The sequence below is a fragment of the Myxocyprinus asiaticus genome, chromosome 1, assembly GCF_019703515.2.
Source record: "Myxocyprinus asiaticus isolate MX2 ecotype Aquarium Trade chromosome 1, UBuf_Myxa_2, whole genome shotgun sequence".
In the NCBI taxonomy this organism is placed as follows: Eukaryota; Metazoa; Chordata; class Actinopteri; order Cypriniformes; family Catostomidae; genus Myxocyprinus; species Myxocyprinus asiaticus.
Genome location: NC_059344.1, coordinates 67,522,064 through 67,594,152, shown reverse-complemented (window position 1 = coordinate 67,594,152; position 72,089 = coordinate 67,522,064). Strand labels below are relative to the sequence as shown.

Below are 72,089 nucleotides of genomic sequence, written 5' to 3'. Positions count from 1 at the left end.
ATTTTGTCCAGTCTAATCATGACCTTTGTTTCTCCAAATACTGAATATCAGAAGTCACCTTGAGATTGAGTTTATTTTGCATGAGCTGTTTTCATAAAGTTTGCATGCGTGATGTTCAAACATTCAAATACAAGCACACCTTAATTCAGAGTAATAAACTTGTCAAAATCTACACAACAATCTTTCAAACTGAGATATGTGAACTGGACCCTTGGTATTAACCTGAATTTAGCATGAATTTGTCATACACTTTGCTCTGATCACAGTATGTCACAATGAAATATTAAACACAATAATATATTGATATGTTTCACAGTGTAGGGTGGGAAAAGTATGGAAACTGTTAGATTCAATAACTGCTTGACTCTCTTTTGGCAGCAATAATCTTGTTATTGGCACTGGTGAACTCCAGTTTCCAGGTGAAATGTCCACAGAGGGGCGCCAAAAGCGAGTTGTAAAGTGAGTTGTTTTTAGTTGTAGTAAATTATGTAATACAGTAAAGAGGAATGCATATTTTATTAACTCTACCCTCAAACCCCAAACTAACCCTACACCTACTGTAACCATCAGTGGAGTAAACATGTAATCTTAGGAAAAATGTAACCACTCGTTATTGATTATGTTAATGAAAGTACTTCATGGTTTCAACTAGAGGTCGACCGATAGTGGATTTTGCTGATATGATAACCATGGTGATTAACTGATTAATCGGCCGATAGTTTTTAAAATCGATTTTCAGAATGTTACAAGAAATGACGAGCACAGACATAGAGGCTACAGTTGTCCAAAATGAATAAAATCCCAGAAATAACCAGAAATACATTCAGATTTGGTGCTTAACAGGGGCCTTTTAACTATAAACAAGCTTGAAACACAATTACAGTATTAAATTGATTATCTCATCAAAATAACACAATATGCATTAAAGTGAGGATAAAACTATGAAAGAATATGGCCAATGATGAAAGATTTAGATGCCCATGAGGTGTCTAGAGGCCACTGTTATACTGTTGAACCAAGCCATTTTAAGTGTAGAATCCTCCAGCACTGCTAACAGAGGAACACAGAGGAATATATATAACTCAGATAACCCCTCTGTACAATTGTGGTGAGAAGAATATCATCTCTGAATGCTATTCTGAGATGCAGGTTGGCGCTGTTTTGGTGGCACGAGGGGGACCTACACAATATCAGGCAGGTGATTTTAATGTTGTGGCTGATCAGTGTATATATATATATATATATATATTCCTCTGTGTTCCTCTCTCTCTCTCTATATATATATATACATTTCTTTTTTCATTATCGGCAAACATTGCTACAAAAAGCGAGTATCGGCACATATTAATCGGTTAAATATATCAGTCCACCTCTTGTTTCAAGGTGGGGTGGAAACCCAGATCTTTCAGTAGCGCATGATGCAAAGATGTCAGATGGTCTGGGGTTATTTGAGCTCCATTTTGCAACTGTTATGAAAGCAATACGACCCCATTTGTCCAGTCGAATCACATTCTTTGTTACCCCAGATAGTTAACATCACAAGTCACCTTCAAATGGAGTTTATTTTGCATGAGCTGTTTTCATAAAGTTTGCATGTGTTGTAAAGAGACTTCTATGAAAAGTCATGAAACCATTAGTGAAGAGTAGAGGAGTGAAGAGGATCTTTGTGATCACACAGGTTTGTGTTTTAGAAATAGCAGATTTTCATTGGAATTTAAAAATGGCCCTACATTTTGGACAATGTTTAAAATGGAAAATTTAAAATGGGCAGTATGTTTGTGGTGATATTGAAAGACTGAAAACTTGTTGTTGTTTTTGTTGTTTCAGATTCCTGCTGTATTTCCGAGACAATGGAGCACACAATATTGACACTCCTTGCTTTTATCGGTAGGTTCTGTGTGGCTGTGTGTGTATTTATGCCTTAGGATTAATCAGGATGGTCAACTAGTTGTCCTACAACTTGTGAGTTTATCTAGATTTTTTTATCTTAGTTTTAGTTTTTGTTTTTTCTTAATTGAATTCCCTCTTTTGAAACAAAGCCACCGCCTTTAAAACAAAAATATATAGACAATTACTATTGGACTCCAGATATTTTTTAATAATTGGTTTATGAACACATGGAAGTGAACAGTTTTGGCTACTGTGTCATCTTGCATTGCAGTCATCTTACAAATGAGCATTGCATTTATAAGATAAACGTAAAAAAGACCTCTGCATTCTGTTCCACATGGTTCCAGTCAGTTCAGTTTAAGAAATACACTTTAGGAGGCCTGGATAGCTCAGCGAGAATTGACATTGACTATCACATCTGGAGTCACAAGTTCGAGTTTATTTTGAAAATAATGTCATTTTGCACATTCCAAGTTGATACGGCAGTCGGTACTGAGCCCCTAAGGGGACATAGTGGTTTGAAAAGATGAGTACGGAAGGAAAAATATATGCAATGCTTTTGCGCTCTCTGTCAAATCTTTTGCATTCTCCCCTGAGAAACTTTGCATTCCTTCAGAAAACATTTTCATTTCCTCGCAAAATATTTTTGTTCCCCTGAGAAACTAATAAATAACTTAACCATGATTTTACCCTAGTAATATTGTAGACTGCAGTGACTGTGTTTCTTTGGCAGAAACCATGGTTCAGATACAATTAACCATGTTTTTACCATAGTTAAATTGTAGTAACCATAATTGTAGTAACTGTTTTTGTGTGTGTGTGTGTGTGTGTGTGTGTGTGTGTGTGTGTGTGTGTGTAAACTATGGTTTTACTACAATAACCACACCAAGGTAGTAGTAAAACCATAGTAACCACACAATTACAATCTTTAGTACCATAGTTTTAATTTTCCTGTATTGTTACTATGGTTTCACTACAAACAACATGGTTAAAAGATGGTTTCTCTACCATGGTCAATTTTGTTTGGTTACTATGCTTACTACAAATACCATAGTTCAATTTATTTATAGTGAGTGAATGCAAAACTAATACCCTCTCTGTCATTTAATATTCATGTGTGTGTGTGTGTGTGTGTGTGTGTGTGTGTGCATATGTTAATAGTATTTAGAATGTCTACACTTTATCAACCTCTTAGACTTTTCTTTTTAAGGTTTTTCCATCCCACCGGTCTATCAAAAGCCGACAATCTTGTTCTTCTTTGAGTCAAAGCCCAGAACCTTCACTGCTGCTCAACTCTACTGCAGACAGATGTACACAGATCTAGCGACTATTGAAAACCAGAATGATCTGAAAAAACTTCAAACAAGCATCTCATATAATATTGCATGGATCGGGCTGCAGAAAACGGATCTTCCTCTCTGGCACTGGGCACTGTCTGACAGAGAATTTTATGATGAGGGAGAGACTGAATACAGAAACTGGTCACCTAAAGGGCCAGATGTCCTCGATCAAGACTGTGTGGTGATGAGCGACAAGGGAGAGTTTTACAGTGCCTATTGCACAAGTACCTTTTATTTCATATGTTATGATGGTAAGCAAAAGTGGTTACACTCCTGAAAAGTTGTTAGACACGGATCTGATCCAAAACTACTATGCTGTGTGTATTTTCCATTTCCCTTTTTGATTTGCAGCTAGTTGCACCTATTAAACAAACAAACATAAAAATAGTTTTCTTTAAAATTGATGTCCACATATGTGGACAGCGGGACTAAGTTGTGCAATTTTAAATAATACTAAGCTAGAAAATGATGTTTTCATCAAATTGTTTATTATGTTTCCAGCAGTGTTGGCTATTTATGTTTTTGAGATGTTAGTATTGATTATCATTGTCACATGTCTGTCAAACATGTTGAGTGATCTGCAGCCTGAAACTGAACTTTTGATCTGATTTTAGGAGTGAATGCACTTAACTGCATAGAGAGCTATAGGATGCTCCCTTGCTCCCTATTTAGTGAATGACTTAACCTCCAGTGTGCTGTCTGTCTGCACTGGTCTCAGAACAGTTTGAAATGCACCTAATGTTCATCCTAACTTCATATAAAGCCTCTGAAAGACACATTTATCAGCTTTTGCATGAACCCATTTATTCTCAATGTGATAATACACAGTGAATATAGGAATGCATTTACTAATGTTAATGAATAGAATTGTATTGCACAGGGATAACAAAATAAAATATAACAAACTTTATATTAAAATGAACCGAAATGTGGAATCACGTAAGTGGACATCGTGTTTATCAGGGCGATGACTCTCGAAAAATTTACAGATTTTTTAAAGCGGCATATCAAACGAAACTTGAGACTTTACTCTTTACAACTAAACCTTAAAGAGGTTTCTTACCAGAGGCACTTTCATTGGCGCTGCGCCCGTAGGAGCACTTCACGGTAATCAATGTCATGCTGTTGTGTCACGTGACTCGGTGCGCCAGAAGTTTAACCCTTAAATGACAGTGTAGACCCTTGTGAACAGTAATCAGTCGGTTTTAATTCATTTTAATTATGCATTGCGTATAGCGAAGCCAAAATACAACATCCACACATGTGGACACGGTTAGAACGAGGTTAAACATTTCCTTAAAGCTGCAATGTGTAATTTCTGTGTCTGAAAAAAAAAAATGCGGCATCAGATAGTGTTCACTGAAGAGAGAAACTGTAGATTTAAATTATGTGTATCTGCTAAAAGTGAATTTTGTCAACATTTAGGAGTACACTAGCATATGACTTAATTGCTAATAGACTAAAAGCCACAAAATTAAAATGTTATTTATAGTAGTCATGCCATGCCTTTTTTATTATTTTAATATGTTCCTTGAGGTTCACTTATAATATTAGTAGTAAGGTTTGTTTGTTTGCACAAAAATAAAACAGTAATATATTTGTAAAACACAAGAATTTTCCAGCCTCATTCTGATCCTCTGTTAGAAACGTTCGGTTTTGGTGCTGCTTCTCCTTTAAGACTTGACAATAAACAGCCACTGTTCTGTTTGGCTTTCTGCTCTTGACTGACTATTGGGCGGGGCTACAGGAGCGATTAGGTAAATGTGACATCACAATGTGTAGGTAGTAGAGAACAAATTGCTTTGGCAGCTCGGTTTCAACAAATGCTCTTTATGCAGTGAGGAGGAAGTTTTGAGTTCTGAAACTTACAGTATGTTTTTATAGTACGGTGGCCTCTTACATGTCAAAAGATCAAGGGAAATTTGATTCCTCAAGTCATGACCCCTTTAATGAGGTCTTCAAAGTCAACATGAAATGAAATAGATTCCACTGCTTTCATAATACACATACTGATCTTATTGTCAACAATTCATTTTATGCTCAATTAATAGCTTTAATGCTCTTGTTGAGGTCACAGCTATATGCCAACCTACTTTTAAGATTCTAAATGCTGATTTCGTTTGCTCCCATAGGAAACAACCTTCAGAACTACATCCTTCTCTATTTATTAAGGACATGGAGAGATGCCCAGAGTTACTGTAGACAGTATCACACAGAGCTGGTCAGTGTGAGGAACCAGGAAGAGAACCTGCAGATCCAACAGCTGATACCAAAAGGAACTCTAGTATATATCGGCCTTTTTCAAGACACTTACGCTTGGTCTGATAACAGCAGTTCTTCATTCAGAAACTGGGGTTCGGGTCAACCTGATAGATATGGGCAATGTATTGCAATAAATGAGAAACATTTTTGGCGCGTCGATGATTGCAATGTTAAAAGACCGTTTTTCTGCTATGCCAGTGAGTTTGTATTATGTTTACAAATGTGTATTGGTTTGTTACTAATTCATTTGAACAATATAACAGGTTTTATCTAGTTGACTGAGATTGTAATTGTTTGTGCACAGCGTATAAGAAGAATCAGATTCTGAAAGTGGAGGTGAAATCTGCTCTGAATGTGAATGATCCCGCAATGAAGACGGCCATCTTAGCCAAGGTGAGAAGTTCACTGATAACACAAACCACAACACAGAGACTCTTTTATACTCAGTAAAGAGTGTCTCATAAGGGTCAAAGATGTGACGCTCAATTTTGGTGTGGATCTTTTAAGTTTATTTAACGCATATATTCAAAATGCAATTCACACAGAAGATCATTTGAATACACGTCTGTTTAAATTTCTTAATTAAAATGCATTAATATTTGAAATTTGATCTTGAAATTCACTTTAGAATTTGATCTTAAAATGGCTGAATTTCTTTGGAAATTAAACTTTGGCGTACACTTTTTTTTAATGTATAATTTCTTTGAAAAATGCAACGAAGCAGCATCATTTTAAAACTATGTTTGAAAACCTACTTTAACAATTGTTTTGTACATTCATGTGAATTCAGTGTGCATTTTTCATAATCATAGCATTATTTCCCCCCTCCAGAATATATGGCGCTAAAACAGTGACTATAGTATTTGGAATCATGATTACATTTGATATATTTTCATTCTATTTTTAATTTCATGTATTTTTAAACAGTAGATGTATGTATTTATTTTAGAAATTTTTAGATGTGGATTTATCTGTAAAAAGTCATTTTAGTATTGCAGGTTGAATTTTTCAGATTTAGAAGAAATTCAGACCTCCAAATTCAAATTTGGGATATTTTAATCACAGAAATTCAGATAATAAACAAACATTATCTGAATTATCTTTAGACCAAAGGTCAAGCAAAGCTGAAATAATTACTGAATACAGTACTGAATTTCTGCATTCTTGTTTTGTGTTTTTATATTACGTTCTTATCGTCTGCAGTGCCTAGACCTACTATTGTAATAATACGGTTCACTTGCATTGCCAACTGAGGCTGTAGATTGTAATCAGGGGTGGAAGCCTGGCCACGCCATTGGCCGCACCTCTCCATCTCGGGTGTCACTGTATCCACTCACTTCCATTTTTGTATCCACTTGCCTCCGGCAATGATGCCCGCCCATACCAAACCCCCCCACCGACAATGATGCCCGCCCATACCAAACCCCCCACCGACAATGATGCCCGCCCACACCAAACCCCCCACCGACAATGATGCCCGCCCACACCAAACCCCCCACCGACAATGATGCCCGCCCACACCAAACCCCCCACCGACAATGATGCCCGCCCACACCAAACCCCCCACCGACAATGATGCCCGCCCACACCAAATCCCCCACCGACAATGATGCCCGCCCATACCAAACCCCCCACCGACAATGATGCCCGCCCATACCAAACCCCCCACCGACAATGATGCCCGCCCACACCAAACCCCCCACCGACAATGATGCCCGCCCATACCAAACCCCCCACCGACAATGATGCCCGCCCACACCAAACCCCCCACCGACAATGATGCCCGCCCACACCAAACCCCCCACCGACAATGATGCCCGCCCACACCAAACCCCCCACCGACAATGATGCCCGCCCATACCAAACCCCCCACCGACAATGATGCCCGCCCACACCAAACCCCCCATCGACAATGATGCCCGCCCACACCAAACCCCCCACCGACAATGATGCCCGCCCACACCAAACCCCCCCCCCCCCACTGACAGAAATTCTTGCCCACCACAGACTGATCGCTGGCCCCTGTCCGGCAACCCATGTGTAAAAATCCTGGCACCGCCCCTGACTGTAATATAAAAATATTTAAGTGTCTTCCATTAAAATCATATTAGCCATTTCACAAGTTTCACAAATGTGGGATATACTGTATGTAGTTCAACGCAAACATTAACGTGTGGTGGATAAAACACTTGAACAATCATAATAAAATATGTAAATAAAAGTGTTGGTAATCTTCCTCAAATCAAGTAATAATATAAATGTTTAATCAAAAACATAATCTAAACATGAAAATAGCACGTTTTCATGATCACAGGCAAACCAGGTAACCTCAAACCATGAGATTCTCACGTCAAGTTTCAACCACAGATGACGATAAAGAGCACAAAGTTCCCTAGTGCAGCTTTAAGAGTAAAAAAAAAAACATTTGAGCACATTACGGTAAAGATGTTTTCAAGTGATTCACTCTTTGACTGATCAAAACTTCTTTCTGTTGTTCAGATACAGCAAACACTGAATGAACAGGGCTTTGCAGAAGATGTCACTGTGACATGGAGGAAGCAACAAGATGAACAAGTCTTCCAGAAGATGAATACATTTGTACCTAAAAGTAATAACGGAAGCTCTTGCTCCTGAACTCATCTTTGTGCTTGGAGCAAAATTTCTGTAAAATCATTTAATGCTTATTTGGTTTTAGAGCACATACTGTATTTCTGAATTAATAAATTATGCTTAACAATTTTACAAGTATATTTCCTTAAATTAGCAGACACTTTTAAAGTTATAAATGTTAATTGACTTATTGTAAATGTTGTTTTAGAGTTGTAGAATTTCACTATTGCATTTGTACTCCTTAAGAATAAACATCTGTGTGAAGGTTATTTTTCTCCATTAATCAACATCTTATGGAGTTTTGTGTTCCTTGCCTCAGTTGCCCTTCAGCTTGCTCACTGGGGTCTAAATACAATTATTATTTAATTATTAAATTTGCATGCACATTTTACAATCATATTTAATCAAACTACACAATGATGACTGTAAGACTTTACAGATATTACAGTTTCATTTTCTGTTAATGCCGGATCTTCTGTAAAGCTGCTTTGAAACTATGTGTTGTGAAAAGCACTATACAAATAAATATGACTTGACTTGATTCACTGATGAATCATTCCAACTGTTTTGTGAACTGTTCAGATGATTTATTGAACAGATCTGGCTCAAAAGATTAATTTGCTCAAAACATGAACATCACTGTGGCTGAAACTGAAGGCATCTGCCTTGCTCAGTCAATGAAATACAGTATATACTGCACCTCATCAATTAGGCTAATTAATGGACATTTTTAAACCAGCTTTGAAAAAGACTACAAGCATAAAAGAGCTGTGGGTAATACAGAAACCCAACGTGATCTCATCATGAGTTTTCAAATTTATTTTTATGTAAAGTGTGGTTCTAGCAAACGAACACTTGCTTACGTTTGCACAGACACCGAAACATTCAATATTGACGTATTGACAGCATGTAAAGCTTAATCATATTACCTGAACAGCACTATGTGAGTGAATGGAGTCCAAAGTATAATATGAACACACCTAAAAACAAGCATTCAAAGATGTGCATTCATTCAGTGCATGCACAGAGCACATACGGGAAGTCTCTAAAAATGCATGTACACAGTTCAGCTGATTGATCAAGTTTACCCTCTTTAACTCAATGTTCCTGATCACGATGTATGAAGCAAGCTGTCTGCAGACATAATAATTAACCACAAAATTAACAACTAAACTGAAATAATAGCCTGTGCTTTTAGTTATCAGTTAGTTGTGCATCTAATTTGTGTTTGTTACTGCACTTTTACAGTAGAATGTGGTTGCGTTTACTATGAATCAGTACAATGAGGTTATGCATTAATATAAGTTAACATGAACTAATAAACAACACTTTAAGAGCATTTAATAAGCTTGGTTAGCATTATTTATCAATATCTTTCATTTATTTGTAATGCATGTTAAACATGTACACTGAAAAAATGGGAAAACGCTGGTTGTCCGATTTACTAAATCTTAATTTGTGATGTACACAACAAAATTGAGTTTCTCTTCTAATGTTGTTTTCTTTAATTCTCTAAAATGTGCACTCTACTTGAATAAATTATTTAGGGTGAATGTGAACCAATCAAGTATGTTCAACAACAGCTGCTGCTTAAATGAGCTTATGCAACACAATTCTTGAAACATTTTGTCACAACTCAATTTCACTGCACAAAGAACGTGCTGCTGTGTGATGCTTTACTTGAAATTTAGCATGCTCATGTATACTATTGTTGGCTAAAAGTTAGCTAACTAGCACAACCTAATAATGTTTATCAGTAATGTGACAAAAAAACGATTATGTAGGATACTTAATTGGGTGATAAAAAAAAGAAAAAAAAAAAAACTTTAGGCGACTAACGTGTATTTATACGCCAATAAACAAGGAAGAGCCTTGCAAGAAAAACAAGTACAAGACAATTACAGTCTCAAAAGATGCCAGTTTACCTGCAACAACTATATTCAACTATATTGTTACTTTCTTTTAAAATTGTCTACACAAATATTAATTACCTTTTATGCAAACCTTGTTTCTCTTCCTCAGATGAACAATGTTTCAGTTTGGAAGACACTGACACCGATTTCCATTTTCTGACTTTGCTTGCAATGTGAGACTCTTCATTTAAAATAGTAACCAGTAGCTGAGCTCATCCAGGTGGTTCGATGCAAACTGAGCATCCCATTTATTTTTTAAGCTTGTATGACTCTTATCTTAACAATCACTGAATAATGCATTTATTTAACCTAACATCTATGCTGCACTGAAGCTTATGCCAAAAATGTTATAAGGTCTTATTCAATGTTTTGCTACCCTCAAAACTCACAATAATATAGTTTTATCTTTCAGAATGTGTCTGCATGTGCATCGGAAATTTCTAGTTCTGTGGCAAATCTCAAACAACAGTAATTATACAAGTTTATGGGTCAATGACGTGACACATTATTCTGTGTCTGGAATTATTAATGAAATCTAAAATACATTACAAATGCTATTCAAACAGATAATGAATTGATCTCTTCCATGATGATGTTTTACCATTTTTAATACAAATTTATCCTGCCCACTGCACCACACTGCCACAACATTAACACTCACCAAAGAGAAATACAACCCCAATTCCAAAAAAGTTGGGATACTATGCAAAATGACAATAAAATCAAAAAGAAGTGATTTGTAAATTATATTCACCCTTTGCTATATTGAAAAGTACAACAACTATACATTTGTCACGTCTGGATGTGTTCATGTTCATGTTTTGTGTTAATGTCTTTTATTTTGTCATGTGTTTCCTATGTTCATGTGTCTTGTTCCTATTGGTTCATAGTCTTGTTATTAGTTCTGTTATGCCATTGGTTCATGATCATAGTCTTGTTATCTTGTTTATAGTTCTGTCTGTTCATTAGTTGATGTTTCCCTTGTCCATGTATTTAAGTCTCATGTTTCCATTGTATCAGGGTCAGGTGGGGGGGTTTGGTGTTGGCGGGCATCATTGTCGGTGTGGGGGGTTTGGTATGGGCGGGCATCATTGCCGGAGGCAAGTGGATACAAAAACGGAAGTGAGTGGATACAGTGACACCCGAGATGGAGAGGTGCGGCCAATGGCGTGACCAGGCTTCCACCCCTGTATGTTTGTGCGTGCGTGCGTGCGTGCGTGCGTGCGTGCGTGCGTGCGTGCGTGCTTAGGTCAAGTCGAAGTCGTGTCCACATGTTCATGTTCATGCTCATGCTCATGTTTGTGTTTAGTGTCAAGTCAAGTCAAGTTCGTTTGGTTTCATGTTTCTGGATATATCACATATATAAGGAATAAACTGCACTTGAGTTCTTACTCTTCACATCATCTCGTCTTCCTGTCATTGCCAGCTGATGTTACAGAATACCTGACTAACAAAATGAACCCAGCAGATATCCTTATATGTCTACATCAAGGACAGCGATCTATAGAAGATTACGTGGAGGACTTCTGCATCCTGGCAGACGAGGTAGGCTTCAATGAGATCACCCTCAAACACTTCTTTCATGCAGGCTTGAATGAGCCGGTGCACTCCTGGATGCCTGGTAGTTGGAGTACCTTCAGTCTGGCTCAATATATCGACCTTGCCCTGCGGATAAGTGGTTCAACTTTCACTGTTGGGGAGGCGGATAACGAGCCAGGGTCCCACGTCGTGGCCGCCGAGCCAGGGTCCCACGTCGTGGCCGCCGAGCCAGGGTCCCACGTCGTGGTCGCCGAGCCGGCGTCCCACATCACGGTCACCGAGCTTGCGCCACCTTCTGCCCCAGATCCTTTTTCATGGTCTAGGCCCGCCTCCGCTCCACGGTCCAGGCCCGCCTCCGCTCCACGGTCCAGGCCCGCCTCCGCTCTATGAGCCAGTGCTCATGCCTGCCATGGACAACGAGTCAGCATCCACTCCTACCATGGCCAAGTCAGTGATCTGCTGTACCATGTTACCATGTCATGGCATGTAGCTACGTCAAGTCGCCACAGCCACCTTCATCCCCCCCCCCCGCAATCCCTATTGAACTTGGTGTTTATATTTTGGGGCATCGGGAGCCGCCCCTATTGGGGGGGATATGTCACGTCTGGATGTGTTCATGTTCAAGTTTCCATGTTATGTTTTGTGTTAATGTCTTTTATTTTGAAATGTAGTTCCATGTCATGTTATTTCCTGTTTCATTGTCATGTGATCTTGTCATGTGTTTCCTATGTTCATGTGTCTTGTTCCTATTGGTTCATAGTCTTGTTATTAGTTCTTTTATGCCATTGGTTCATGATTATTGTCTTGTTATCTTGTTTATAGTTCTGTCTGTTCATTAGTTGATGTTTCCCTTGTCCATGTATTTAAGTCTCATGTGTCCATTGTATCAGGGTCAGGTATTGTTTGTTTGTGCTGGCATGCTTAGGTCAAGTCCATGTCCATGTCCATGTCCATGTTCATGTCCATGTTCATGTCCATGTTCATGTCCATGTTCATGTTCATGTTCATGTTCGTGTTTGTGTTTAGTGTCAAGTTTGTTTGGTTTCATGTTTCTGCATTTACCACGTGTATATAAGGAATAAACTTCACTTGGGTTCTTACTCTTCATATCATCTCGTCTACTTAAGTGAAAGTAAAAAAGTACCACATTAAATTGTACTTAAGTATTAAAAAAAGTAAAAGTAACAGCAAGAATGAAAAACAGATTTTTTTTTCCCTTGGTGAGTGGGAGACAAAGGAGACATTTCATCTTGTATGAATCCTTACTAACTCCACTGAAGGAAAATCATTCACTAAGGTAAGGCCTAGGGCTGGGTATTGATACAGATTTCCTAATTTGATTCCAATTCATAAGCTCTCAATTCAATTTACGTTTATGCATTTGGCAGACATTTTTATCCAAAGCGACTTACAGTACACTTATTACAGGGACAATCCCCCTGGAGCAACCTGGAGTTAAGTGCCTTGATCAAGGACACAATGGTGGTGGCTGTGGGGATTGAACCAGCAACCTTCTGACTACCAGTTATGTGCTTTAGCCCACTACGCCATCACCACTCCAGTTTTGGCTCAGTGTCGATTCATATAGGTATATTTCAGTTATAATGTCACTTTTGCTTACATACTGTATGAAAGACATACAGTAAATAAATATAGTATCAATAAATATGATACTATATTGCATATATAGTGAGTGACATCTAAACATTTACCAGCCTTGATTCACATATTAATTATGTGAATCAATATTCATGTTAATTTTGATATTTGTTTTATTTATGTTAACGGACTGAGCAATTTATAGACTCCATATTAAATCATTTTCACTTTGACTAGATACCTCAACACTTGCGATACCAAATCCATCAAATTACCAGAAGTGGAAGCACAACCACACGTTCCTAATTTTTACACAGAATAATATATAATTTGATCAGAAGATAAAACTCAACAATTCCATTGGGATTAAAACAACCGAATAGCTCTCAGAATTTGCTTCGTCACGAGGCATCCAATTGATCTCTGATGAAATTACAAATCAAAGATTACATACATCAGGTAAGTGAAGTGGACATTAGTGTAAAACCGACTTATTGACCGACTAACTGTCATGGTGGAGCAGCAGTTTATGGAGAATCTTGCTACGCAAGTTATTTAAATTATAGACATGTTTATATCTAGCTACCTGAATGATCACACCCGGTTAAATGGCACAAACATTTAACAGACTACTGCTGATATAGAATGATAATCTTTCTTTTGTGGTTTTACTCGACAGTGTAAACGTATTAATCCAGAATCCTGTTATTTTCCTAAAGATGCAAGGTGTGCTATTTTGCTGTAGGCTAATTTGTATTCAAAATCTCAAGCAGGGTCAAGCTTGAACCCCCAACCTTCTGACCAGTAACCCAGAGCCTTAACCACTGAGCTACCACTGCCCCTTATATAACAGGATAGTGCAGAGCGGATCATATGCACGATTAAACTGGGCTTCCCTCGATATAGTGGTGCAGATGGCAAAACGTATATGACCTGTTTGATTTCTACACAAGAATTTTATTTTTTAAAGCGCTATAAAGCAATTCAGCCATTTCAAATGGCTACAGCTCCGACATTCTGAACAGCACTGATGAAGGAAAGAGAAAACACCTGCACCAGCATCAATTACAAGACTTTCCATGTCTACACATCAACACCCTTACAAACATTTATCACAGTAAACTGTAACAGAATTTTTTATTACAACTGTGGCAATTGTATTTAAAAAGTTGCATTTTTAAATGTGTTCAGGCTATTATATTTTACATTAAAAAACAAAACAAAAAACTGTTTATTTGTTAAGAAGGACTACCTAACTAACCACTGAGGAGCCAACTATGGTAAACACAAGGGCATGTAGGCTACAATGCAGAATATACATTATGAAGAAAGTCGTGTAATATTGTAATATGTTTCCAGTTCCAACTATGTTTGAGATTAGGAAACAAACTGGCCTGGTTTGGCTTCAGATATTCCTAGAATCACAATGATTCCTAAGTCATTAAGAGTCTGATAAAAGAAAAGTAATATATGATATGACAAACATATGTACTTTTAAAGCACAGCTTCTAATCAGTAAAGTGGTTTACTCATAAATATTTTAACTAGCCCTATAGTAATAAGGTGTTAAATTAGTTTGATTTCCCACAGCACCTTGAAGTACAAAAAATCAGAAGTTTCTATATGCTCAGATTAGCAAAAATAAATAATATTCATTACAAACATGAAATGCAACAACATATATTAACTATTAATTGCAATTATGAGAAAAAAAAAAAAGATTTTTTGACCCAGGAAAAATCCTGTAAATGTGCAGTTAAATGTCACAAGAGGGCATATTTGCATCATCTGCAACATGGGTCAAGAATACAGCTCAGGTACTCCACCAGTGTTACTGCACTGTCAATATAGTTTGCTCTGTTAAGATGTAAGCCAATCATAACAGTGGCTGTTTATATTGAAGTCTTAAATGTGAAGTAGCACCAAAACTGAGCATTTTGAGACAGGATTAGAAAAGATCATGTAAAACTATATTATGACTTTTTTAGTGCAAACATTTTTAACAAACATAAGTTAACTTTAAGGAAAATAATAAAACAAACTCTTGATGTTGACAAAAAGCTCATGTCCATGTACATAGACACGGGAAGTGTGGGTGCTGAGGGTGCTGCGGCACCCCCTGTCGGCGTTCCAGGCCACCCTGTGAAGTGCTGTCAAAATAGTGTATTGAAGACTTAACAACAATTATTTGAAAACCTTTGCATTCTGTGTTAGTTAACGAAAGTAATGACGAAAATGTTTAGGTGTAAGTTAATAACAGTCCATGAAAACGATAAACAACACCATAACTTCTAAAAAGAAAATACTAGCTAATACTTTATATGTTATTATTTCAGGAGCACAGATTTTCACAAGGACAGTTTAAAGTTTGTATATTTGACTGACACGTTTTTAAATCGGTTTTTAGCGTTATAGGGTATTATAGCACAAGCATGAAGAACTAGAGAATTAGTATCTTATATGAATACTTGTCTCCAGATGTTAACAAACACAACTTTTTGACTTTAAAAATGTATTAGTATGTTGAAATTAACATTACCCAAGATTAACAAATGCTGTAAAAGTATTGGTCATTGTTAGTTCATGTTTACTAATGTTGTTAACCTCATGGTTACTGGTGTAACCTCCGTTCCCTGCTGGAGGGAACGAGACGTTGTGTTGATGTAGTGACACTAGGGGTCACTCTTGGGAGCCCGAGACACCTCTGGTCTTTGATAAACGGCCAATGAAAACTGGCGAGTGGAATTTGCATGCCACTCCCCCGGACATACAGGTATAAAAGCAGCTGGTATGCAACCACTCATTCAGATTTTATGCTGAGGAGCCGATATAAGGTCCGGCCATTTCAGCGGGTAGTTCAGCGTTGTGGCAGGACGCAACGTCTCGTTCCCTCCATCACACAAGTAACCATGACGTTCCCTATCTGTCACTCACTTGACGTTGTGTCGATGTAGAATAAATAGTCACAGGCAGCCCACGTAACATGGTTCAGCTAGTTGTGCCGTTTCGTATAGGGACCCCTAGTGTCACTACATCAACACAACGTCGTGTGAGTGACAGAAGGGGAACATCTCGGTTATTGTCATAACCTCTGTTCCCTGATGGAGGGAACGAGATGTTGTGTCCCCCCTGCTACAATGCTGTACTACCCGCTGAAATGACTGAGATCCTGTCTCGGTTCCTCAGCACAAAACCTGAATGAGTGGTTGCGAGCCAGCTCCTTTTATACCCGTATGTCCAGGGGAGTGGCATGCAAATTCCACTCACCAATTCTCATTGGCCTTTTCTCAAAGATCTGAGGTGTTTGGGGCTCCCAAGGGCAACTCCTAGTGTCACTACATCGACACAACTTCTCGTTCCCTCCATCAGGGAACAGAGGTTATGACAGTAACCGAGACTATTTATTTTAGATTCTGTCAATGTGTTGATATTATCAGTTTCAGTGTCTGCCCAAACAAATAACAATCTCTGTTAACTAGTACTACACTTAACACATGATGACCAACAAACACTAAAACAGATTAATTGTCTGTTTTAGGGCTTTCACGATTATGACGATGAATTGTCTGTTTTAGGGCTTTCACGACTATGACGATGAATTGTCATACAAACTGTCATAATTGCCATTGTAAGTGCCTCAATGAAACCCACATATTAAAAGCATTATGAAAGTGTATTTAAGCATGACTTTACATTTGCAGCAGGGCATGGGCAAAACATTAATTTGTTTGTAGAGAATACATTTTTACTTTTTGTACAACCGAAGTATGAGAGCTGCTGTTTTAATGTGATTTTATGACTTTTTGTTCGTTTAGCTTTGATATCTAAGCAGCAGCAATATGAGATGTTTAATGTTTATAATATTGCAGTTCAAATCACAACTGCAATATTTGATAAAATAATCGCAATATGATTTTTCTGCCAAATCATACAGCCCCATCAGTTGAGAGAAACTGCTCTACACTACAACTCCATTCTATCCCGTTCTGTTAGATTGACAAGAGTCCAGTCACTAACTCTGTGTAACCCACATGAGTATATTCTGATTAAACAGTTAAAAACATGGGGAGATGCACAAGCTTACTGCCAAAAGAACCATGTTGATCTGGCCACTGTTCAAAGCAAGAAAACACCCAAAATCTGCAAAAAGAAGCAGATAAAAATCTATTTTCCTCAATTACCTGGATTGGACTGTACAATGACATCAATGGCTGGCGGTGGTCTTATGAAGATGAGAGCAAAACATTGGATAATTGGTGGTCAGTACAGCCAGATAACTATGGTGAAGGAGAGGAGTGTGGTGCACTAAGATCTGACGTATTTTGGAATGACATGTACTTTGATCTACAGGGATACTTTGTGCTACGATGGTAATACAAATATACACTCATTATTTATTAGCAATGTTTTCAATGCATGATGTAAATTTGTGCCTGCAATCAAAATATTTTCCAGAACACTCAAACTCAATATGAAATGCCATTTGTACTTACAGTTGAAGTCAGAAGTTTACATACACCTTAGCCAAATACATTTAAACTCAGTTCCCCATCTGTCACTCACTTGACATGTTGATGTAGTGACACTAGGGGTTGCTCTCGGGAGCCACAGACACCTCTGATCTTTGAGAAAAGGCCAATGGGAATTGGCGAGTGGAAATTGCATGCCACTCCCCTGGACATACGGGTATAAAAGGAGCCGGCTCGCAACCACTCATTCAGATTTTTTTCTTCAGAGCCGAGCGGTTGTGTTCAGTGAGCTGAATCCCTCTGCCGTTCCATTCATCTCTGAGAAAGCTGTTGGATTTATGGCGCATTACAGTGGCTTCTCCCCCTCGTGCACTGTTGAGTGTAGAGAACGCCCCTGGGCACTTCAACAGCCTAAAAGAGAATATATTCTTGCAAATAATAGGGTATATTTTCTCTAAAAGAGTGGAACTGACTGAGAGTGTCTTTTTAAAGATGTCTTTCCATCTGTGTTTAATTCCTGGTTGCGGTCATTACCTTTCTGCTTCCGACTGCCATGATCGCTGTCTCACGTGCTTGGGTGCTGCCCACGTGGAGACAGCGTTCGTGGAGAACTCGCAGTGAGAACATGACCATGGCAACATTGCGGTTGCGGCTTTCCTTCATCAGAGGGAAAGCCACCCCAGGGGCTCCCCGCCTCGGTCCTTCTACCTACGGGTATGAGGACGCGTCGGTTAGCACTGGGGGCGATTTGGGGACCCCAATGGGAGCCGCTCTGCCGGGTAACCCCCCACGGACCTCCCATTCCCCAGTATGCTCGTTTGGCCCAGTCGAGTTCTGGGATGGGACTGCCAGCTCGTCTCAGGGCGAGTTCGCGATCTTATTCGGTGCTCACGAAGCGGATGAGCTCTCGATGGCAGCATTGGAGAATGGGCTGGTCCAGTCTGGCACCGAGGACTCGACTGGGCTCCCGCCTTCGGGTGCAGTCGCCCAGCCGCAGGCCGACGCGCAGCTGGCGGCCATGCTTGCCCGGGCGGCTGCGAGCATCGGGCTGGACCCCCCCTGAACCCCCATGGCTTGACAATTAGTTCCTGGGCTCGGAGCGCCACTCTCGGCCGCGCCCCACCCCGGTTCCTTTCTTCCCGGAGGTGCATGAGGAGTTCACAAGGTCATGGCGGGTACCTTTCACTGCCCGGACCCAGCCTCTAAGCTCCTCCGCTCTCACTACCCTCAGTAGTGGGGCTGTCAGGGGGTACTCGGTGATTCTCCAGGTGCGTAAGACGGTTGCGGTGCAGCTGTGCCAGACTAGGGTGCCCTCTAAGAGGCACGAGGAGGTTGAATCCTCCCAGATGCCTCATTCCCTCATGGGATCTCTCCGTGGTCCTGCGGGGCCTGCACGGAGCCCCATTTGTGTTATTATGCAAGAAGAAATACATCGCTGAACAGCTGAAATCCACCTCCGGTTTGTGTTGCAGTTCTGTTAGTATTTATTTTGTTAAAATAAACCGTCTGACTCCTCAGTATTCAACCTAATACAAAACTGCTTGCCAAATAAACAAATAAATGCACATGAAACATTCATTTTATTTGAAATTATTTAATTAGTTTACTTGTAGAGATCGCACAATAATGAATATTAGAACATGTTACAGTAAATTCACTTGACAATATAGATACACCCTGATCGATTAATACACAAGTAATGTTCGATTCATACAAGCATGACAATCAATGTTAAGCTTCAACAACACTACCAGACAACATATCCAAGTTTTATAGCAAGTATACAACTTTATCAAACAGTTAACAGATAAACATACATCTAGACTGCAGCAATGCTGTCCTGAACTGAACATGTGACAGTCGGTTTTTCTTTTCTGTGTTTATGAAATGACATAATGACTTAAGAATGAGCAAAATAAGCCTGCGATTGTGTGACAAATCCGACCCGACAGCTCAAAATACAAATGATTATTATAGGCTTAAAGTGAATCGGGGTAAGGTAAGGACATTGTTTTAAACACTGATTGTTTATGTACTTAATCAAAAATGGCAATTTGTTCGTTTTTGACCAAAATAATCTTTTCTAGTGCAGCTTTAATGGCAGAAACATTTGATAGACACTTGCTGATATAAAATGGTAATCTTTCTTTTGCTGTGTTACTCAACCATGAAAATAAGAATGGAGTGTAAATATTATTATATTTTAAAACAGAATTATTTTCCTAAAGATGCAAGCTGTGTTATTTTGTTGTAGGCCAATTTGTATTCAAAATTCTAAATGTCAAATAGGGCCAAGTACACACCTAATTATATTTGCATATGTAAAAAAAAAAAAAACACCCAATACTTTTAAATGTTTGCATGACCTGAAAACGTACTCTGCTAATCACGAACATCCTTGTGTTTACACAAATACAGATGACCTCCAGACAACACATTTTGTTAATCTTCGCATATGCAAGCAAATTCACATACCAGTACCAAGTCAACAACAACAATAGCAAAGGTTTTGCAATTTGTAAAAAATATAAAATAAAAAAATAAAAACTTCAATACCAAATGTACATTTATGCATTTGTGTTGAGCTTTAATCCAAAGCAATATACATTGCTTTCAACAATTTTTTTTTTTTTTTTTTTTCAGCTTGTGTATTTACAAATCAAACCCATGATGATGGCATTGCTGGAATCATGCACCACTAATTAATCTAGAAGGGTTTGATATTGTTTAAACCAATGCACAATATAACACCGCCCTCATGGAGAGAGCTCTCGCAGCCGAAGCTACAGAGGTTAGTTCACTCTCCGTCTCTGTAGCGGATGTAACCCGATCCTTCTGACAGGTGAATATCCGCAAAGCCGCGGGTCCAGATGACATTCCAGGCCGTGTCATCAGATCGTGCGCGAACTAACTGACTGGTGTTTTTACGGATATTTTCAACCTTTCCCTCTCCTTGTCTGTAGTCCCCACATGCTTTAAAACATCCACCATTGTGCCTGTTCCAAAGCAATCCAAAATCACTAGCTTAAATGACTGGCGTCCTGTTGCTCTGACCCCCATCATCAGCAAATGCTTTGAGAGACTAATCAGAGATTACATCTGCTCTGTGCTGCCTCCATCACTGGACCCATTGCAGTTTGCTTACCGCAACAACCACTCCACTGATGATGCCATAGCATCTACTATACACACTGCTCTCTCCCACCTGGGAAAAAAAAGAACACTTATGTGAGAATGTTGTTTGTAGACTACAGCTCAGCATTCAACACCATAGTGCCCTCCAAGCTTGATGAGAAACTCCGGGCTCTTGGCTTAAACAGCTCACTGTTCAGCTGGATACTGGACTTCCTGTCAAGCAGACGCCAGGTTGTTAGAATGGGCAGCAACATCTCCTCATCACTGACCCTCAACACTGGAGCCCTGCAGGGCTGTGTTCTTAGCCCACTCCTGTATTCCCTGTACACACTTGATTGTGTGGCAACACACAGCTCCAATGCCATCATTAAGTTTGCTGATGATACAACGGTGGTAGGTCTGATCACTGACAATGATGAAACAGCCTACAGAGAGGAGGTGCACACTCTGACACACTGGTGTCAGGAGCACAACTTCTCCCTCAACGTCAGTAAGACAAAGGAGCTTGTAGTGGACTTCAGGAGAAGAGAAAGAGAACACAGTCCCATCACCATCAATGGAGCACCAGTGGAGAGTGTCAGCAGCTTCAAGTTCCTGGGCGTCCACATCACTGAGGAACTCACATGGTCCGTCCACACTGAAGTCGTTGTGAAGAAGGCTCATCAGCGCCTCTTCTTCCTGAGATGGCTGAGGAAGTTTGGAATGAACCGCCACATCTTCACACGGTTCTACACCAGCACTGTAGAGAGCATCCTGACTGGCTGCATCTCCGCCTGGTACGACAATAGCACCGCCCACAACCGCAAAGCCCTGCAAAGGGTGGTGCGAACTGTCAGGCACATCATCGTAGGTGAGCTTCCCTCCCTCCAGGACATATATACCAGGCGGTGTGTGATAAAAGCTCGGAGGGTCATCAGAGACTCCAGCCACCCAAGCCATCTCACTGCTACCATCAGGCAGGCAGTATCGCAGCATCAGGACCCGCACCAGTCGACTACATGACAGCTTCTTCCCCCAAGCAATCAGACTTTTGAACTCTTGATCTCCCACGATCAAAATACATCAGCACTGCACTTTATTACTCTTATATATCACACCGGACTGTCATAAATTATATTCTTTCTTAACAACACTCTGGCAACTTACTATCAACCGACAGCCTGAATGTCAATACAGTACAATACAACCTACTGTACATTTTATATATACTATATAAACTATTTGTATTGTATAATGTGTATTCTATATTGTGTGTATTGTATACTGTATATTGTATAAGGGAGCATAGATTCTTAGAATAAAATGTTTCTAAACAAAATGCTTTCTTTCTAAAGTGACACACTTGTTTTGCATAGGAGCTTCATTTACATTTCACAAGGACATTTTAAAGAAAATACTAGTAGCCCCAAACAGTGTTTGAATACTTTATCCAATTTAGCAAAGTGTGAATGTCACTGCATTAGATTAAATAATTATATAAAAAAAGAAGGACCAAAAAGGACCACTCTCTCATACAAGAGTGCCGTAAGGAAGAGCAAAAGTGGGGAAAAAAAATCAACTGGACCAGCCTACTCTCCAATGCTGCGATCGAGAGCTCATCCGCTTCGTAAGCACCGAATAAGATCGCGAACTCGCCCTGAGATGAGCTGGCAGTCCCATCCCAGAACTGGACCGGAGCAAAATCAGCTAAATCCTCTTTCAGCTGCATGTCCTATTCCTTCTCTTGAAACCTGTGAGAACTTTCTAGATTTTTTTGACTATAGAATTAAGATTCGATCCCCCTCTGATATGTTCACCAGCTGGTCTGTTTACTTGTTTTCAACCAGTCACCTTGGCCAGGCTAGCAGATCTTGTTTCTAAGGCTAAATGTTCCAACTATGAGACAGATGTTATTCCAACTCGTCTTGTTAAGGATGTTTTTGAAACCATAAGTCCAGCTGTTACCGCCATTATTAATAGCTCTCTAGTTGTACCTGCTAGTTTTAAACATGCTGTTGTGCACCCACGGCTTAAGAAACCACATCTTGACCCAACTGTCCTTAGTAACTTTAGGCCTATTTCCAAACTGCTTTTATCTCAAAACTCTTGGAGAGAGTTGTGTATGTTCAGTTAAATACTTATCTTCGCACGTATGATATTTTAGACATATTTCAGTCCTGTTTTAGATCTTTGCATAGTACCAAAACTGAGCTGCTGAAGGTCACTAATGATTTGTTACAATCACTCAATGCTGGATTGCATATTGTGCTTGTCTTGTTGGATCCTAGTGCTGCCTTCGATTCTATTGATCAAAAGATTCTGCTATGTCGTTTGGATAGTGTAGTTGGCATTCGGGGTGTCGCCCTACATTGGTTGGCCTCCTACCTCAATGAGAGAACTTTCTCAGTGAGCATTGGGAAGTATTCTTCTTCATTGCCTCCCTTATTGTGCGGTGTGCCCCAGGGGTCCCTCTACTCTTTTACCTATACATACTCCCCCTTGGAGCTATTTTTCAGAAATACAACATTTTTATCATTGCTACGCTGATGATTCACAATTGTATCTACCGGTTAGAACTGACAGCAGTTGCCCTTTTGCAGTGCTCTTTGAATATTTTGAGGATATTAAATGTTGGATGGCAAATATTGTTTTTGTAATTAAATGAAAGTAAAACTGAAATTGAGATTTTAGGCTCCCCTAGGCCCCCATGTCAAGTCAAGTCATTTTTATTTGTAAAGCGCTTTTCACAACACACATTGTTTCAAAACAGCTTTACAGAAAATCATGCATTAACAAAAAATGAAACTATAATATCTATAAAGTCTTCTATAAAGTTTGATTAAATATGATTGTAAATTGTGTATACAATTTAAACAATTAAATAATAATTGTATTTATAACCCCAGTGAGCAAGCTGAAGGCGACTGTGGCAAAGAACACAAAACTCCATAAGATGTTGGTTAATGGAGAAAAATAACCTTGAGAGAAACCAGGCTCACTGTGGGGGCTAGTTCCCCTCTGAATAACCAGCATGAATATAATGCCAATATTAGTTATTTATGTGCTGTACAGTGCAGGTCATGGTTTAAGATTAGTAAACTAAGTAAGTGTTAAGGTCCAGTGTTTAAAAAAAAAGAGTTTGTATGAACTGTAAGATTAATGACTAATGTTTTTGAAGTCCACCCTGGATTAACTGCAGAAGTTCACATAGATGTATTGTCCTTTGTTAGTTGGCTGATGAAGGCTATTGTAGGCAATTAAATGATAGTCTATGTGTTCCATTTTAAGAGTGTAGTCCATCAATACACAAAGGTGATGCAGGCAGAGATCAATGAGATGCATCGCAGTTCAGCTGGCAGGTCATTTAGGTGAGGTTCGGTGAGGTCCATTCTAAGTCCAAGGTTCAGGCAGTGGCATATGAAGTATCCGATGTCTTACAGTTGGAGTTGGAATCAGTTCATCCTCTGAAGTCAAAAGACTGAAGTGATGTCTGCTAGCACCGGTTGCATTTAGTCGTCATCACTCAGAGACACGTAGCAGTGGAGTCCGACACCAAGCAGGAACGGAGCTGGATCTGGCCGGCTCTGGTAACCTCAGAATTCATATCCCATAGATGTTTCTTGTTCCGGCAGACCTAACTAAAGCAGCCTAATTGTGAGTTGATGGATAAATTAGGTGTATTCCTGGCTAAATAGATGAGTCTTTAGTCTAGACTTAAACTGAGTGAATGTGTCTGCATATTGAACAGTGTTAGGGAGACTATTCTATAGCTTAGGAGCCAAATAGGAAAAGGATCTACCTCTTTTGTGGATTTTGATATTTAAATTTATGCATTTGGAAGATGCTTTTATCCAAAGCAACTTACAGTGCACTTATTACAAGAACAATTCCCCTGGAGCAACCTGGAGTTAAGTGCCTTGCTCAAGGACACAATGGTGGTGGCTGTGGGGATCAGACCAGCAACCTTATGATTACCAGTTATGTGCTTTAGCCCACTACGCCATCACCACTCCTCATTGGTCACTCCTCATATACTAGGAACCATTAACAAGCCAGAACTTTGTGACCGTAATGAACGTGATGGAATATAACGTGTCAGAAGGTCACTTTAGTACTGTGGAGCTTGACCATTCAAAACTTTGTATGTAGTTAACAGTATTTTAAAATTAATATGAAATTTAACAGGTAGCCAATGTAATGACGATAAAATGGGACTAATATGATTATATTTTTTGGGTCTAGTCAGCATTCTGGCAGCTGAATTTTGAACCAACTGAAGTTTATTTGAACTTGCTGGACATCCTCCTAATAATGCATTACAAGAATCTAGTGGTCATGAACGCATGAATTAGTATTTTGGCATCAGCAACAGAGAGCATGTGTCATAACTTAGCAATATTTCTCAGGTGGAAGAAAGCTGTTTTGCAAACATTGAACATTTGATTTTCAAAGGAAAGATTGGTATCAAATATAACACCCAATTTCTTCACTGTAGAAGACGACGTAACAGTACATCCATCGAGAGTCAAATTATATTTTAGCGGCTTATTTTTTAGAGGTTTTTGGTCCAATAATTAGTACCTCTGATTGTCATAATGGAGTAGAAGGACATTTCTGGCCATCCAATCTTTGATTTCATTGATACAGTCTGCTAATTTGGAGAATTGTGAATTTTCATTGGGTTTAGAAGAAATATAAAGTTAGGTATCGTTGGTATAACAGTGGAAACTTATTCCATGATTCCTGATAATATCTCCCAGGGGAAGCATGTATAAGGAGAGGCCCTAAAAATGATCCCTGTGGCACTCCATACTTAACTTTTGTATGATTTGAGAATTCCTCGTTTACATGTAGCAGTCTGATAACTAGGACCTAAACCATGCTAATGGGGGCAGTGGTGACTTGGTGGTTAAGGCTCTGGGTTACTGGCTCTGGGTTACTGGCTAGATGGTCAGGGGTTCAAGCCCCAGTACTGCCAAGAGCCACTGTTGGGCCCTTGAGCAAGGCACTTGACCCTATCTGCTCCAGGGGCGCAATATCATGGCTGACCCTGCACTCTGACCCCAGCTTAGCTGGGATATGTGAAAAAAAGAATTTCACTGTATATGTGCAAATGTATAATGTGTGATAAATAAATACAATTAAAAAATTAAGTCCACTAATGCCAATATAATTCTCCAGCCTATTCAAGAGAATGTTGTGATCTATCCTGTCATAGGCAGCACTAAGATCTAAAAGCACTAGAAGATAAATGCAGCCACGATCAGATGATAAGAGCAAGTCATTTGTAACTCTGATAAGTGCAGTCTGTACTGTGATGGGGCCTAAATCCTGACTGAAATTGTTTATATATATATACTATTTCTCTGTAGAAATGAACATAATTGGAAAGACACTACCTTTTCTAGTATTTTCTACATAATGGTAGATTAGTCTGTAATTAGCCAGTTCTCCAAGATCAAGTTGTGGCTTCTTAATAAGCGGTTTGATAACTGCCATTTTAAAGTTTCTTAGGACATGTCCTAAGGATAGTGAGAAGTTAAAAATATTAAGAAGTTCTGAGATTACAGAGAATACCTCTTTTAAGAGTTTAGTTGGTATTGGATCTAACATTCATGTTGTGGCTTTTGATTTTTTGATAAGTGCTGTTAGCACTTCATGACCTATGACAGCGAAGGATTGAAGTTGCTTGTGAGGAAAATTATGAGACTTTTATATGAGGTGCTGTAACAGTTGATTGCATAGTTCCAATTGTATTTCTGATTATTTACATTTTATCGGTAAAGAAATTCATGAAGTCATTACTTGTCAGGTTGAGTGCTTTGTCTGACGAGGACCGTGGCATCATCATTCCCTGTCTGTTTTGGTCAAAGTGTGTTTACATTTTGCCCTTAAAAAAAAAAAAAACATTCAATAGGTTAAAATGTTTGCATGACTTGAAAACGTACTCTGCTAATCACGAATATCCTTGTGTTTACACAAATATAGATGACCTCCAGACAACACATTTTTTTAAGCTTTGCATATGCAAACATCTTCACATACCAGTACCAAGTCAATATCAACAACAATAGCAAAGCTTTTGCAGTTTGTTAAAAAAACTTCAGTAACAAATTTACATTTATGCATTTGGGTTGAGCTTTAATCCAAAGCAAATTTCATTGCTTTTAATATACAGTGTATATATATATATATATATATATATATATATATATATATATATATATATATATATATATATATATATATAATTTATTTATTTATTTATTTCAGCTTGTGTATTCCCGAATCAAACCTATGATGTTGGCATTGCTGGAATCATGCACCACTAATAAAGCTAGAAGGGTTTGATATTGTTAAAAACAAAGCACAATATTAATTACTTCAATTAATTTCAGATATCCAAACTAAAGGGAGCATAGATTCTTAGAATAAAATGTCTGTAAATGTTTCTAAACAAAATGCTTTCTTTCTAAAGTGACACACTTGTTTTGCATAGGAGCTTCATTTACATTTCACAAGGACATTTGAAAGAAAATACTAGTAGCCCCAAACAGTGTTTGAATACATCAGCCAATTTAGCAAAGTCTGAATGTTACTGAATTAGATGAATTGGGGGGGATCATGGCATGCTTAACCAGTTATCAAAGATCAGCGAAAGAGGCTGTCAAATTTCCTCCCTAAACTAATCACTGAAAATGCAAACAGGCCCAAAGTATTAAGACAACTGCTAAATCCTCCTTCAGCTGCATGTCCTGTTCCTTCTCTTGAAACCTGAGAGAACTTTCTAGATTTATTTGACTATAGAATTAAGATTCGATCCCTCGTCTTGTTAAGGATGTTTTTGAAAGCATGAGTCCAGCTGTTACCACCATTATTAATAGCTCTCTAGTTGTACCTGCTAGTTTTAAACATGCTGTTGTGCACCCACGGCTTAAGAAACCACATCTTGACCCAACTGTCCTTAGTAACTTTAGGCCTATTTCCAAACTGCTTTTATCTCAAAACTCTTGGAGAGAGTTGTGTATGTTCAGTTAAATACTTATCTTCGCACGTATGATATTTTAGACATATTTCAGTCCTGTTTTAGATCTTTGCATAGTACCAAAACTGAGCTGCTGAAGGTCACTAATGATTTGTTACAATCACTCAATGCTGGATTGCATATTGTGCTTGTCTTGTTGGATCCTAGTGCTGCCTTCGATTCTATTGATCAAAAGATTCTGCTATGTCGTTTGGATAGTGTAGTTGGCATTCGGGGTGTCGCCCTACATTGGTTGGCCTCCTACCTCAATGAGAGAACTTTCTCAGTGAGCATTGGGAAGTATTCTTCTTCGTCGGCTCCCTTATTGTGCAGTGTGCCTCAGTGGTCCATCTTAGGCCCTCTACTCTTTTCCCTATACATGCTCTCTGCTGGGAGCTATTTTTCAGAAACACAAAATTTTTCCATCATTGCTACACTGATGATTCACAATTGTATCTACTGGTTACAACAGACAGCAGTTGCCCTTTTGCAGTGCTCTTTGAATGTTTTGAGGATATTAAATGTTGGATGGCAAATAACTTTGTGCAATTAAATGAAAGTAAAACTGAAATTGTGATTTTAGTCACAGTCAAGACATTTTTATTTGTATAGCGCTTTTCACAACACAGATCGTTTCAAAGCAGCTTTACATGAAATCATGCATTAACAGAAAATTAAACTGTAATATATATAAAAGTCTTAGAGTCATCATTGTGTAGTTTGATTAAATATGATTGGAAATTGTGTATACAATTTAAATAAATAATAATTGTATTTAGAGACCCTGTGAGCAAGCTGAAGGCAACTGTGGCAAGGAACACAAAACTCCATAAGATGTTGATTAATGGAGAAAAATAACCTTGGGAGAAACCAGACTCACAGTGGAGGCTAGTTCTCCTCTGGCTAACATCATGAATATAATGCCAATATTAGTTATATATGTGCAGTGCAGGTCATGGTTTAAGATTAGAAAACTAAGTGTTAAGTTCCAGTGTTTAAACAGAGATTTTGTATGAACTGTAAGATTAATGACTAATGTATTTGAAGTCCATCCTGGATTAACTGCAGAAGTTCACATAGATGTATTGTCCTTTGTTAGTTGGCTGATGAAGGCTTTTGTTGGCAATTAAATGATAGTCTATGTATTACATTTCAAGAGTGTAATCCATCAATAGACAATGGTGATGCAGGTAGACATCAATGAGATGCATCACAGTTCAACTGGCAGGTCATTTTGTTGAGTTTCGGTGGGGTCCATCATAAGTCCAAGGTTCAGGCAGTGGCATATGAGTATCCTATGTCTTACAGTTGGAGTTTGCATTAGTTCATCCTCTAAAGTCCATCGTAAAGGTTGAAGTGATGTCTGGCTGGCACCGGCTGCATTTACTCATCATCACTCAGAGACACACAGCAGTGGAGTCCGACACCAAGCGGGAACAGAGCTGGATCTGGCCGGCTCTAGTCACCTTGGAATTCATATCCTGAGGTTACCAGAGCTGGCCAGATCCAGCTGCATTCCTGCTTTGCCATGTGCGAGTTACCACCGTGCACCCTCTGGTGATGTCACAGTCTTGTCACCTTGCCAGATTGAGTGTTTTGTCTGATGAGGACCATGATATCATCGTTCCCTGTCTGTTTTGGTCAAAGTGAGTTTACATTTTGCCCTTATGTGTTTCAGGTGCCACTGGCATTCGGAATCAGCGTTTCCATGGGAACCCTGATTGTTTCCATGGCACCTGCCCCTTGTTTGTTTCCCGCTTATTTAAATCCCCTCATGTGTCATATCCAAGGTTGGATTGTTCTATGTGATAGTCAGTGGTTAAAGTTTGTTTACCTTCTATTTTCCTTATGCCTGTCCAGAGAACAAAGCCCTCCGTTGCTTGGGCTTTCTTCAGTTTCAGTTAAAAAGATACATGTTCTTTTATTAATAAATACTTGAACCGTTATTCTCTGCTATTGGATCCTGTCTCACGTTTCTGATGAATCCATGTAAAACACAGTGGAGAAAACAAATGCATGCAATTGAGATGTGAGATGAAGACAAGTGGGAAAAGATTAAAAGGGAGAAAACTGGGGTGCGTGGTAAAATACTCCCAGTTGAAACAGTAGAAAAGCGGAAAAACCCGAAGCACGCAGTAAAATGGCAAAGTATAAACCAATAACATGTAAGAATAAGAATAAGCAATGCTAAGCAGGCTAGCAAGCTACAAACACTCATGCAGCGTGCCGGCAGCCAAATGCATTCATGAAAAAAATCTGTTAATAATCTGCTCTCCATTTGGGTTCTTTTCTGCTAACGTTCAGACACATTTGAAAAATCTTGGGGTTATCCTTGATCCATCTTTCATTTTTGATAAACAAATTAGTGCAGATGTCAAGGAAAGTTTCTTTCATCTAAGATCTGTCACTAAATTAAAACAATTGCTTTATCAGAAAGACCTGGAGACTGTGATCCATGCCCTTATTACATCACGATTGGATTATTGTAATTCTCTGTATATCGGTCTACCTCAATCTGCTATTTTTCGTCTTCAGATTCTTCAAAATGTGGCAGCTAGACTTCTTACTGGTACAAAAAAGAGGGATCATATTTCTCCCATTTTAGCATCCTTACACTGGCTTCCTGTTAATTATAGAATTGATTTTAAAATTGCTGTCTATGAGTATAAGGATCTATCTGGTCTCGCACCTAAGTACATCAGTGATCTTTTGAATCCTTATGCTCCTCAAAGAGTGCTAAGATCATGTAATCAACTTCTCCTCCATTGTCGCTGTAAGTCAAAGGGCAGTCGGGCTTTTTCCGTTGTGGCTCCCAATCTTTGGAACAGCCTGCCCTTTCATGTTAGGTCTGCTCCTTCTTTAGCTATTTTTAAATCTGCTCTCAAATCTTATCTGTATTCTCTATCTTTTGAAAATTCTTAACTATAGTGTTTTATGGTTATTAACACTGATTGTATTCTGTTTATTGCTCTGTATACTTCTTGTTGTTTATTGTTGTCACCTAAGTAATTGCATTATGGTTTTATATGTTTTATATTTGTATTGTACAGCACTTTGGTGCAATTCTGTTGCTTTTAAATGTGCTCTAAAAATAAATCTTAACTTGACTTGAAAAAAAAATAAATCTCAAAAAGCATGCACCTCCCATAAAATTAAAATGCACTATAAATATATATCTCACAAATACATAACAAAACTGGCACATTGTAGCTCCCAAACAAACCTTTATTAAACACATTTGGTGACAATAAATTTGTTTGGGAGCTGACATTGCTGCGCTTTAGTTCATAAGATAATGACATATCAAAACAAGTGCCTGTCACATCATCTGCTGTCTCTTCTCCTAGCCAGTTCACATGATCCTCATCCCCTGAATACTAATCCCTCTCTGGACTACAACCCCCATCATGCATTGCCTCCCACCATTATCTATCGCACCTGTTCATTATTGCTCATTATCTGTGTATTTAAGCCCTGGGGTTGTACCATTCTGTGTGAAGTCTTGCTAATTCTTTCTTAGTTTGCAGTTCTGAGTGTTTATTCCTGTTTTGGATTTTTGACCTGTGCCTGTTTATTGTGGATGCCTCTTTGTTCCCCATTTTGGATTTGTCTGCCTCGTTGGACTGTTTTCTGGTTTTGACCTTTTGCCTTCCTGATCCCTCTATTAAACCTGCATATGAAGACTTCGCCTCCAATGGATCCAGCAGATCTGTCTTCTTTACATAAGGCATTCAAATGATCAGTCGGAACTACTAGCCTCACACCACCATCGGTTTGAACAACTCTCTACTGCTATGGAAGAAGTATTAAGTTATCTATGGGCTGCTTCTCCCAGTACACCTTCAGGGTGGAGTGATACTGCTGCACTGGTGACTCCACAACCTGCATTACCTAGCACCCCTCCACAGTTGCAGAACTCTTGTCCTCACCTGGCTCTTCCAGAAAAATTTAATGACACTCCAGGTCAGTGTGAGTTTTGTGCTGCAATGTTTCATATATATTGCCCAATGCCCTTCCAACTTACCCACCAAAGCTTTTAAAGTGGGTTTCATTCCATCACTTCTCACTGGCAGAGCATTAGAGTGGGCAATGGCAGTGTGGAATCAGAATCTGAAGATTCGTGATTTCATTTGATTTGCTCGCATCATGATTTAAGAGTTTTCCAGTGGGAGGTGAGGATGTCAAGGATTGACTCCTTCAGTTCACACAAGGTGGTGCCACTGAAACGGATTATGCCCTCACCTTCCGCACACTTGCCGCTCCGAGTGGTTGGCCAGATACACCTTCTAAAGACTAGATACCGTAATGGATTCTCGCCAACTACAGATCGAAATGGCCAATCGTGATAACCTCTTCCTGGATCAACTTCAATCACTCCATTTAAGATTGATAATTTACTGCAAAGTCACAGTCCCGCACCTCTACCCTATGTTAAGACAACCCCTTCAACCATGACTTCACCAAAACCCATGCAATTGGGCCATTCACGGCTGACTAGAGAGGAGCAACGGCAACATATTAATGATTGCCTGTGTCTGTACTGTGGAGAGGCAGGCCATTTCCTCTTCGATTCGCCCTAAAAATTTGTGTTGCAGTTCAAATTAGTTCCAGTGTTGACTCTATTTCAGTCAGGGCTCTCATTGACGCTTTCAATTTCATTGATTTCTCACATTTGTGAACTACTCTCTATAGTGACAATTCCTTGGGTACCTTCAGTGTCACAGCATTAGATGGATGACCACTGAACATGGGCACCACTCAACTCTTAACACAGCTTGTCTCTCTGCAAGTAGTAAGCTTGCATCAAGAACAGCTTCAATTTTTGGTCACCAACACCCCCTCCAATCCTATCGTTCTGGGTTACCCATGGTTGGCTAAACATGATCCACACATTTCCTGGGTTAATGGAGAATTTACTAAGTGGGGAGCATCCTGTTTTTCCTCATGCCTCAGAACCATCCTACTCATAGAACTCAACATCACTAAAGTCACCCCAGTACTTGTACCAGAACCCTCATCCATTCCTGCATGCCACCATGATCTCTTTGTGTTCAGCAAGACCAAAGCCACCCAATTACCACCTCATCGCTTTGTTGACTGTGCGATTGACCTCCTTCTAGGGACCATGTCACCTAAAAGCTGCATATACCCCCTATCCAACCCTGAGACCAAGGCCATGGAGGAGTGTGTGTATATATAGGAAGCTCTTCACTGTGGGCATATCCTTCTGTCCTTCCACTTCTCCCACTGCAGTGGATTTCTTCGTGGAGAAAAAAGATGGAGGTCTTCGTCCTTGCATTGATTACCGTGGACTAAATGCAATCACCATTAAGTTCCCCTATCCTCTACCTCTGGTTCCCATTGCCCTAGAACAACTACGAGAGGCTAAAGTATTCACCAAATTGGACTTGCGTCATGCCTATAACCTTATTCGTATCAAAGAGGGGGATGCATGGAAGACTGCCTTCATCACACACTCAGGTCACTGAATATTGTGTCATGCCTATCTAACTCACCATCGGTATTTCAAACTTTTGAATGGTCTCTTCAGAGACCTGTTGAATCACTGTCATTGTTTACATTGATATTCTCATGTATTCCCCCTCTTGCTTTACCTCAAGAACAATCACTTATTCGTCAGAGCTGAGAAATGTGAGTTTCATGTCTCCAACTACATTCCTGGGGTATGTTATCAGTGCGGAAAGAGCACATATGGACAATGTTAAAGTTGAAGCTGTCAGGAACTGACCCCATCCCAACACCGTTAGGGAACTACAAAGGTTTCTGGGCTTTGCAAACTTCTAAAGAAGGTTTATTCACAACTTCAGTCCCATTCACCTCTTCTCAAAGGCAAGCCTAAAGCTCTTGTCTGGACTTCCCAAGCCACCTCTGCATTTCGATCACTTTAACATCTCTTCACTACGGCCCCCATTCTCCATCCTGATCCTTCATTGTTGAAGTTGATGCCTCAAATATTGGCATTGGAGCAGTTCTTTCCCAGCACCATGGTAATCCCGTTAAAATGTATCCATGTGCCTTCTATTCACAAACTAACTCCGGCAGAACAAAATTATGATGTGGGAAACTCTTGGCAATGAAAGCTGCTCTGGAGGAATGGTGGCACTAGTTAAAGGGCGCACACCATCCCTTCACTGACCATCGCAATCTTGAGTATCTAAAGTCTGTTAAAAGGATTAATCCAAGATGGGCCCTCTAGGCTCTCTTAAGATTCAACTTCTCGGTTAACTACCGCCCGGGCTCTAAGAACTCTAAAGCCGATGCCCTATCGCAAATCTATCCCTCCGAGTCTGAGCCTATGCAAACTATACTTCCACAGATGGATCATTGCTTCCCTGGTTCAGTGGAATATCCTGAGGGACATTGAACAAGCTGCCCAAAGTGAGCCATCATCCCAGTTGTCCTTGAGGTCGCACCTACGTGCCAACTGACCTTCGCTCCGAGTCATTCACTGGGCTCATTCCTCGTTCCAGATGCCCAGGTGAGAACCGTGCCATTTGGTTGGTCCGAAACAAGTTCTGGTGGCCTACCCTGATCCATGATGTCACTATGTAAAATTTTTCTGTGCACAAAGTCGTCTAGGCTTCTCCCTGCAGGACTTGACCCTCTGCCTGTCCCTCAAGGACCCTGATCACACACAGCAATTGACTTTCTCAGGGATTTACCTCCCTCACAAGGTAACACCACCATTATAGTGACAGTGGACTGGTTCTCAAAGGCATACTGCCTCATTCCTCTCCCAAAGTTGCCCTCTGCTCTAGAGATGGCAGAGGCCCTCTTTCATGTATTCAAACTCTATGGCCTGCCGGAGTACATTTTGTCTTTGTCCGGGGTCCACAGCTTACGTCAAGCGTATGGAGGGAATTCTGCAGACTCCTTGCTGTTAACATCAGCCTCACTTCGGATATCATCCTCAATCTAATGGCCAGACAGAGCGCCTTTTAATCAGGAGGTGAGCCGCTTCCTTCGCACCTTCTGTCTCATTAAACGGTACGATTGGTGTCTGTTTCTCCCCTGGGCTGAATATGCTCAGAACTCCTTATGTAATATCCTCAACTGGTATGACTTTTTCAGTGCATCCTAGGCTACCAACCACCCCTCTTCCCTTGGTCAGGAGAACCCACAGGATTGCCCTCTGTCCAACATTGGATGCAGCGAAGTGACCAGGTTTGGGAATCAGCTCATGGGACCTTTTTCCCAGTCTCCAACCAGGCCAGTGCATGTGGTTATCTTTGGGACCTATGCCTTCCTTGCAAGAAGCTTTTCACCCAGGTATGTGGGTCCATTCAAAGTTATCAAACAAATTAACCCAGTCTGTTACAGGCTCCAACTACCACCTGACTATCATATTTCTCTCACTTTCCATGTCTCCCTCAAACCCCTGGTTGAGTCATCTGGAAATCTCTCAAATAATCCACCACCTCTGGACCTTGATGGGGACACTGCATATCGAGTAAACACTCTCCTTAACTCTTGGTGGCGTGGGGGTCAACTGCAGTACTTGGTGGACTGGGAGGGCTATGGGCCTGAAGAATGTTTCTGGGTATCTGCAGAGGAAGGTTTCTTTTTTTTTTTTGGACAAATCTCATTGTGGAATATCAACTAGCTCATCCTAATCGTCCTGCTCCCAGACCTAGAGGCTGACCCCTGACATGCCCTAAAAGGGTGGGGGGGGGACCCATCACATCACATCACATCACATCACATCATCTGTCTCTTCTCCTAGCCAGTTCACATGATCCTCATCCCCTGAATAGTAATCCCTCTGGACTACAACCCCCATCATGCATTGCCTCCCACCATTATCTATCGCACCTGTTCATTATTGCTCATTATCTGTGTATTTAAGCCCTGGGGTTGTACCATTCTGTGTGAAGTCTTGCCAGTTCTTTCTTAGTCTGCAATTCTGAGCGTTTATTCCTGTTTGCTTTTTTTTTTTTTTTTTTTTTTTTGCCTGCCTGATCACTCTAAACCTGCATATTGATCGTATGTCTGCCTCTTAGTCTGGTTCGTTACAGTGCCATGTATTTTAAAGTTATATAGCACAAGCCATTCTTTTACACCTTATTTTTAACTGAATTTTCAAAATATTTTTTGGGCTACTGTACTTATGACAGTAAATGTAGTACATTAGTCATGCAAAAGCCTTAATTCAAGTAATCCTATTTAAACGTGTATAATTAGTCCTTATTCCACATTTATTAAATCAGAATTATGGGATTTATGCCATTATACTAGTTAGGGTAATGCATATTAATAACCTGTTTAATAATAAACTAAAACTTTGACAGGGAGATCAGGGCCAGCGAGCCGTGTCAAAAAACTATTTAAACAAGAATTATCTCCTGATCATTATACAAATGTCTTAACTTGCACATTAATTCATAGTTGTGAAATCTCAAAAGTTTCTGTGTTTACAAATGAATCTGCTATGAGAAACAAATTGAAAAGGAACAATTTTACAATGAAAATTTTATTAAATTGAGAAATAATGACTCTCTTATACTGTATACATTTTTACCTTAAATCTTAATGTTGATTAAAATAAGTTCATGAACACATTATGCTTTAATGTCCTACATACACTATATTGTTTCTAAAATCCAAATATATGAGTTTTAAATTTTTTGGTTAAATTCTAAATTACATACATACACACAGTTCATTCAAAAACTTCATTTAAATTGGGAACATCAACTCTCCTCTCTGAGAATTTAATAAGAATGAAATGCTCAAACACAAAACACCAGTGGGAGGGCCCTAAACAGAAGGTCTGATAAGCAGTTTGCATAAATGACTGGGAAATGTCCAGCTCAACTTGGCTAACAAATTTAAAGGGACAAAGAACAAGAAGATCCCAAAACACCCTGAGAACTCATTGAAAGGTAAGACAAAATTTAATCAGTCCACAATCTTTTTTGCTCATGTTACCACTTAATGAGATTTCAGAATTAATTATCATTTGCTTAGTAATTATGTTCAAATGGCTGGTTTACTCCCTTATAGTATTTTACTGGATAACGACAATTCTATTAGTTTCTGCTTTCAGCACATTTTTGCTTTTTATCTTTAGAGATGTTTTGATATTAATGTACTGTTATAAAACATGTTGTGTAGTGCAATAATTTGTACCTGTTCTTATTCTAGATGGATTGACAATATGTAATTGTATTTTCCTCGAAGAAAAAAAAATAAATTCTCTTCCATTTTTAATTATTTTTTTACATTTTTTTTATTTTTTTTTATATACTGTAATTTATCTAAATTTCTGTCATCTATCAATTTGAAAATGATTGGTTATGAATTTACACATTGCCCTAAAATATAAAATAAAATGTTGTCACCATATATTGAGTTTTGTGGAATCATTCACAAAATCTATTTCTAATTTGGCAATCTCTTTGGGATCACTGAAATGTTACAGTGCAAACAAGGAAGTAAATAGGGTGTTTTCAAGCTTGCAAATTTGGAAGAGGGATATTTCTTTTCCTTATACATATATACATTTTAACTTTAAAGTTCACATCCATTTGTCATTTGTGAACTACTCGCTTACTTTTTTGGGGAATATATGGTATTTCAAGGACGTAAACAATAACAAAGAAATTAGAACGCTACTGACCCTGAAGCGCTTGTTAACACTCTATCAGTTAACAGTTTCTCAAAGAACATCAAATGGTTACCTGAAGTGACTTATCCAGACGTGTTGTTGATACTGAGGGTCTACGCGAGAGAGGCGATGAAACTGTACTGTAGTTTTAGATGCTTACAATTATTTCCTCAGTGGAGAGATCAGAAATATTGGATCACTCTTGTTATAATCGGTGAAGTCATTCAATGAAGCTGTCTGCATTTCTTTTTTAATTATAACAATTATTTTCTTGTCTCTTTTTCTGTGCTAGCTTCTGTACTAGTCCAGCTACTCTGAGAACTTGGCAGTTCAATACTGCAGATATTGTTAAATTTTGTGTGAAAATTGCTTGCTGTGTTCCTAATTTTTAAGTCGATTTGGATAAAAGAGAGCGATCAATAGTCACTATACTCTTACTTAACTAGCCAGCTAAACTCTACCTATCAAACTTACTGTTAGTTGGTAAACATTTAGTTCACATAGTAATATGTGTGGTCCAGTTGTTTGTATTACACATATCCAGCCATTTCACTTCACTGCTGCGGTTCATGCGTCCATTTGTGGTTGCTCTTTCGGCAATCTAAACATTAGGGATGTGCCCGATGGCAAATACCATATTTGGAAAGGCATGAATAATGATTTCAAAACAATTAACGAATTCACCCAAATAAAAGGAAAAAATATTAGTTTGACTGATTATCCAACAAGGAAAATGTGACATTTTAAATATAAATAGTCTGTGAAGCCAATATTACTAAAGTGTAAACCTTATTTACGAAAATGCGCACAGTGTGATTTCAAATCGGATGGCCGTGTTCTTGACTCTGTTTGCGTTCTCTGTTTATTGTGTGTTGGAGCTTGTCGAATCTTACCAAGGCCCAGCTCTAGGAAGAGTCCTGATTGTTCCAAACTTCTTCAATTTAAGAATTATTTAGGCCACTGTGCTCTTGGGAACCTTCAATGAAGCCTAAATTTTTTGTAGCCTTCCCCAGATCTGTGCCTCGACACAATCCTGTCTCTGAGCTCTGCAGGCAGTTACTTTGACCTTATGGCTTGTTTTTTGCTCTGATATGCTTTTTCAGCTGTGAGACTTTATATAGACAGGTGTGTGCCTTTCTAAATCATGTCCATTTAATTGAATTTGCCACAGGTGGACTCCAATCAAAGTGTAGAAACATCTCAAAGATGATTCAGACAAATGGCATGCACCTCCCATTTATTGTAATGATAGGTTTTTCTGGTGTTTAATAGAACTTTAATTGATAGAAGTTGCAGAATTATTGATTTTATATTATAAACCCATTTTATTTATTTGTAAATAAATGAATATATATATATATATGTATATATATATATATATAAATGTTTCTTTAAACAGTTTCAGTTTTTAATGTAACTTTATATGTGTTTAATATAGAAAATGACAATATGATATAAATTAGCTGGCTATCTTGAATAATGCAAACACAGAAAAAAAAACAAAAAAAAACTATTCTAAAGAGTGGAATATATTAAATGTGCACATCAAATAGTGTCATATACCGATCAGCTACAACATTAAAACCATCTGCCTAATATAATGTAGGTCCCACTCATGCTGCCAAAACAGCTCTGACCCGTCGAGGCATGGACTCTACAAGACCTCTGAAGGTGTCATTTAGGATCTGGCACCAAGACATTAGCAGCAGATCCTTTAAGTCCTGTAATTTGCAAGGTGGGGCCTCCATGGATCAGACTTGTTGGTCCAGCACATCCCATAGATGCTCAACCAGATTGAGATCTGGTGAATTTGGAGGCCAATCAACACCTTGAACTCTTTGTCATGTTCCTCAAACCATTCCTGAATTTTTTTTGCAGTGTGGCAGAGTGCAATATCCTGCTGAAAGAGGCCACTGCCATCAGTGAATACTGTTGCCATAAAGGGTTGTACATGGTCTGCAACAATCTTTAGGTAGGTGGTACGTGTCAAAGTAACATCAACATGAATGGCAGGACCCAAGGTTTCCCAGCAGAACATTGCCCAGAGCATCACACTCCCTCCGCCAGCCTGCCTTCTTCCCATGGTGCATCCTGCTGCTACCTCTACCCCATGTAAACGACGCACATGTACCCATCGTCCACATGATCTAAAAGAAAATGTGATTCATCAGACCAGGCCACCTTCTTCCATTGCTCCATGGTCCAGTTCTGACGCTCACATGCCCATTGTAGGTGCTTTCGGCAGTGGTCAGGGGTCAGCATTAAGTTTTTCAGCAATTTGTCCTACAGTAGCTCTTCTGTGTGATCGAACCAGACAGGCTAGCTTTCACTCCTCATGCACATCAATGAGCCTTGGGCACCCATGACCCTGTCGCTGGTTCACCGGTTGTCCTTCTTTGGACCACTTTTGGTAGGTACTAACCACTGCATACCTGGAACACCCAACAAGACCTGCCGTTTTGGAGATGCCCTGACCCAGCCGTCTAGCCATCACAAATTGGCCCTTGTCAAAGTCGCTCAGATCCTTATGCTTGCCCATTTTTCCTGCTTCCAACAAATGAAAATCAAGAACTGACTGTTCACTTGCTGACTAATAAATCCCACCCTGTAACGATGTTGCTGGCACTGACAGTGATGGAGACGATGACAATGGAATGAAGAACCCAAGTGCACGGCGGCCATGTCAAGTCAAGTTCATGTTTATGCTTATGTTTCATGTTTAAAGTTAGGGTTATTTGGATATCACTTTTGTTTAATAAATTGCACTTGGGTTCTTCATTCCATCGTCATCGTCTTCATCATTGTCAGTGCTAGCAGCATCGTTACAGAATACCTGACCTACAATGAACCCAGCAATCCAGCTCCTCCGCCTACAACAGGGGAGTCGTCCCATGGAGGATTATGTAGAAAACTTTTGCGCTCTGGCATGCCAGGTGGATTTTAATGAGGTGGCCCTCAAGGACTGTTTCCGATTTGGACTGAATGAGCCCATCTCTTTTCTGATGCCAGGTGGTCAGAGTACCCACAACCTGGCTCAATATATCACCTCGCCCTGCAGATTATTGGTTCCACGTTCACTGTGGGGGAGGTGGATGCCAAGCCAGAGTTCCACGAAATGGCCTCTGAGCCAGAGTTCCACGACATGGCCTGCTGAGCCAGAGTTCCACGTCATGGCCGCCAAGCCCTTAGTTCTCCTGAGCAGGCAAGGGGAACTTTCAACCCTCCGACCCCGCCTGGACCCTCCGAGCCCTGGACTCCTCCTTGGCCTGTCGGTCCCTCGATATTGCCTCAGCTCTGCGTTCCCTCGGCTCCACTGTGGTCCTTCAGCCTGTCAGCTTTGCCGGAGTCCCTGGTCCCTCCAGCTCCTCCTTGGTCTGTCAGTCACCTGGCTCCGCCTTGGCTCTCCAATCCTCTGGCTGCACCTTGTCCCTCCGATCCGTCAGCTCCTCCGGGGATCTTCTTCCCTACAGCTCCGCCTTGGTCCTCAGTCCCACCGGCTCTGCCTCAGTCTTCCGATCCCCCAGCTCCACCTTGCTCCTCCGAGCCTCCAGCACCACCTTGGTCCTCCCTGCCATCGGCTCCACCCTGGCTCTTCGAGTCTTCAGCTACTCTCCGGGCACCAAGTTCCATGGTGTCACACTTCAAGCCTCTCACGGCTCCGCTTTCCAAGGCTCCGCCCCTCAAGTCTCTCACAACCCCACCTTCCACAGCTCCACCCCTCGAGCCTCTCAGGGCCCCACCTTCCATTGACTCTGCCCTGGTCCCATGCCCCAACCCCTGTCTCGCCAGACCACGCCCCACACCTCAAGACACCCCCCCCAGCTCCCTACACAACTTTGGAACTATGTCATGTTATGTGTTTGTTCATGTTTTGGGGCGTCGGGAGCCGCCCCTAGTGGGGGGGATATGTAATGTTTAATTTATGTGTTCATGTATATCATGTCTTATTTTGTATTCTAGTTCCTGTTTCATGACGTGTTACCTAGTCATGTGATGTCCTGTTTTCCCTCCATGTTCATGTGTCTTGTTTTCATTGGTTCATTGTCTTGTTATCTTGTTATCAGTTCTGTCTGTTCATTGGTCATTTTTGTCATGTGTTCTCCCATGTAAACTATGACTGTGCTACCAAACACAACCAAAGTTACATTCAACAATACCTGACAAGGGACAATGGAAAACATGAGGGCTTAAATACTAGACATGGGAGAACACATGACAAAAATGACCAATGAACAGACAGAACTGATAACAAGATAAGACAATGAACCAATGAAAACAAGACACATGAACATGGAGGGAAAACAGGACATCACATGACTAAGGAACACATGACATGAAACAGGAACTAGAATACAAAATAAGACATGATATACATGAACACACACATTAAACATTACACACCCCTTGACAGGTGCCATTGTAATGAGATAATAATTGTTATTCACTTCACCTGTCAGTGGTTTTAATGTTGTGGCTGGTATATATATATATATATATATATATATATATTTATTTATTTATTTATTTTATTTCCAACCCCCCAACAGTGATAACACCACTGGCAGGTTGGAAGTGATGGAACAAATTTGGCTCTTTATCCTTTCTCTGTCAGGTAAGAGTTGGTGTATGTAACCGCTTTACAAAAGGCAACAAAATTGAAACAAAAGCAAACTTTACAATTAAAGTTCACAATTAATTATGAAATATACTGTACTAAAAATCAGTATTTTTATTCAATCCATTACAGGTTTCATCTTAAAAAGCTTTTCAATCATCAATACTATAACATTACATATATGCATATTTGTATTCATGATAACAATTGTTGTTTTTAGTAATATTAGTATTTATTATTAAATTAATAATAATCAAGTTGTTTCAAAAATGTTTTTTTTTTTCGCTTTGATATCTTAGCCGCAGCAATGTGAGATGCTAAATGTTCATCATTTCACAGTTTGTATCACAATTGCAATATTTGACCAAATAAACACATTTTAATTTTTATTTTTTTGCCAAATTGTGCAGCCTTAGTTTTGACCCACCAGTGCTCTAAACTAGATCTCTATTCTATTCTATTGTATTCTATTCTATTCTATTCTCAGGAGTCCTGTCACTAACTTTGTGCAACACACATGACTACATTCTAATTAAAGAGTTAAAGACATGGGGAGATGCTCAAGCTTACTGCCGAAAGCACCATGTTGATCTGGCCACTGTTCAAAGTGATGAAAACTTCCAAAGTCTGCAAAAAGAAGCAGATAAAAATCTATTTTCTTTAAGTGCCTGGACTGGACTCTACAATGACATCAATGGCTGGCGGTGGTCTTATGAAGATGAGAACAAAACATTTGATAACTGGTGGTCAGAACAGCCAAATAACTATGGTGCAGGACAGGAGTGTGTTGTTTTAAGATCTGACGGACTTTGGAATGACTTGTCCTGCAGTGAACTAAGATTTTTTGTGTGTTATGATGGTAAGAAATATGTACACTTTTTCTTTATAACATAATTATTGCAGTGTATGATGCAAATTTGTGCCTGCAATCAAAACATTTTCCAGAAATTCTAAAGTCAACATGAAATGCCATTTGTTGCTTCTGTAAGTAGATTTCTGAGTGAAACAGGAAATGACTCTTCCTCTATAGCCCCATAGTAAGGACATCAACATTTGCTTTTAATGTTCAGCTTAACGTTAATATATTTATGCATTTATTCAAGTCATAGCAGAAGCGTTTAATCAGGGGAGTGCATCGTGGCCGTCTGACCCCACCCATATCCTGGACCATTCCTTTGTTCACTTACCTTCCTTTACAAAGCCCCATTCACCGCGGGGACACCAGATCCCCCTTCATTTTGGAAACTTTTCCCCATGGACACTTTATTCCCCATTTTGGACATTTTCTGTTAATTATTATTTCCAATAAATACCTCTCCGAGGCTTGACGGCACACCCACTGTGTCTGTCTATATAATATGCATTAATTCAATTTTAATTACTTTTCATTATGATTCTCAATGCAATAATGACTTAATTGTAACTGCGAGGTTTGGTGAGAGATTCAGAGGGAAAATACAGTATAATTCAAGGCAGGCAAATGCGCTAAATAAAATCAACTTGCGATTTTTGCACAGTGCTTCTAATAGTCGATTAGTTGGTGTTGAATGATTACTTGATTATTTGATTACCGGAACTTGTTCACATCCCTCAAAAAGCACCTAAAACTGTCATAAAAGTAGTCTGTGAGACTTGTGCATCATATTCTAAGTTTTTCAAAAGGCATACAGTCACTCTGTATGATGAACAGACTGAAATTTAAGTCATTATTCACAATTAAACGAAACAATCATTGCTAACCTATGTAAAAAATAGCACAAATTCAATTTTCCAACAGGTCAATTACGCAACCTTTTACAATGTGAGTAAATCACAAATTTCACACTATGCAACTAATAATGTCTGTTATTAGCCACTGGCTGGTAAATATATTCAGATTTCACTCGACAGTCACTGAGTTGTGAAGTGGCAAAGAAGATTATCACATAGATCAGGGGTTGGCAACCTACTAACATTGGCACACAGAGAGGTAATCACTGGCACGCAAGCAACAGCGAGAGAGAATTGGACTATTTTATGTTTATAGTCCCTCACATCTGCATTTTAATCTACATCTTGATGTAATCCTTCTTCATGATAACGTTTTCTTGAGCGGTTTGGGAGGCTAAACACAAAGTTTAAGTGTGACGAGCCTGCACAACGTGTGCAAGCCAAGCCAGGTGTGCAGTACACAATTTCAAGCAGCGCTTCACTTTCGGTAAATGCACCCTCTTTTACTTGGGTTGTGTTGCGAGGTTGAGCGGCTGACAGCCTGCATTTCATGTTTCATTTGTTTCTTTTTGTTTTCAGAATAACACGTGTTGTAGTGTTAATTTTTAACACAACATACAGCCTCCTTAAACCACAATGACGGTTACTATCAAACAGAACTGCCACTCCCTATATGCATACTGGATTATGTAGTTTGTTTAGGGCACCAGAAACTCTTTATTATTTATTATTCAAAGACCTAACAGCAGTCGCTAAACACAGACAATCACCTCGCATCTCGCACCACATCAGATAATCGCCTCGCACAAACACGCTTCATTAAATGTTTTGCTGCAGTTTCCCAGTGAAATATCCAGCGGGGGGCGCCAAAAGTGAGTAAAATTATGTCGTAATCAGATCATTTTTTAAGGTGAATATTAGATGTTTTAATGAGTAAAAGTACCTCCCTAACCTAAACCTTTAACCTTAACCTAAACAATAGTTTCTTAAAAGAAAATGAGAAGAAACAAAACAGACATACTTACACCAAACCAACACCTAAACCTAACAGATACTCTCCTAACACAAAAGGCTAAATGAAAAGCAATAACATAGTTCTGTGTGAGTAATTTTGTGAAAAATAAGTGTTTATAAAGCAAGGTCATAGATCTGGCTTGAATATTGGGGGGGGGGGGGGGGGTTGCAGCGTGAAGCATCTACATGTTTCAATTGATCATGGTATAAATATGGGGGGGGGGGGTGTACCTGCTTGTTTTGATAATTGGGCGGGGGGGGGGGGCTTACCTCCCCCTCATCCCCCCTGGAAACTACGCCCCTGTTATAAAGACACAATCAGCCTTTGTACTCGTGATTTGTGTGAGAGTGAATAGTGTCTCTAATGTTAATTTCACCAGGAAAACGAAAGAACACGGCACATAAAAGTCACTTTGAAAAAAAAATATGTTATAATAATGTCATTCTAGGTTGAAATGATTGGCTACTTTGTGACACGCTTTCGCTCCCAGACATAAGGCATCTGCCACTTAAAACTAGCAAACACGAAGTCCGTCAAAGCGTTTAGTTGTGCATGTAAATGCACACAGTGTTGCCGTCAGGCTTGACAGGATGCTCAAACACAGAGCAATATTTTATAGCACCACAGAGTCAGCATTTGCACTTTTTAGGAAGTCAACTTACCAGTGGCTTACTTAATTTAACATACAAAAATGACACAATTCACCTCGGAGAGAAAAACATATTTTAGCTTGTCATGCTTTAACAATTTGACTTTTTATTTTGTATTTTCACAGATCAGAGCAACAGTACAGACACATATGTTTTAGTTACTAAGGTAAAAACATGGCTTGAAGCACAGACACACTGCAGAAAGCGTTATACAGACCTGGTCACCATTAGAAATCAAACTGACAATGACCTGTTAACAGAGATGATCCCAGTGATTGCAGATGCGGTCTGGATTGGTTTATTCAGGGACAAATGGAAATGGTCCGACCAGGCCAACTTTACATCCTCAACTGAAGTGACTGTTCAACATCTGATTGGACCAAATGAAGACTGTGCTTCTGTAGATTATACAGGTTACATTGAGGACTACATCTGCTCTAAAACTCTTTACTTCTATTGTGACACTGGTAGGTCTGAGCTTAACTTGTTTTTGTTTATTCTTTTTTTTCTTCTTCTTCTTCTTCTTCTTCTTCTTCTTCTTACTGTTGGAAAAAATATGACAAAATCTTTAAAGGAATAGTTCACCCATAGATGAAAATTCTCATTATTTACTCACCCTTATGTTGTTCCAATCCCGTAGGCTGCTTTTTTTTTTTTTTTTTTTTTTCGCTGGGGATCTTTTTGAAGTATCAAATTGATATTGTGTATGTTTTACCCACAGTGAAGCTGAAAAGGCAGATAGTGAGACTGGAGGTAAAAGCTGATCAGAAAGTGAGTGATGCTACATTGAAGGCTCTCGTCTTACAACAGGTGAGTGTCACACTCTTCATAATGTTCATATGTAACACTTACAGCATAATAGCATTCAGAGATGATATTCTTCTCACCACAATTGTACAGAGTGGTTATCTGAGTTATCGTAGACTTTGTCAGTTCAAACCAGTCTGGCCATTCTCTGTTGACCTCTCTCATCAACAAGACGTTTCCGTCCACAGAACTGCCGCTCACTGGATGTTTTTTGTTTTTGGCACCATTCTGAGTAAATTCTAGAGACTGTTGTGTGTGAAAATCCCAGGAGATCAGCAGTTACAGAAATACTCAAACCAGCCCGTCTGGCACCAACAATTATCCATGCGATTATCTAATCAGCCAATCATGTGGCAGCAGTGCAGTGCATAAAATCATTCAGATACGGGTCAGGAACTTCAGTTAATGTTCACATCAACCATCAGAATGGGGATAAAATGTGATCTCAGTGATTTGGAGCATGGCATGATTGTTGGTGTTGGGTTGGCGCTGTTTTGGCGGCACGAGGGGGACCTACGCAATATTAGGCAGGTGGTTTTAATGTTGTGGCCAATCGGTGTGTGTGTATATATATCATTTTTTGTTTAAAATTTTTTTAAAATATATGGAGTTCAAAAAACAAGTGTAAATGTAAAATTGACCAAAACTAAAGTTGACCAAAAATAGAAACATATTTTAAATAGAAATATTTTGATGAACCATTATTTTTCATGTTATTCGTAAGTTTTTAAATTCTTAAAAGGAAATCATATTTTATTCCTATTGTATTATTTGATTTATATATTTGAAGTTAAATATGCTAATATATATATATATATATATTTCTTAAAGTGTATGAAGCACACATGCAGAAAAAAGCACACCTTTAAAAAGGTAAATTTATTGTCATAATTGCACTATTTGTTTGACAATTAATCATCAGCCTAATTTCATACTGGTGACAGCTGTAATTGTAACATGATTTTTTTTTTTTTTTTTTTTAAGTTACCCCCCCCCCCCAAAACCCAACCCCAACTCAAATGTACAGTACTGTAATGAGAAAGAAGTATCAATACAATTACATATTTGCCCCTCAATATCCTGTTTTCTACACGTTTGTCACTGAATGAACACATTGATGATATTATTAATTTGCATTTAGATACACTACACATTATTTATAATACACATATAGCCTACTTTTACAAATGTGAATTCAATGTGTAGTGGTAGACCAATATGAGTTTATTCGGGTATTATTTTACATAGTTACTGAAAAATATTTTATTAAAAACATACAAATATATTGTTTATTATTCATTAGAGGTTGTTCCTGTTGCTGCCAGCATGCTGCACGAGTGTTTGTAGCTTGTTAGCCTGCTTAGCATTGCTTATTCTTATACGCTCATCATTTTATCCTTTGCCATTTTACCACATACTTCACGTTTTTCCGCTTTTCTAGTGTTTCATCTGTGTGTATTATACGCGTGCACCTGTTTCTTTTTTTTTTTTTTGCTTTTATCCGCTTTTTTCCACTTGTCTACATTTCGCATCTCGACTGCATGCATTTGTTTTCTCCACTGTGTTTAACACGGATTATTGCATCAATCTCAAACATCTGCTGATTAGGGATCACATCGATCTCAAACCCTCCCACTCAAGAACAACCATAGCAACAACAACAACCACAACAAACAACTGCAGTAAGCCATGGCATCTGCTTATGTTATTTCTTCTTGCATTCTTCCTGCCACGTTTACTATAGCTTCTTTCAACAGCAATGAGGAATTCACATGTGATAAATGTAAGGAATTAGTCAGGCTGACGAAGAAGGTTAATGAGCAAGAGACACGCATCCGAACACTAGTAGAGGTCAGTGAGAAAGAGAAGCCATTAGATACTGTTTCGGTTGTGGGTAGAACAGCGAGCAACACACAAACTTTGGTTTTCGACCCTAATAATTGGTGATTCTATTGTAAGGAACTTGGAAATAGAGACTCCAGCCATCATTGTTAAATGCATTTCGGGGGCTCAGGCATCTGACATCAGAGTGCTGGCTAATGCTAAATGTAGATTTTCTAAAATTGTTATTCATGTCACCCCTAATGGTGCCTGGCTTCATCAGTCAGAGATCACTAGAGATAATGTTAACCCTCAGGGGTTGACGGACACGCCGGCGCATCCTGCTGGATTTTTTTCCTCATAACAGTGGAAACATCTTAAAATACTCCATCATTTTTGGGCATACAGATAAGTGTAAGACATCATTAGAGACTATAAAGGGTCTAATTTTATTGTGTACACTCACAATAACAACAAAACATTGTGCTTTTTTAAAAATAAAGAAAATAAATAGGGTGCACTTTCAGCCATCTCTGTCTCCACGAGCATCTTTCTAAAACACGTCACAAAAATGAACTGAAACTCCGTGAATATTTATCACACAAACATGAAATATATGTCTAAATAAAGCTTAAAATGTCTACTTTTAAATAAAACAATTCAAATTTAAAACAAATATTCTCCTGCAATGTAATCTGTATGAAACAAAGCGATGTACAGTTTCTCCTTGCTCAGCTAATTATCGCTAATGTGATCACACCCACCAGCAGAGCACACTATTCATATGGTAATGTGCTGAGGCGATCAATGCAAATGGTTAACGGGCAGTGGTGGCTCAGCGGTTAAGGCTCTGGGTTACTGATCAGAAGGTCAGGGGTTCAAGCCCCAGCACTGCCAAGATGCCACTGTTGGGCCCTTGAGCAAGGCCCTTGACCCTATCTGCTCCAGGGGTGCTGTATCATGGCTGACCCTGCACTCTGACCCCAGCTTAGCTGGGATATGTGAAAAAAAGAATTTCACTGTATATGTGCAAATACACTGTATAATGTGTGATAAATAAATTTAATTATAATTTATAATTATAACGCCCCCAACAATGCCTTAAAAAGCATCAAAAATTTCATCATCAGATTCATTCACTTTCCTGCACGTTTGGAAGATGGCACGATACACAGGTGAGGAACTCCTGGATAATGACGAAAAGTTCACATTTTCCTCAGAAGAAGAGTGGGACTCCGATGAACGTTTGCATTTCGAAGAATGACTTGATCTAGCCGAGGATACAATTTCAGATGAGTAAGTCGTTAGTTTTACTTACATATTAGTTGACATGTTATAAACGGACATATTTTACTAGTTGGATTATTTACAGACTTGCCAGCCAGTATTCAGAGTATTGAAATTTTAAATACAGGTATGTCCTAATAAGCAAGTTTTAGTTACATTTAAATGTTGTTTCAGCTAAAGCAGGTATTTAAATTGTAAGCTGTATGATATAAATATGATATGTAATATGATATAAAAATAATATGAATGTTTAGATTATATTTTAACTAGTGTTTATGCTGCCTCATTATCATCAGTGAAGCTTGTGTTTGCAAATATCTGTTCGGGTGTAAATGTGTAAAATGTGCTGTAAATACAGTGCATCCAGAAAGTATTCACAGCGCTTCACTTTTTCCACATTTTGTTATATTACAGCCTTATTCCAAAATGGATTAAATTCATTATTTTCCTCAAAATTCTACAAACAATACCCCATAATGACAATGTGAAAGAAGTTTGTTTGAAATCTTTGCAAATTTATTAAAAATAAAAAACGAAAAATATCACATGTACATAAGTATTCACAGCCTTTACATGACACTCAAAATTGAGCTCAGGTGCAGCCTGTTTCCACTGATCATCCTTGAGATGTTTCTACAACTTGATTGGAGTCCACCTGTGGTAAATTCAGTTGATTGGACATGATTTGGAAAGGCACACACCTGTCTATATAAGGTCCCACAGTTAACAGTGCATGTCAGAGCACAAACCAAGCCATGAAGTCCAAGGAATTGTCTGTAGACCTCCGAGACAGGACTGTATCGAGGCACAGATCTGGGGAAGGGTACAGAAATATTTCTGCAGGATTGAAGGTCCCAATGAGCACAGTGGCCTCCATCATCCATAAATGGAAGAAGTTTGGAACCACCAGGACTCTTCCTAGAGCTGGCCGCCCGGCCAAACTGAGCGATTGGGGGAGAAGGGCCTTAGTCAGGGAGGTGACCAAGAACCCGATGGTCACTCTGACAGAGCTCCAGCGTTTCTCTGTGGAGAGAGGAGAACCTTCCAGAACAACAACCATCTCTGCAGCACTCCACCAATCAGGCCTGTATGGTAGAGTGGCCAGATGGAAGCCACTCCTCAGTAATAGGCACATGACAGCCTGCCTGGTGTTTGCCAAAAGGCACCTGAAGGACTCTCAGACCATGAGAAACAAAATTCTCTGGTCTGATGAAACAAAGATTGAACTCTTTGGCCTGAATGTCAAGCATCATGTCTAGAAGAAACCAGGCACCGCTCATCACCTGGCCAATAACATCCCTACAGTGAAGCATGGTGGTGGCAGCATCATGCTGTGGGGTTTTTCAGCAGCAGAAACTGGGAGACTAGTCAGGATCGAGGGAAAGATGAATGCAGCAATGTACAGAGACATCCTTGATGAAAACCTGCTCCAGAGCGCTCTGGACCTCAGAGTGGGGCGAAGGTTCATCTTCCAACAGGACAACAACCCTAAGCACACATCCAGGATAACAAAGGAGTGGCTCTGGGACAACTCTGTGAATGTCCTTGAGTGGCCCAGCCTGAGCCCAGACTTGAACCCGATTGAACATCTCTGGAGAGATCTGAAAATGGCTGTGCACCGACACTCCCCATCCAACCTGATGGAGCTTGAGAGGTCCTGCAAAGAAGAATGGGAGAAACTGCCCAAAAATAGGTGTGCCAAGCTTGTAGCATCATAATCAAAAAGACTTGAGGCTTTAATTGGTGCCAAAGGTGCTTCAACAAAGTACTGAGCAAAGGCTGTGAATACTTATGTACATGTGATATTTTCGTTTTTTATTTTTAATAAATTTGCAAAGATTTCAAACAAACTTCTTTCACGTTGTCATTATGGGGTATTGTTTATAGAATTTTGAGGAAAATAATGAATTTAATCCATTTTGGAATAAAGATGTAACATAACAAAATGTGGAAAAAGTGAAGCGCTGTGAATACTTTCCGGATGCACTGTATGCCCATATTAGAAAATCAGCATATTAGAATGATTTCTGAAGGATCATGTGACACTGAAGACTGCAGTAATGATGCTGAAAATTCAGCTTTGATCACAGGAATAAATTGCATTTTACAATATATTCAAAGAGAAAACAGTTATTTTTTAGTAATTGTAAAAATATTTCACAATATCACTGTTTTTGCTCTATTTTGGATCAAATAAATGCAGCCTTGGTGAGCAGAAGAGATTTCTTTAAAAAAAAAAAAAAATCTTACAGATATAAAACGTTTAAAGGGTAGTGTAGGTCTATAGTTTTTAAGTTAAGTCTTTATGTAAAGAAAATGTATGGTCAGATTACTTCTTTTAACTTGAACTTGATTTTATGAATAAGCTACAAACAATACATTCAATCATTAAGTCTCCTCACATTCATTCTCTCTCAGGGGAGGGGTCTTGTCTCCTCAGGTGTGAATCACATCAGTATTCATGATCATCCATGCCTCCTCGCATATGGCCTTTCTAACACTAAAAGTATCTTACAAAAGTTAAATTACTATATTGTTTTGCATGAATGAGTGATCAGGATGGTTTTCACATCATTTTTGGAGCAAAAACTCTAGGCTACATGATCCAGTTCTGTAAAAATGTTTAGTATGTGTTATATGGCCTTATTTCAGTTACTTAAATATTTTGTTTTTTCAAAAACCATGCATAAACGTTATTTTCTCAAAAATACAAACATGTACATACATGTTGTTCACATATTATTGTAGCCCAGTTTGTGCTGAATACAGTGTTATCAGACTTTAGCCATTAATATGTTTTTAAGCAACTGAAAAAAACACAAATGTCAAGGCATGTCAAAACTTCTCTAGGGCCCAAAACACCCTCAGACCCCAGAGGGTTAAAGAGGTGTGTGAACTGCCAAAATGATGTCAGACACTGTACTATGCTCGGGCCACCTCCCTACTCATCATGGTTATGAGGTTTATAGTAGATTAATGTCACTGAATGACTGTTATTTGAGTGTTGTCTGGAGAGTAGCATAGGATTTATAGACAATTGGAAGAGTTTTTGGGGTAGACCTGACCTGCTTCAGAGAGACAGACTCCATCACTCCAGGGAAGATGCCGCTCTCCTCTCTAGTAATTTGGCTCATAGCCTTAATAGTGATAGCATTTGACTAATTGGGGCCCAAGTCAGGAAGCAGACAAACTGGTTAATCTGAACATCTGCTAGCTGCCTTGAGACATCACACAGGTCACATAAACTACAACACATAGAGACTGTACCACCTAGATATATAGAGACTGTGTCTGCTCCCCGAACTACCAAACACAAACCCCTCACTAAATAATTTAGAAAAAAATATGATTAAACTAAAAATAAAATAAAAAAATGTTTAGATAAACATCATATAAAATGGAGGGATACTAAACATTAGATCTCTTTCTACCAAAACACTAACTGTAAATGAAATTATTACAGATCATATTTTGGATGCATTCTGTTTGACTGTTACCTGGCTTAAACCGGATGAATATATTAGTTTAAATGAATCTACTCCCCCAGGTCATCGTTATAAACATGAACCTCGTCTGAAGGGTCGATTTACACTGAAGTTTTTGGTGTCACTCAGAGGACAGGATATAAGTTTAAGTCTTTTGAACTAATAATGCTTAATGTGACAACGTCAGATTTAGATAAAAAATCTCTGTCGTCTTTTGCCCTTGCTACTGTATATGGATAACCTGGGCTGTACTCAGATTTCCTTGGTGAATTTGCAAATTTTCTATCAGATCTATTAGTTAATGTAGATAGAGCTTTAATTGTTGGTGACTTCAACATTTACATTGATAATGAAAACAACACATTGGGATTAACATTTTATTGATATTCTCAACTCTCTTGGAGTCAGACAAAATGTGACAGGACCAACTCATCACCATAATCATACGCTAGATTTAATTCTGTCATATGGAGTTGATGTTGCAAGCGTAAACAAAGACGGGGTAAGAGGGGCGGCCTGCGGGCTAAGTTAAAGCTCAACCCACATCGCCCAGCGCTACCGAGCATCTTCCTCGCTAATGTGTGGTCTCTGGCAAATAAGATCGACGAACTATGGCTCCAGATTACACAGTGAATGTTTTTGGACTGTAACATTATGGTTTTCACGGAAACTTGGCTCAATAGCACCATTCCAACCAGCGCGATTGAGCTAGAGGGGTCAATATTTACAGAGCTGACAGAAAGGCTGTGGACTCCGGTCAAAGCAAAGGTCGGGGTGTTTGCATCTATGTTAACAGAACTTGGTGCACCAATGCTGTTATTACCAAATCCCACTGTTCTGCTGATAGTGAGTACCTCTTTATCAAGTCCAGACCCTTTTACCTGCCCCATGAATTTACATATACTATAATCGCTGCAGTATATGTACCCCCAAATGCTAATGCTATGCTAGCCATGAAGGAACTCTCTTCTGTTGTTAGTAAACTGCAAACAACGCATCCAGACAGAGCTTTTATCATTGCTGGGGGGATTTCAATCACGTCAATTTGAGGACAGCAATCCCCAAATTTTATCAAAATGTTTCTAGCCCTACAAGAGGAGACAACACTCTTTATCATGTTTATACAAACATCTCTGATGCCTACAAAGCCACCCCCTCCCACATTTTGGACAATCTGATCACTTATCCCTGTTCCTACTCCCCAAATACACCCCCATCATCAAATGTGTGAAACCCACAGTGAGGACTCTAAAAATGTGGCTGGAAGGAGCAGACTCTTCACTACAGCATGAGTTCCAGAACACAGACTGGAATGCATTTGCTTCTCAGGCCAACCTGGACTCACACATGGACATTAATACCTACACAAATTCTGTTCTGCAACACATCAACAGGTGTGTCGACAAGATAATCATCCATAAAACAATTAAAACATACCCCAATCAGAAACCCTGGATGAACAAGGAAGTCTGACTCCTGCTGAAGGCACTTGATGCTGCTTTCAGATCTGGTGACCGGGAAGCCTACAATTTATCCAGGGCCAATCTGAAGAGGGGAATTAAAGCAGCCAAACACAATTATAAACTGCGGATTGAGGACAAAATTAAGAACAACGACCCCCGACATATGTGGACAGGCATCCATGCCCTCACAGACTACAAACCAGCGAACAGCACCCCCCAACCAGTAATGCTACCCTCCCAGACGAACTGAACACCTTTTATGCTCACTTTGATCGTGGAAAAACAGAACCACCCATAAAGCTCTCACCTGATGATCTGCTGCTCACATTTTCCACCAGTGACGTGTGCTCCACCCTGAGCAGAGTGAGTGCACATAAAGCTGCTGGCCCTGATGGCACCGCTGGCTGAGTGCTCAGGGCCTGCGCAGAACAGCTGGCTGACGTCTTCACAAACATTTTCAACCTCTCCTTGGCCCAGCCATTGTCCCCACCTGCTTCAAAACAGCCAATATTTTACCAGTACCAAAACATGTTGCTGCAGTGGCCCTCAACGACTTCCACCCCATTGCTCTTACTCCCATCTTCGCTAAGTGTTTTGAGAGGCTGGTCCTCTCCCACCTGAAAACATGCCTACCTCCAACACTGGACCCATATCAGTTCGCCTACAAACCCAACAGATCATCTGAGGATCCTATCGCCTCAGCTATTCACTCTGCCCTGACTCACTTGGACAAAAAAAACACATATTTCAGGATGCTATTCATTGATTTCAGTTCTGCCTTCAATACTGTGATCCCATCCAAGCTGATCTCCAAGCTCACTGATCTTGTAGATCCTTTTCATACTTGGCTCTTAAACTATGGAATAGACTCCCTAACACTGTTAAGGATGCAGACACACTCACTCAGTTTATGTCTAGACTAAAGACTCATCTATTTAGCCAGGCATTCACCTAATTTATCCTTCAACTCACAATTAGGCTGCTTTAGTTAGATCTGCCAGAACCAGAAACATCCATCATGATCTATAACTCTGCATAAAATTGAATGGAATCTATGCTAATATTATTCTATTTGTTTCCATGTCTCAACCTCAGGATTCATATCCCAAGGTTACCAGAGCCTGCCAGATCCAGCTCCGTTCCTGCTTGGTGTCAGACTCCACTGTTACATGTCGCTGAGAGATGATGACAAACTACAGCCGGTGCTAGCCAAACATCACTTCAGTCTTTTGACTTCAGAGGATGAACTGATTCCAACTCCATTGCCTGAACCTTGGACTTAGAATGGCCCCACCGAACCTCACCGAAATGACCTGCAGGTTGAACTGCGATGCACCTCATCATTTAACTCTGTCTGCATCACCTTTGTCTATTGATGGACTACACTCTTGAAATGGAATACATAGACTATAATTTAATTGCCAACAAAAGCCTTCATCAGTCAACTAGCAAAGGACAATGCATCTATGTAAACTTCTGCAGTTAATCCAGGTTGGACTTCAAAAACATTAGTCATTAATCTAAAAGTTCATAAAAAAAGATTGTATTTTTATTTTTAAAATACTGGACCTTAATGCTTACTTAATTTACAAATGTAAAACCATGACTTGCACTGCACACAAATAACTAATATTGGCATTATATTCATGTTGTTTTGCCAGAGAGGAACTGGCTCCCACAGTGAGCCTGGTTTCTCCTAAAGTTATTTTTTTTTTCCATTAACCAACATCTCACGGAGTTTTGTGTTCTTTGCTACAGTCTCCTTCAGCTTGCTCACAGGGGTTATAAATAAAATTATTATTTAATTATTTAATTTCTATACACATTTTACAATCATATTTAATCAAACCACACAATGATCACTGTAAGACATTATAGGTATTACAGTTTCATGATTTCCTGCTTTGAAAGATGTGTGCTGTGAAAAGCACTACACAAATAAAATAAAAAATCAGTTTTGCCAATTAATCGGCACCGATAACAGATTTCTGGAACTATTGGTTATCTGCAAAAATCCACACAGATAGTTTTCCCTGTTGCGTTCGGTGCTGGAGCGGCTGGGAAGGGTCCGCTGTCATTATACAGCATGAGAGCGGCCTCTAGAGGCAAAATAAAAACGTCACTGATGCCTTGTGGTGTTTGTTTTGACATGTGAGACTCCACACTGTATAGAGCGTAAAACTTCAGATGTGGATTTAAAACAACAATGGAATATATATATATAAGGTATATATACAGTACACGTTGTCATATCATTATAAATTAATTAATTTGTTGACAAGTTGCTGCATTAGTAGAGAACAGCAGTATGTTTGCTGACAAGGCGGAGATTTAATAACATTAAAGATAACCTCAAGCGGTTGGAACAATGTGACAGAAATACACGCAAGTCCTACCCAAATGTTTAAATGTCACGATTGTTACCATCTATTACCATCTATTTGCATTTGTTTATATTCAGCTGGTCATGTTTATGCATTTGTTAGCCAGCTAAGTTGCATATTTAAAGCTAGTGACATGAGAAAGCAAATTAATATCTTCATGCAGCCAAGAGAAACATATAACTAAATCAGAAATATATCTGATTTCAATTTTTTTGTTTTTATCCTCACTGTAATATGATGACTTCAGATCGATCACATTCTTGCACTAAAAAGGCTAGACACAGCGCAACAAATACAGTTTAACAGAAAGCAGGTGTCTCAATATGCTTTTAAAGTTCTTTTTAATTAGACACATCATCTAAAAAACAGCGCACTTGCACTAAACACTGAATAAACAATTACAAAGGGAAACAAAGACATTCGTCTTGTGCACGTTTACATAGAAAAACAAATGGATGGTTGCAAAAGTGTTCGGTGTGAACAGACCCTTACAGTTGTTGGAGATCTTTGGCCGTTGTGTCTTGCTCTCTTATAAGCATTTCTCAGATTAAGCAATGAGTTGTTTAAATGCTTTGTAAGGAAAGATGTTCAACTCGGAAATGTGTGTCTCGAGATTCTCGTGTTCGGTTCCAGTCTGTTGTGTTCCGTCTGTTTGAACAGCCCCTGGCCTGTGCACATAATCTGAGCCGCTTCACCACTGAGTTCAGCCGGATACCACTGCTATCTGTGAATATTGCTACTCTACATACAACTGAACTGAATAAAACTTAATGTGGTATTTCGCTGTTATTATGAAGCTTGAGTCTGGAGTAGTAGGAATCAGTGCAAGTGTAACACCATGTGAACTGTCTATTGAAGCATTTATCCCAATCATTTTACTTCTGACTTAACATTTGAGAATATGGACAGACTAAAACTTTTTATTTATTTATTTCATGCACATTAGTTGAAAATGAAATGCTCTTTTTTAACAGGCAGGATAGGAATGTTCTATGCAATAATATAACAGTGCTGAATGGTTTATGTATTTATTGCATCCTCTTGTGGACTAAAGAAACAGCATCAATTTAAAAATCAGCTGACTTTAAAATTCAAATGTTAGTTAATATATATTAATATGCATATATTTATTTCATTTAAAAAAGTACAATACATTTTCATGGTTCATTCAGTAGTTTATTTTTGTAAGAAAGTTCAGCACTATTTTACTTTGAGTGTTATTTTTTCATTCAGTATCAGTTTTAAAAACTATCAGTTAATTAATCTGTTATCGGCAGGTACTGCCCAACTTAGCTATCAGTATCAGTAAAATCCACTATTGGTCGACCTCTATTATTCATGGAAAACTGATTTAATCAGCCAATCGGATTGTGTTATCCATCAATCACTCAAAGTGAGAATTATAAACCAAACTCAAAAGTTAAACATCCAAGTGCATTATGGTAAAGACATGTTTTTTTTTTTGTTTGTTTGTTTGTTTGTTTTTTATTTATTTATTTATTTTTGTTAATTACTATTATTAGATTCACTCTTTGAGTAATCAAAACCTCTTTCTGTTGTTCAGTTACAGAAAACACTGGAAAACCAGGGCTTGACCGAAGACGTCACCATGACATGGAGGGAGCAACAAGATGGAAAAGTCTTCCAGAAGACTAAGAAATTTGTACCAGAAAGTAATAATGGAAGCTCTTCTTGCTCTGATTAAGACTTTTAAACTCGTCTTTTTTCTTGGAGGAAAATGTATACAAAATAATTTAATGCTGTATTTGGTTTTAGGGAGTATAGTTCTGAATGATTTATTCAATTAAGTATAACAATATAACAAGTTAAAATGCACTTCTTACACTATGTTATTCATTTTAGCAGATACTTTTGAAGTTATAAATATTAGTTGACAATTGACATATTTCAAATGCTAACACGTCTGTTTTAGTGTTGCAGAATTTCACTGTTGTATTTGTCTTCATTAAGAATAAGTGCATCTGGTGTGAGGATAAAAATTATTATTATTATTTTTTTTATTCATTTAAGCCTTGTAAACTTAATATATCTTAGCTCAGTGGTTTTCAAACTTTTTTGTCAGCCAAACTCTGTTGACCTAAATTAATTACTTTAAGTACCCCCTGATATTTTGAGTAATGTTAACCTTTCGAAATATAATTATAGATTTTAGCACTTTATTGTATTATGATATTTTAATGAACCTTCATAACATCTATAGTTTTTCTTATAATATTCATAAATTGTACTTCAATTCAAATAATAAAGAAAATAAATAATAACTTGTCAAATGGTTTATTTAATTTGTATATGTAATAGTGGGAATTCGTTTTCTTTCACGGTTTCTTTTCATCAGGATCTTGCTGATAAAAATACAGTCATCTGAAGACAAGCAAAGCCTTTTTCTACAATCAGAGAGCATTAGAAAATATTTTACACAGAAGGAAAACTATGATTACATGGAAAGAAACCATCAAACAACCATAAAACAAATTATGCATATTAACATAAGAAAAACACATCCAGAAATTTAATTGTATTCCCTCACTTCCCCGATATATTGATATAAGTTCATGGTAAATATTTTTTTAATATCTATGATGTGTCGATTGAAAGCCTTAAAAATTCTGTCTGTGCATGGTACAGATTTCTCCATAATTCCTTTTCAATGCTTTTTAGAATGTTGGGGCCATTTAATTTGATTTTTAACTAGTTTAATCATCAACATGTTATGAGATTTCATAGCGGTTTTGAGCAAATAATCAATGCCGAATCCACGACCCAGCTCTGTTTATGATGATCTGAGCGCTCGGTCCACCTGTTAATGCACAACTCTGAATTGATCTGTCCATTGAGCCTTGAGCCGCATTGACTCATCCATGTAGAGCTGTTTCCTTTAGCTATTGGAACGTTTGCCATTTGACATTTCTCATGAGCAACAAAAAATGACAGTGCACAATCAGAGAGTTTGTAATCGCACTAGTGCAAACTCTTGCAAAGTTTAATCTCACAGTTAGGAAAAATGGTCTCAACATGCAAACACATTCAAAAGTCACAGTCTGCAGCCCTGTAAAAGGTTTATAGATCTGTAATATCTTTAGCAAATATGCGAGAAAAAGTACTCCCTCACTGCACGTGCTCACACTAAACTCAACAAGCATTCAATGAGCTGCTGCACAAGAGAGGGACACAGAAGATGACAGAATTTATTTAAATATTACTCAGTTTAAAGATTAATTAATTGCATCATTGCGAGTTGTAAAGTTGTCTTTCATGCATATTTATTATACGGTAGGCCTAATTGCTGTTTGTAAATGTGACACTGCTTCACAGGCAGAAGGGAAGGAGAACACAGGGAAGTGGGGTTTCCAGGTTCAGGTAAGAGTTTTAATCGGCCACCTCAGTGCTTTACAATTTCACAAACTCATCAGCTTCACAGGCACGTAGTTACTTAAACACATCAGCTTCACAAACAAAATAGATTAAGCACAACAGCTTCTGTAGCACCGTGGCCTTCCTTGTGCCAGACTCTCTCTCTCTCCCCACTGCTGGTGGCGTGGCTGTTTATATGCTGCTCTCCCCATGCTCACTGGAATTAGAGACAGGTGTTACACATAATCTAGCTCAGGTGCAAGTGCCCTTACCACTTTCTCTCTCCAGACGGACGCTTGACCATGCCCCCGCTGCCACAGTAAAGTTGTGTTATTTTTTCATGCACATGTGTTACACAGTAATATTTTTGGTAAAATGTTGCAAATGTTTAACAATTGCTGTTTGCAGTGTTGTAAATAAATATTCATGCATACTCATTCAAGTGAGTTCTTTCACATGTATTATAATGAGATGGTTTTTAAAATGTATTTATGTATTATAAACTATAATTAAAATGCAAGAAAATGTTAGGCTGAATTTCAATTTTAAAATCAGCATTTATGAACCATACATGGTTGCAAACAAAAATTAACTCGGGCCAGCTCTGTTGCTCAGTGCACTATAAGACGGGCCTATTCTGTTTTAACTGTGGCAGTAGGGAATTTAAGCAACAGCTGTGGACGCGACGGCTATGGCCATCGGAGGTAAACAGGTCAACCACCATTGCCAAGAAACGTAAAGATCTTTAAGCAACAACACAGAGGACGGCAGAACAGCTCATTTAATAGTTCATTTCACAATTACCAAAATGTCATTTAAAAAAAGCAAGAGAAGGGTTGCTTACAGCATTAAATGTTCATTTACTGACAGAAGAAGGGTTTTTAATCTTGTAGGATGTTAATAGCTCTAAAAACCTAGATTTTACCCACCTTTCAATCTCGATGACATCGAGGAGGATTTAAATGAATTCCATGTGAGAAAATGTGATTTACCAATCCTGGCAGATGTTCTGTGTATGGACACAAACTCTGTGCTTGACTACATATATGCTGCACATCATGAGAGGATAACGCCCTGGTTACTTGCGTAACCTCCGGTCCGTGATAGAGGGAACGAGACATTGTGTCGATGTAGTGACACTAGGGGTCACTCTTGGGAGCCCGAGACACCTCTGGTCTTTGATAAAAGGCCAATGAAAATTGGCGTGTGGTATTTGCATACCACTCCCCCAGACATACGGGTATAAAAGGAGCTGGTATGCAACCATTCATTCCGGTTTTGTGCTGAGGAGCTGAGACAAGGTCCCGGCCATTTCAGCGGGTAGTTCAGCGTTGTGGAAGGAGGGACACAACGTCTCGTTCCCTCCATTAGGGAACAGAGGTTATGCAAGTAACCAGGACGTTCCCTATCTGTCACTCACTCGACGTTGTGTCGATGTAGTGACACTAGGGGTCCCTATACGAAACGCCACAACTGGTTGAACTGTGTTACGTGAACTGGCAGTGTGTGACGGGCAGACCACTGTGTGCTTCGTAGCCAGCGCGCCAGGCCAACACGTAACCACCCCCAACACTGTTATGAGTGTCGAACGGCCCTTTGGAGACAAGTCAACTGCCCAAAAGATAGAGACAGGCTAGCCCAGTTGTGGCCTCCTATCCTTCCCCAAGGGGAAGACATCGTGGAGACCACATAGTCGAGAACTGCTGGGAAAAGTCCTCGACGGTGTCATTGAATAGGCCAACCTGGGAAATGGGGGCAGCAAAGAACCGTGCCTTGTCGGCCTCTCCCATCTCGACCAGGTTGAGCCAAAGGTGGTGCTCCTGGACTACCAAGGTGGACATCGCCTGCCTGAGAGACCGCGCTGTGACCTTCGTCACTCTGAGAGCGAGGTCGGTCGCTGAGCGCAGCTCCTGCATCAAATCTGGGGCGGAACTACCCTCGTGCAGTTCCTTTAGCACCTTGCCTTGATGGACTTGCAGAAGAGCCATGGCGTGCAGGGCAGCAGCGGCTTGTCCAGCAGCACTGTAGGCTTTGGCCATTCGGGACTACGTAAACCTACAGGCCTTGGACAGGAGCGGAGGTGCCTTATCCACCGGGGGATTCGCTGAATAGCCCCTGGGCATCCAACCATCGAGGGTAGTGAGGGCAGGGGAGCTGAAAGATCGGGAACGGGCAGTAAAAGGTGCCTCCCACGACCTTGTCAGCTCCTCGTGCACTTCCGGGAAGAAAGGGACTGGAGCGGGGCATTGCCGTGAGCAGCGCCGTGAGCCCAGGAACCAATCATTGAGCCATGAGGGTTCAGGGGAGAGTGGAGGGTTCCACTCTAGCCCGACAGTCACGGCTGCCCGGGAAAGCATGTCCGTCATTTCCATGTCAGCCTGTGACTGGGCAACTGTACCCAAGGGGGGGAGACCAGCTGAGGCTTCCGCGTCCTACTGGACGAGCCCGCTCTCCAATGCTGTGCTCGAGAGCTCATCAGCTTCAAGGGCAAGAGGTCGAACTCCCCGTGAGATGAGCCGGCGGACTCATCCGGAAGCCCAATCAGGGCAGGTGAGCGTGCTGGGGAATGGGAGGTCCGTGGGGGTATACCCGGCAGAGGTGGTCCCATTGGGGTCCCCATATCGCCCCCAGTGCTAGCCGCGCTGGCCTCATACCCATAGGTAGAAGGACCGAGGCAGGGAGCAAGCCGCGACCGCAATGTTGCCATGATTATATTCTCGCAATGAGTACATGATCCATCCACGAATACTGTCTCAGCGTGGGTCGTGCCCAGACACGGAAGACAGCGATCGTGACCGTCAGAAGTTGAGAGGTAATGACCACAACCAGGAATAACACACAAATGGAAAGGCATCTTTAAAAAGACGCATCTTTAAAAAGACACTCCATGTGTGCCGCTGTTTTAGAGAAATATACTCTTTTAGAGAAATGTACTCTCTTATTTCTGCCGAAGCGCCCATGGGCGTTCTCTGCAGTGCACTAGTGCAGAGGAGGGAGAAGCCGCTGAAATGCGCTGTCAGATCCAGCAGAGTTGAATGAACAATCAGCTCATAAACATCGACCGTTCGGCTCCGAAGAGAAAATCTGAATGAGTGGTTGCATACCAGCTCCTTTTATACCCGTACGTCCAGGGGAGTGGTATTCAAATACCACTCACCAATTTTCATTGGCTTTTTATCAAAGACCAGAGGTGTCTTGAGCTCCCAAAAGTGACCCCTAGTGTCACTCATCTACACAATGTTGAGTGAGTGACAGATAGGCAACTCAGTGGAACAACAACATACTGAACTCTGTTGCATTAAAAACATACACTGACTGTATCTCCCAAATGGGAGCCCCTCTAGATAACCGCTTTGGATTCATCGATGGCACTGTGCGACCCATAGCCAGACCTGGTATAACACAGAGGGTCCTATACAATGGTCACAAGCGGATTCACAGTTTAAAATATCAGGCAGTTGCCATTCCTAATGGTTTAATTGCCCATCTGTATGGCCCTGTAGGTAGGTTTGAATTACATTTTGTTACCCTTACAGTTAATAAAAAATTAATAATAAAAAATATTTTAACAGAGGGAAAGAAGCATGACTCTGGGATGCCGGCAGAATCTATACTGTTACCTCTGCCGGAGCGTCATGTCGTGTCTGAGGATGGTCATGCTATGTGTTTGAACGGGGACCCAGTATACCCACTGCGCGTGCACCTGCAGAGCCCATTTAGAAATGTTCACCTCACCCCCCCAAATGCAAACATACAACAAAAGTATGAGTGAAGTCAGAGTGTCTGTGGAATGGTTGTTTGGAAGCATAGCAAATTACTTAATGTTCATGGACTTCAAAAATAATTAAAAAATTGGGCTGAGTAGTGTTGCAAACTGTATGTGGTATCTGCTTTAAGAAATGCACTTACTTGTCTGTATGGTAATCAGACTCGGTTCTACAACTTGGATCCTCCACACATTCAAGACTATTTCATAATGTCTAACTCACACGTACAGACATGCACATTAATATATATATATATATATAATTGCATTAAATAAATTACACATCTGTACTTATTCACACACACACACACACACTAAATAATAAATGTCCTCATAAACCACCTTTTCCCTCAGCTCCCTCTCAGCCTGTCCATCTCTCCCTCAAAAACCAACATGATCACACGTGAAGTCGGCATGATGTTTCCGATAGTTTCAGTACCCTACGATCGGTGACTGCTGATGCGCTGACATGCAGCAATCTTATCAGACATGTTTGCAGTGGTTTCAGTATGTTTACCTTTCCACCTGATGCGATTGGATTGGGAGACTAGGGTTCAAAACTAGACAGTAACCACCTTTGAATAATCAATGACGAGCATGATTCGAAGGTTTCACTTTTCTCTCTAACATTACTTTTTTACTCCACTAATAGTTAAGGTAAGGTTTGGGTTCTATAAATATATGCTTTTCTCTTCATTGTATAACATCCTGTAAAGCTGAAAACAATTTGCTTCACTACTAGCTTTTGGCAACCTCTCCTGAACATAAATGGAGCTCACACGTGCCCATATGCCCTACAACACTTGCCGCTTTGGTCACTGGGGGCAGTGTTTCGAAATTTCGGTCAACGTGTACTGATTTGGACAAAAGAAAAGTCGGCCTATTCTTTCCGATTTCACTGTGAGATCAGGCTGGAGTTTTTGCAGCCTGATCTCACAGTGAAATCAGAAAGAGTAGACCGAACTCAATGGTGTCATTCCCACTTCTTTTACGTTTGTAGGTTCTACAATACTCTTCCTTGTCGCTAATCCTACTGGTGGTCTGACTCACTCTCTCCATGGCCCTCTTCCTTGCTTCTTCTGGTATGATCTGCCTCTATTTTCCTCCTATTCTCAACACTACCTTTCTTGTACCTGTATGGTTCTATCAGTAGGATTTCTCTACAGAGAAGTGTATCATGTCTCTCTGTTCACTCCATAGGGGCTCTGAACAACATGAAACATGGACTTGCTAGCTCATACATGAATAAGAAGTTTTGAGGAGGATGTTTGGCTTCTTACTGTGATCGCTTTACATCATCTGAGGTGTTGTTGGCAAAAGAGGACATTTCTTTGAACAAACTGTAAATACAATATATTTAGCCAGAGTTAAAAAAAAATTGCTACACAGAATCCATTAAAAGACTAATGGCAAAAACTTATTACAGACACAATTACAAAACCACATATCATAACATTTACATACAAAATCTGCCACGTAGTAACAGCAAATTCTCAGCAGTGATTCTCCTGTAGTAGATGCTCACCGTACACCGGCCAGAAGTAGCGTGTTCAAATCATACATGCGCGGACGTCATAGCTGTCGCGTCCAGTGCTTAAATTCCCTATTATCGGTGCAAAGATTCAGGAGAGTGAGTAAACATGGATCCAGCACAAGTATAGCAAACAGAAGTGGGCTGAAGGGTTAGACACAAGCAAGTGAGATGCTGACCAGAACTGGCCCGATTGTGTTTTGCTATCTGGGGAACATTTTGTACATTTATGCATTTGGCAGATGCTTTTATCCAAAGCAACTTACAGTGCCCTGATTACAGGGACAATCCCCCTGGAGCAACCTGGAGTTAAGTGTCTTGCTCAAGGACACAATGGTGGTGGCTGTAGGGATTGAACCAACAAACTTTTGCTTACCAGCTCAGTGCTTCAATCCACTACACCACCACCACTACATTTTGGTGGCAACATTTACTGAATTTTGGTTAATAATTGATTTACATTTATCGAGTGAGCAATATGGACTCCAAATCATTTGCACTTGATTAAATAACTTAACACGATATCAAGTCCATCAAAGGTTAACTCATCACTTTTAGTCAAAAGTCATATTAACGTTCCTAAATGACATCTAACATTTTTATGCAGAAAAATACATATTTTGATAAACAAAAAATTGTATAAAACTCACAAATTTCTTTGAGAGAAAAAAAAAAGAACCGCTCTTTGGTTGATTAAACTCTTCACTGACAAGTTTTTTCTTCAAGCTCATTTCGTCTCTCTAGATTCACTTCGTCATGATGTATCCGATTGATCTAGGAATATAAAATCAAAGATAACATACATTAGGATTATTTCAGCAGCTGAAATAATTCTACTGTTAATTTCTCTATTTCTGTTTCATTTGTTCACCTTTTCATTTCTGAGCACTTCTGTTCTCAACTCAATTTTCCCACTGTGATGGGTGGCGCTTCATCACACCCTTTAATCTGATTGGTGTTTGACGTTTTCTCTGTCTGATTGGTTATCTTTTAACTGCATTTTTTTGCAATAAAATTGGCATTTCTGTTATTTATTTATTTCCCCTTAATAAATATTAATAAAAAATTATTAGTAAGCTTTTAACTGTAATTTAATTGTGAAGCTAATATCATTACAGGATTAATTATTATTATTATTATAGAATGATTCGTTACAAGAGGACTAAATGCCCCTCTTAAGGAAAATGTGCATCCGTGGTCCCAAAGTGTATGATTATTTTTCTCCCCAATTTGGAATGCCCAATTCCCAATGTGCTCTAAGTCCTCGTGGTGGCGTAGTGACTCGCCTCAATCCGGGTGGTGGAGGACGAATCTCAGTTGCCTCCACGTCTGAGACCGTCAATCGGTCATGTGGCTTGTTGAGCGCCTTACCGTGGAGACGTAGCGTGTGTGGAGGCTTCACGCTATTCTCCGCGGCATCCAAGCACAACTCACCACACGCCCCACCAGAGTGAACCACATTATAGCGACCACGAGGAGGTTATCCCATGTGACTCTACCCTCCCTAGCAACCGGACCAATTTTGTTGCTTAGGAGACCTGGCTGGAGTCACTCAGCACACCCTGGATTCAAACTCGTGACTCCAGGGGTGAAAGAAAGTGTATGATGAGAAAAAATATATGTATTTTTATTGCATATTGATTGTATGTTTATTTACAGTCAGTGAAGGGTTTGGACACTTGAATAGTGACTCTTTACAAAACAAAACTAAAATGTCAAACTCACAATCATAAATAATAAACAATAATTAAATATTTCAAAATATATGTGATTCTCAGGAACTACATAAATATGCAACATTTAAAAAAGAAAATTCAAAGTTAACAAAAAACGTTGCACATGATGACCTCATGCAGGGTCAGAAATTCACTTTTCCATTAAGGGGCAATATTTGCCCCTTGGATTTGATTTTTTAGGGGCATTTTATTCATTTATGTAATGTATTAATTTCTAAACAAATAAAAATAAAAATAAGAGGTCATCCTTTTATGTCACGTACTAAAATTGAATCAATTGATTAACATACATTTTCAATGTAAATAACTAGATTGCTAGAATTTAGATAACTAGATGACTAATTAAATGCCTCTTACCCATAAAATTCAATCAACATCAAAACCTAAATAGAGGAATTAATTATAAGCGGCATTTTTGTCACTTTCAGTGGCATTCTGCCCTGAGCTTCTGAACCTGCATAGGTGTTCTGGAAAGTGCTCTGGTGGTGTTTGTTGTTATTTGGTGTATGGGGTGAAATTAAAATCAAAGAGGGACTTTTACCACGGGGGCACCGTGTAGAGCACCCTTGTACCCTACAGAATCAGTACAGAAAAATTGTGAGACTTTATTTTAAAGACAGAACTAAAATAAGGCCTTGTTTCGTGTTTTAAAGAGCCAGAGAGTGAAAAAAAAAAAAAATGAATACACAGGAAGAGAGCGATAAAGGACAGGACGAATATAACGTCAGAACATATGTGTACTTTACCACACTAACAGGACAAGAATAGAGGGATTTAAAAAAAATAACAGCGTCTGTTTGAACAGTGGGGGACCTTGGCAGAAGAGAAAGAGAGAGATGAAATGAAATGGGATGCTGTAGAGGAGGACAGATTGTATTTTGTATTCAGTGGCAGTGAATCTGTACTACAGATCAGGTAAGATATTTCCTGTTTTTGATCATACGGCAACATGCACTTTAACTAAAGCTGATGAGAATATGAGGATGGTATTTAAGGGTTAGTTCACCCAAAAATGAAAATCAGTTTCATTGCAAACATGCTTTCCTTTTCTTCTTTTGTGTTCCATGGAAGAAAGTCATATGAGGTTGGAATGACTTGTTGAGTAAATGAAGACAGAATTAAAAATTTGTGTAATCTATTTGTCATTATCAGTAAGTTGTAGTTGTGCATGACAGGGAGGCAGATGGTCTCTAGCATCGGGTCCAGATGGGGAGTGTTTGTGTGTTGTGATGGTCCCTTATGCAGCTCTCACGACAAATTAAAAACACACTTCCACAAAATGCTGAAATGCAAAATAATATATGCACTGCTCTGTCTTTTGGCACAAACAGGGACGACCCGGTTTGACGTCTGCAGGTTAAAAGTTCACCGTGGGATGTTTGGTCACCTTTGGTAATCTGTAAACCAGGTGAAAACTTAATGGACTATAAACAAACTGAAACATTGGCTATCAAGTCGACATTGAATTTGGATGTGGTTCTGTCTTTTGTGACTTTCGACACTGATGCAGAAAGCTAGAGTTGATAATCCAGTTCCCTAGGTGGATCAAAAATGGTGTCGTGCATGTTTTTTCTTTTTCTTTTTTTGATCTAGTGGGTTATTCAAAAATAGCCACCTTAAAAATGCAATTCAATTTTAAACTAAATAATACACCTCTTCTATGATGAAGACGTTTTCAATATCTGAACTTACAGTCATTTGTCTATGTTTTGTTGGGCTTATAAAGTTTAGGTGAAGTAACTGTCTGTAAATTGTCTTATATAATAAATTCTTGAAAAGATAAATGTTTGCATAAGTAGTTTGGCACAATCAGGTGATTCTTATTAAATCTGTCAAGAAATTGCACTGGCTATATTTAATCCCACATCTATACAAAAATATGATCAGGGTAAGGGAATACATGTAACGGGATTACATATTTAAAATACAAAATATAAGTAACTGTATTCCACTACAGTTACAATGTAAATCATTGGTAATTAGAATACAGTTACATTCAAAAAGTATTTTAATTACTGAAGAGATTACTTTGCATTTTATTGTCATTTATTTCATTTAATATTTAGTCCTTTCAGATGGAAAACATTTATACATATAAATGATGCGATCCAAAGTGCATTTGAACAGCGGTGAAACACTTTCTTATGATGTGTTACATTCATACGAGCAGACAGAGAAGTAAGTTTGAAGTAAGTTTGGAGCAGAAGAAATAGAAATAAACCTTGTGTAAATTGTCAGCTTTTCGCTAAGCTAAAACGCTATTTCTAGCCATTTTACATGCACGTGACCAGGCACGATCATATTTTTATCAAGAAAATTCACGTTAGATCATAATTAATTTTTTCTAGTAATAAATTTGATATTAGGGCTAAAATCATATTCTTGATAATAATTTTTGTATTGTTTTCCTGTAAAAATATCTAAAAATCCTTAAAACAAGATCAATTTGATTGATCTTGTTTTAGAAACAACACTGCATAAGATATTTAGGTTTTTCAGAGAATGTATTTTTAACATGTGTATTTTGTCTTACTGTACTGGCAGAGTTTTTATAGTCAAAACAAGTGAAAAAATCTACCAGTGCTGAAGAAGTAATCCAAAGTATTTAGATTACATTACTGACCTTGAGTAATCTAACAGAATACGTTACAAATTACATTTTACAGCATGTATTCTGTAATCTGTAGTGGAATACATTTCAATAGTAACCCTCCCAATCCTGCATATGATAAATAAATACATTAACGTAGTGGGTTTGGCTTTTTACACAATTTTCAAGAATTTCTTCCTTTTATCATTCTCGCATATGCTTATTTTTCATTGACCCAGGTACATTGTCTTCTGGGGAATCAACATATTCAAATACGCTTTTGAAAAACCTCTTGAGGTCCGAATCATCCAGGCAGGATGAGGATGAGCGGCATGTCATTATCCCACCACACCTCGCTGCTCTCTGGGTTTCTCTTTCTGTTGGGCCCCCTGCTGGTGTGGAGCCAAAATGACACGGAGCCCATCGTATTGGAGGGGAAGTGTTTAGTCGTGTGCGATTCCACCCCGACTACGGAGCCCACCGGGAATGCCCTGGGAATGTCTGTGCGGTCCGGGACGGGTCGTGTGGCATTCTCTGCTGTCCGGAACAATAACCATGAACCGTCTGAGATGAGCAACCGCACCATGACCATTTACTTTGACCAGGTAATGAATATGTGATATGTGTGTTTGTTCGGTTTAGCTGGTGAGCCGAAAAAATTAAATAAAAAACAATGCTTAGTACAAATAATAAAATGCATCTAATTATAAAACCGTGCAGAGTAGGATGGCAAAGTATATATATATATATATACAGTATATATTAAGTATACCCCATCTGTTTTTTGTTTTTCTTCTTCTTCTTTTGAAGGTTCTGGTAAATGTCGGGAGTCATTTTGATCCAGCACGGAGCATCTTCCAGGCTCCCAGAAAAGGAGTGTACAGCTTCAGTTTTCATGTGGTCAAAGTTTACAACAGACAAACAATACAGGTGAGTGTAGCACACTATAAGTGTTCAAAGATTTCTAAAAGATCATATGGCATTAAATAAGATGTTTTATGGCTTTAAGTTCATGACTGTTAGTTTTGAAGTCATCTGCATGTTAGTGTAGGCCAGGGGTGTCCAAAGTCAGGTCCGCGAGCCATCTGCGGCCATCCGACTGCTCGATGCGGCCCGTGAAAGACTTTAGAAATAGAATAGAATTAGGCCCGCTATGGAGAAATTATCTGAAACATCCTCTGTAGCACTGGGAAGTATAATTAATTGGTTTGTTCTGATATTTCGTTGAAACAAGAAAAATGATTCACAGGCTTCCCAGTTCCATTTGAGTGAGGAAACACTGTACTTGCATGCACATGCACATCTACTAAATAAAATGAAGCGCAATAATTTTGATCAAATTAAAATGGTATTTGTAATGCAAGTAACTACAGAACAGAAGTTGTAATTGAATAGCTATAAAGAGTAATTCCTTGAAAAATAAAGAGTAATTCCTTGCATCACTTCATAAAAGTGATACAATGTAATCTGATTCTTATTATTGTGATGGTCACAGCCAACACTCAGTTGTAGATCTATATGTGCTTTGCAGTGCCACTGAATAGATGTCAAAAAGATAAAAATGTGAATAAATGAGTATAATATTTTGTATAAAATGCATCACTGTTCCATTATAAAAGTTCTTTGTGAGTGAAATACCCTATCCTTTATTTAAATGTAGGGCCTACACAAGCATACCATGGAGCACAAATTATGATAAAAACTTGCATAATATAAAGTGTACAATATAAAGATTATGCATAGTAGCAATCTTGTAGCTTCTAGACATTTTTTAAATTATTAAATCAATGCGGCCCATGGCACCTTATTTTTTTAAGCATTTGGCCCCTGACCAAAAAAGTTGGGACACCCATGGCGTAGGGGTTTTCAGACTTTCTGGCACCAATGACCCCAAAATATGATGGTCCCCTTGCAAATAACCTTTTTTTTTTTTTTTTTAAAGGTATAATACATTCACATTTTATACTGTGTGAGAAAAATAGTATGCATGATATTATTAAAAAAAAAAAAAAATCATTTTGCAATTTTACTAAATCAACAAGAAATTATTACAGTTAAATGTGTTTTTTTCTCTGAAGCACCCCTTGATGGCCCATTTATTTATTTATTTTTATTACATCATTTATTTTATTTTTCTTGTTTTAATCATAAATCTCTCTAAAAGATGTTGGATTTATGCCAAAAACAAGAAATAATAATAGTAATAATAAAAACTATTTGACAATGGATTCAAAAAGTCCTTATATCTGCACAAGATTATGTATTAATGTATTGAAAATTATTTATGCCGTTAATTATCAATATTTTTCTATTTACAGTAGGTACTCGACTAAAATGACCCTTACAGCCCTGTTTACCTCTGCGCTAAAACTGTAAATTCTCATTTGAGGCTTGTTTGCAAAATCACCACCAGGTGGCGAAAAGGGACACTTTTTCCCCCTTAAAGGAATAGTTCAACCAAAAATGAAT

The 72,089-nt window shown here is 39.2% G+C and overlaps 3 protein-coding genes across 6 annotated transcripts in view; all 3 read left to right on the top strand.

Annotated features, from left to right (window-relative positions):
• Positions 1 to 1,664: 1,664 nt before the first annotated feature.
• LOC127447952 (macrophage mannose receptor 1-like) lies at positions 1,665 to 8,580 on the top strand. The gene is made up of 6 exons (XM_051710211.1): positions 1,665 to 1,678; positions 1,828 to 1,887; positions 3,101 to 3,481; positions 5,363 to 5,689; positions 5,797 to 5,885; positions 7,992 to 8,580. Exons 2-6 carry the CDS (start codon positions 1,851 to 1,853, stop codon positions 8,124 to 8,126), a joined length of 969 nt encoding a protein of 322 aa, XP_051566171.1. The 5' UTR covers positions 1,665 to 1,678; positions 1,828 to 1,850; the 3' UTR covers positions 8,127 to 8,580.
• A 28,012-nt stretch (positions 8,581 to 36,592) lies between these two features.
• On the top strand, positions 36,593 to 60,339 carry LOC127447935 (macrophage mannose receptor 1-like). Of its 2 annotated transcripts, XM_051710166.1 has the most exons (8): positions 36,593 to 36,663; positions 41,936 to 42,000; positions 42,491 to 42,862; positions 45,504 to 45,845; positions 46,100 to 46,188; positions 58,190 to 58,298; positions 59,959 to 60,003; positions 60,286 to 60,339. In XM_051710166.1, exons 2-8 carry the CDS (start codon positions 41,964 to 41,966, stop codon positions 60,318 to 60,320), a joined length of 1,029 nt encoding a protein of 342 aa, XP_051566126.1. In that variant the 5' UTR covers positions 36,593 to 36,663; positions 41,936 to 41,963; the 3' UTR covers positions 60,321 to 60,339. The 2 variants fall into 2 exon arrangements, with proteins under 2 accessions (XP_051566126.1, XP_051566136.1); XM_051710176.1 differs by lacking the exons at positions 58,190 to 58,298; positions 59,959 to 60,003; positions 60,286 to 60,339 and adding exons at positions 49,137 to 49,302; positions 55,337 to 55,548.
• Positions 60,340 to 67,825: 7,486 nt separating this feature from the next.
• The window catches only part of LOC127448042 (cerebellin-1-like), a 15,115-nt gene continuing 10,851 nt past the window's right edge, over positions 67,826 to 72,089 (top strand). Inside the window, exons 1-4 of one of the 3 annotated variants that reach the window (XM_051710316.1) lie at positions 67,881 to 67,945; positions 68,362 to 68,438; positions 69,860 to 70,225; positions 70,431 to 70,550. In XM_051710316.1, coding sequence (XP_051566276.1) covers positions 69,938 to 70,225; positions 70,431 to 70,550 — 408 coding nt within the window. In that variant the 5' untranslated portion in view covers positions 67,881 to 67,945; positions 68,362 to 68,438; positions 69,860 to 69,937. Of the gene's footprint in view, positions 67,946 to 68,361; positions 68,439 to 69,859; positions 70,226 to 70,430; positions 70,551 to 72,089 lie in introns of all 3 variants that reach the window. The other 2 variants (XM_051710303.1, XM_051710306.1) reach the window with 2 other exon arrangements.

Coding starts and splice junctions, on each gene's coding strand:
- LOC127447935 (XM_051710166.1), top strand. CDS start 41,964: ATGGAACAAATTTGGCTCTTTATCCTTTCTCTGTCAG. Junction 46,189..58,189: donor AGGCTCTCGTCTTACAACAG/GTGAGTGTCACA, acceptor TCTGTTGTTCAG/TTACAGAAAACACTGGAAAA. Junction 60,004..60,285: donor AGTGGGGTTTCCAGGTTCAG/GTAAGAGTTTTA, acceptor TTCTCTCTCCAG/ACGGACGCTTGACCATGCCC.
- LOC127447952 (XM_051710211.1), top strand. CDS start 1,851: ATGGAGCACACAATATTGACACTCCTTGCTTTTATCG. Junction 3,482..5,362: donor TTATTTCATATGTTATGATG/GTAAGCAAAAGT, acceptor TTGCTCCCATAG/GAAACAACCTTCAGAACTAC. Junction 5,690..5,796: donor ACCGTTTTTCTGCTATGCCA/GTGAGTTTGTAT, acceptor GTTTGTGCACAG/CGTATAAGAAGAATCAGATT.